Source organism: Schistocerca americana, chromosome 3 (genome assembly GCF_021461395.2).
Source record: "Schistocerca americana isolate TAMUIC-IGC-003095 chromosome 3, iqSchAmer2.1, whole genome shotgun sequence".
NCBI classification, from domain to species: Eukaryota; Metazoa; Arthropoda; class Insecta; order Orthoptera; family Acrididae; genus Schistocerca; species Schistocerca americana.
Window position 1 is genome coordinate 936,833,455 of NC_060121.1, and position 72,089 is coordinate 936,905,543.

Consider the following 72,089-nt stretch of genomic DNA (forward strand, 5'->3'; position numbering starts at 1 on the left):
ACATCTGCTGCACCGTTTAAAAAAGAATCAAGCAATTTTTTCTCACGCTGATCATATTTGTAAATATTTCAATAAATAAATATATTTATAATATGAAATTCGCCCTTGTGTTTTTATTTGTCAAGACAAAATGTCACCTACGTTAATCTATATGAGACCCTTCCCTTTAAATGTACCACATGGAGTTCATTCTATCGTGTAGCTGTTGTAGCTCAGTTGGTAAGGTGACTGCGCTATAGTGGCTACACACACACATATTGTTCATCATACAAAAGCCTACTGCACGCAAGGACCTAGCACAGTAGACATAATGGCAGGCTGGGTGAAACAACCACGCCGCCGGGACTTTCTTGCAGGTGACTGGTCCTGTGATGATGACCAAGACCAGAAGACCAATAAGAATGAACCACTCCTTCCTGACAGCATACGAGAGATAATTGTAGGTCCTTCCAACTGTGGTAAGACAAATGTCCTCATGGCTCGGTTAACGCACATAGACGGAGTCCGCTTCGAGCACGTTTTCGTCTTCTCCAAAACACTCTTTCAGCCCAAGTACTAGTTACTGAAGAAAATATTAGATGGAATAGATAGTGTAACGAACAGAGCATTCAGTGAAACCGACGACATCCCCCCACCTGAAGAGGTAAAGCATAACACTGTCTTCATATTTGATGATGTCGCTGTTGAAAAGCAAGACTAGATCCGTAAATATTTCTACTTTGGTCGTCATATGGGTGTTGATGTATTTTATCTGAGTCAGACATATTCCAGGATCCCAAAACAGTTGGTGAGGGATAACGCCAACCTTATTACAGTATTCAAACAAGACAATCTCAATTTAAAGCACATTTATCATGCTCGCGTAGGGACCGACATGTCATACAATGAATTTGTAAAGACATGCGCTGATTGTTGGAACCACTCACAATACGTGTTTTTCGTTATTGATAAAACTCGCAAACTGAATGACGGTAGGTACAGCCGTAACTTTCAAGACTTTCTCCATATATAAACGTACAAAATAGCTTAGTGCGTCAGTTGTCGCTACAGCATGGACAAATTCGCACGCATGGCGCACGCTCAGCCTGAGAGGTTAGGTGTGCAGAGACAGAATGCACGCATGTACACCGATGTCAAATTTAACAATCTTGAGGCGAGACTCGTTAAGGTTGTACGGGAATTAAAGGACACTCACAAACGTCTTACGATTAACCAAAACCGGATAGAGAACAGAATTAGCGCAATTGAGCGGCAGATAGGAGCCGAGGCTGTTGTTATTGAAGAAGGTAGGGTAGGAAACAAGAAAAAGAAGAACAACAAAGCATATATAAAACCACGTGATATTCAAAGCTCTGATTAGTATCCTTAGAGATGTCGACAAAGCATAAAGTCATTCAGGCGCGCAAAGCAGTTCGACATAAATTACGTTTGCTGAAGTTGGGACATATCGATCGCGAGCAAACTCTAAAAGAAAGTTTTAAACCTGTTATCGAATCGATCACCAAAATGGCTTCGCCTGATAATGATCCAATGGCAGAATTCACCAACCAGTATTCACCTGTAAGATAGATAGAACATTTGGTGTCAGCACAGAGACGCCGTACATGCTAGGCTCTCAAACTACAAATTTATCCGATAGCATCGGGGTACAGAGTTTAAAAGAACGCCTGGCTTAATGAACCTAATCTTCCTAAGGCCATCAAAAAAATTAAAATACTCTGCCGATGATCGCAAAGTCTATCGTGAAATACTTCACTTGACTGGTCTATATAAAAATGCTGACGGAACACTTAGAAAGCCGGAAAACTCTAAATACACGACCATTATACAACCTTTACTGAATGAACAACCTAAAATCATCGGTGAGGGTGTAGACTTCCAGCATAAAGGAGTGATCAATCAAGTCCCCGTGTATATATATTATGATGACCCAGATGAACTAATAGACAGACTTCAACTGACGATCGCTCCACTCGCTGCGGGCAATACAGCTCATTCGAATGAGGTTGTTTCGACAATCTCTGAGCTTCGAGAGAGAGATATCATCGAATAAGTATGGAGACAGTAGTTCGAGAACTGCACAAGCCAGCACGCAAAACATACCCTCGCAGGCATGTTATGATCGGTGAGGGTGTAGACTTCCAGCATAAAGGAGTGATCAATCAAGTCCCCGAGTGTATATATTATGATGACCCAGATGAACTAACAGACAGACTTCAACTGATGATCGCTTCACTTGCTGCGGGCAATACAGCTCATTCGAATGAGGTTGTTTCTATAATCTCTGAGCTTCGAGAGGGAGATATCATCGAATAAGTATGGAGACAGTAGTTCGAGAACTGCACAAGCCAGCACGCAAAACATACCCTCGCAGGCATGTTATGATTAAAGGGCTGGATGACTTGTGGCAAGCTGATGTTGTAGATATGAGCCAATATTCACATGATAATAATGGATTCAAACACATTTCAATGGTTATTGATACATGCTCTAAATTTGCATGGGCATTACCTGCGAAAACTAAAGCTGGTAGAGATGTTGCTTCGGTGATTGAGCGTTAGCTGCAGACAGGAACGAATCGATGCCCGGACAATCTTCAAACCGATCACGGTGGCGAATTTTGCAATGAACATTTCAAGACTGCTATGGAGCAGTACGGGATACATTACTACGTTTAGCCACCTGAAAGCTAGCATCGTGGAGCGTTTGAACAGAACAGTCAAAGCTCAAATGTGGATGCTGTTTAATCTTCAGGGTTCGTACAAGTGGCTAGATATCCTCCCACAGATAATTGCACAGTATAATCGAACCAAACATAGTACAATAAAAATGAGACCGATCGATGTTCGCGATAATTCACTCCTGGACACAGTATATTTCCGCATTAAAATGCTACACCCTCGCAAACAGAGGTTCAATGTAGGCGACTTAGTAAGTATTTCAAAACAGAAGACAGCGTTCGAGAACTTGTACTTACCAAACTGGTCCGCAGTGATATTCATAGTATCCAAAGTGCAGAAAACGAACCCTATGACATATATCTTAAAGGACGGCAAGGGTGAAGAAATTGCAGGATGCTTTTACACGGAGGAATTGCAGAAGAGTTCTGAACCAGACGTATTTCTCATCGAACGCATGATAAGACGTCGCGGGAATAGAGCGCTAGTTAAATGGTTAGGATTTCCATCATCAGAAAACAGTTGGATTGACGCCGACAAGTTGGTATATAACAGGGAGCCTAGTCCTCTATCTCCTCAGTAGCGTACCACGCGCGATAGGATGCACATCATAATAAGAGGTGGAGTTGGTGTTCTCGACAAATTGCCTGTTGAATTACACGTCCCTGGATATAACTTCTGTTGGCCTGGAACAAAGCTTCAGAAACGCCTGGCATGTGGTGATGAAGGTATTAACACACTAGGCGAAGCCTCCCTTGAGCACGACCTCGTATGCTCTGCAAATAAGGATCTCTCAGCACGCCACGTCGCCGACCGAATATTAACATATAAAGCCAAGCAAATAAGGCGAAGAAAAGATCTCGGAATAGGCCAACGCGTTGCTGCATTCGTAGTTGATAAAACAATGCGTGGAAAAATTAAGTTGGGCTTGGGGGTGATGAATTTCGAACGAATTATGAAAGCAGCGCGAACAGATTTGAGGGCGAAGAAAAATAAGAACAAGCACAGTTGCTTGAAAAACTGTATTCTCACTTCTATGTGTGCAGCTAAACGTGTGTTGAACGGTGGGACCAAGGAGAAGAACAAGACTTCGATTAAACCACCTAGGGTCCTACCACTACCAAAGACTTCAGGTGGAATTATCCCGTTCCTCGTTCCAGCCCTTGCAGCCCTGTCCGCTGTTGGTTCGCTTACAGGCGGGGCCGCAGCTGTCGCCAAAATGGTGAAAAACGCCCAGAATGCACAGGCCCAACTACATGAAGCCAAAAGACATAATCGCGCTATGGAGGCAGCGGCCATCTGAAAAGGTCTCTAGTTGAAACCATACAGGAAAGGACTAGGTATTTTCATAAATAAAAAAAAGTCCGTTAGTTATCCTACCTCATGGAGCGCTCACGAATAAAGATCTAGTTAAAATTGTTAAAGAAAAACTTCACATTCCCGCATTCCGAGTGCTCTTTATGCGCGATACGTTACCGAAGACCATGTAGCGGACTAATGAGTGCGGAATTGTAAATTTAGATGTTGCTCGTGGTCCTGGGACCCATTGGGTGGCGTTAAGAAAAGTGCAAATATAGTGCAGTATTTCGATTCATTCAGGGATTTACATCCACCTGAAGAATTACAGCGCTACTTTACGCGTCTCCTACAATTTCCGGCGATATCAGGTCTTTAACACATTCCTGTGTGGGCATCTCTGCGTTATGTTCCTCATCACAGTGACGGCGAACCCCCGGAATGCGCGCTATATTTAGACCGAGAAGTCCCGACTGTGCGCTTTCTCCTATCCTCGTCAGAGCAGGGGTGCGACATATAAAAGAGCTGTCATTGAACGGATGGCCATCATTTGATGTTTAGACGCAATGTCGTACACTCTGACTTTAAAAGAGCGAGGATCAGTATTACGTGCAAATTACTTTCCAGCGATTGATTTAAGTGCAGGGGTGTGGAGTATTGCGCTAATTGGTCTAGAGACATATAACAGCATTCGGAATATCACAAAGAGCAACAATAAACTTCATCTTGAAATTGATGGCCGGAAGGAGATTCTACAAATACACCCTGGTGTCTACGATATTGATGATTTAAACAGTCTTAAAACAGTCAGGAAAAGGTGTTGAACTACGGGCGAACATTAATACCCTTAAATCTGAAATACGGACAGAGAGTGCTACGATTGACTTTACACAGAAAGATTCAGTAGGTCCACTGCTAGGTTTTGCAAAGGATCGTGTTTTGGTGAAGGACGCAAGTAAATTTTACACATCGGATCGAGCTGTAGATATACCCCCAGTGAGCACAATCCACGTTGAGTGTAATATTGCCGCAAACTCATACCTGAACGATAAGTTGATTCACTCAATTTACGGATTATTTCCCACAGACGGTACAGGGTATAAAATAGTTCAAGACCCCAGAAACGCTATATATCTCCCGGTGACAGTTCAGACATTTGACTACCTAGAACTGCGTATTGTGGACCAGAATAATCAGCCGGCCGAAGTGGCCGTGCGGTTAAAGGCGCTGCAGTCTGGAATCGCAAGACCACTACGGTCGCAGGTTCGAATCCTGCCTCGGGCATGGATGTTTATGATGTCCTTAGGTTAGTTAGGTTTAACTAGTTCTACGTTCTAGGGGACTAATGACCTCAGCAGTTGAGTCCCATAGTGCTCAGAGCCATTTGAACCAGAATAATCAGCTTGTTAACTTTATAGGAGAAGAGATCATTGTAAGCTTCCATCTAAGGCAAAAATGGTTCAAATGGCTCTGAGCACTATGGGACTTAACATCTGTGGTCATCAGTCCCCTAGAACTTAGAACTACTTAAACCCAACTAACCTAAGGACATCACAAACATCCATGCCCGAGGCAGGATTCGAACCTGCGACCGTAGCAGTCGCGCGGTTCCGGACTGAGCGCCTAGAACCGCTAGACCACCGCGGCCGGCCATCTAAGGCAAGGTGGGAGTAAGGTATAAAGCTAGCACACCGAGCTCGCAACCCGTCAGTGCATCGCGGAAGGGCAAGGTGATAATACGCCTTAATTACAAATTCCTCATTTCAGCAGGTTTAAAGCCGCAGAATGACGTCGCTCAACGTAATTCAGTCAGTAGAGTATGATGACCTAATTATTCGTCATGAATACCACTCACACAAACCCTACGCTTCAAGCACATTTAACAAAAATGATGAAATTAGGATTGTTATCTAGCATCAGGACGCAGTAACACTGACTTGCAAAAGTTTCCTGTTTCTGGACTGAACATTTAAGAAAGCTGACAGGGCTGCGGTAGAGCTCTCGAACCTCACTCGAAATGCTGTAGCAATCTTGTTTCAAGAGATACGTTATGAACCCAATGGAATCGAACTCGACCGTACACACAATGTCGATATTACGTCAACCCTTAAGACGTACGTTTTAACCTTACCCTCTGATTCAAACAGCTTGGAAAATGCTGGGTGGTCATAGATGCGCCGGATGGTGAGGGGGGACACAGCCGATTTACCGTGTGTGTACCACTAAAATGCTTATGGGCTATTTTGAGGATATGCAGCGAATAATTATCAACGCTAAACAGGAACTTATTTTGGTGTGGAGTGCACGTGACACGAATTCATTCTCTCAAACAGCTGCAGAGAATGTTCAAATCAAGATTAATATCGTAGCATGGAAAATGCCTCACATCACCATTGCCCACGAGGAGCGCTTGAAGCTCTTAAAAGTTCTGAATTCTGGCATCTACCTACCACTAACTTTCCGATCATGGGAGCTTTTTGAACACCCAGTCCTACCTACAGCGTCTGGACATACTTGGGCTATTAAAACATCAGTGCAGTTGGAAGCACCTCGATTCATCGTACTCGCATTTCAAACTCAAAAGGCATGGTAGTGTATCAAAAGGCCTCTACTGAATTTGACCATTGCAAGTCAACTAATGCCAGAGTCTGCTTGAAATCAGAATACTACCCATACGAGAATCTACATCTACAGTTGGACAGCAGTGTATACAGTCTGGCATTTGACATGTATGCGAGATTCCGAGCATCTTACTGGTCTTCAGTCCTGAGACTGGTTTGATGCAGCTCTCCATGTTACTCTATCCTGCGCAAGCTTCTTTATCTCCCAGTACCTACTGGAGCCTACATCCCTCTGAATCTGCTTAGTGTATTCATCTCTTGGTCTCCCTCTACGATTTTTACCCTCCACGCTGCTCTCCAATACTAAATTGGTGATCCCTTGATGCCTCAGAACATGTCCTACCAACCGATCCCTTCTTCTAGTCAAGTTGTGCCACAAACTTCTCTTCTCCCCAATCCTATCCAACACCTCCTCATTTAGTTATGTGATCTACCCATGTAATCTTCAGCATTCTTCTGTAGCACCACATTTCGAAAGCTTCTATTCTCTTCTTGTCCAAACTAGTTATCGTCCATGTTTCATTTCCATACATGGCTACACTCCATACATATACTTTCAGAAACGACTTCCTGACACTTAAATCTATACTCGATGTTAACAAATTTCTCTTAAATTAAGGATGCCTGTCCACGGAGTTTCAAGAAGCTAGCACCAATAATCGTGATTGACTATTCAAAATAGAATGAGATAATTAAATCAGGGCCTGTGGATGTACGGATTGAATTTGAATCTTCAGCCAACTTCCCTGATCAGACTTCAGCGTATGCTCTCGTTCTGCATGATCGTCTTGTTAACTACTGCCTGGTCACGGTTGTAGTGCAACGAGTTGTATAAATTAATAGACACTCTGCTAACTCTAAGGCAGATCACGAGGTGTGAGGATCATAGCTGACATTCAAGGATTTTTCTACAATGAGTGCAGGCAATTCATAATTAAAGACTGTGCATTAATAGCATTCACACAACGTGATAGAGTAATAGGAACATTTGCATCAAGAGTTGAATCGCCGAAACCATTCAAAGATGTCAAGCGCAATAAGACGGTTAGAAGTGCGATGTGGTTAACAAGATTGTATGATGGAATTCACTGGCATCTCTTATATAGATTTGGTGCAAGCGTTGCGAGTATTTGATCACAAGGAGACAATCATCTACGTTAAAGGCGATGAGAAGATTACCTGGCTGCGTCCAATCTTCAAGTATGCAGCTATTCGGAACCTGGAATACTACGATTGCCCACCTCTCCATCAGCTTAGATGGCGAGCGTGTGAAGAAGAAGAAGAAAATAGTGCTGTGTCTGCATGTGAAAATGTAAAATTACTTTTAAAATGGCCTACAAATAAATACAAATTTTTTCTCGATAAGAGTTCTTGTTGTTTTCCTTCTGTGACACCTACATACATAGAACTAAGTTTATTCATTATACTGTGTGTGAAGCGCATTCCACTGGAGTTGTCTGAACCAGTTTATCTGCTTCCACCTCGCCTGCTCGGCAATGAAAGTGACAGGCCCTGAAAGAGGGAAAGTGGTAGGGTCCACTTCATCAGATGACTGCCGTTTAAAGTGACAGGACCTGAAACACAGTGCTGTTGGCTGTTTGCGACCTGCGGGCGAAGTCCAGAACTCGTCATTCAGAATTCATTTCTGTTTTTAAAGCAGTAAAAACATTATAGGTCTATCTCCAGTGCACTGTGGCTCTATCAACGTTTTGTATATATTTATCATTTTTTGAATAAAAAAGAATGATTACGATTGAAAGTGAAATAAGAAGAACATTCGAGATTTTTTTACAATAAAATAAGTTAGTTTATTATTGAATTCAGAATTTTTTTTACAGTGTTTGCGAAATATCAGTACAATTATTCAGTTTTTTTCACACTATATGAGTTTACAGATACATTATTTCTTTTCACGTAAAATATGCAATTTCTATTCTTTTGCAGATAAGTGTTTTAAATTATTCATAAGCATTTACAACTAAAGCTGAGGTATCACAAGGTAAATAATAGAATTGCTAGTAAAGTTCCACTGGAAAGACTTTTTTTAACTAAAGGCAAACGTATTTTTACTTCAAGTTAGTGGCTGTAAAGCGTTTTCGACTACAGTGATCAATTGAAAATACATTTCATTCAAGTAAGTTGGTCTAAAGATTTTTTCTTCACTACAACAACCAGCTGAACATATATGTGTCGTTATAAACATTCCTTACAATACAATGAACACACACACACACACACATATATATATATATATATATATATATATATATATATATATATATATATAATGAATTTAATTGGTGGAACTCACATACTTAAAACTAGTTCTGACTGGATGGCTAGTGGCAGGTGAAACTTACAAACTAAAATCTATAACAACTACTCAGATTGAAGCAGATATGAACTGCACGAACTTGTATTTTCTTATTCTTGATTATAAAAGGTGGAAGTGAAGATCTAAAATTTTATCTTTTTGCTCATATATACATAAACTAGTAATACTCATCAAGAAATATATATAAACACACACACACACACACACACACACACACACACACACATATATATATATATATATATATATATATATATATATATAATTTTATTTTAGTTTTTTTGTATTTTTCTTTGGTGGAATAAATAATATTTATATTTACACACAGACGCACTTAACACAGGCTCGCATACATTCACACACTCGGACATACACGGAAGCATGCAAGCTGATACACACTACTAAACACTCTCATCCAATATTTACACTATGATAAAAGACTCATACTACTACTCTGCAGACACTCTCGCTATCTCTCTCTCCCTCTCTCTCTTTCACACTATCTCTCTCTCCCTCTCAATCAGAGTCCCCCACCCATTCTCTCGGTACATGTGAGTAGTGTGAGTACAGGCGAGTTTCAATGTTGTCATCACAGATGACCCTTTCATCGTCATGAGGCAAGAGACCGATTTTAAACTGCAGCACAGTGTAGACCTCGTGCGCTATCGATGGAATACTTGTTTGCCGTACCATACGCAGTGCCTCCGGCTCAGCACCACGAACACCACCACGTAGACATTGCAAATAGTCTTCGATAGATAGGGCTCTCAAGGCCATCCGCCGTACCCCCTTAGCCTGTCTCTGAGTGGGACCTTCCAATGTGCGATATGCATACATTTTTGACCGAAGACCTACAAACTCCACAATCGGCAATCCATTCGACTCATCTTTCGTGATACCGATAACCTTGTTTTGTGGAACAATATCATAAGGATTATCAGCCGCATAAGAAGACTTGTCGAATTTATTGCCGTGTTACCTAATTACTTCATATGGATTGCGGTTCTTCACCCCAAAGATGAAGCTATGTGTATCCATATAAAGCAATTTAGGATCTGCGAAATGAGTTTTCACGAACTCATAATGAAAACGGTACATGTGGAGTTTGGAGAGGTCTAGTATGCACATCACCACATAGATAGGTTTAGTAAAGTCTACTGCCTTCAACATCGCAGCGCGTCAGCAATCGTTGATTAATATACTAAAAAACTAGAAACCCGCCTAGATTGCGTAAAAAGCACCTAGTGTTAACCTAGGTTTTGGCGCAGATAACTACACCTTCTTCAGAACAATAAAACCCACAAGTGCCTAAGAAGATCTTTGTCAATGATTAAAAGAACACCATAGCTATACATTTATAAACGAAAAAAAGGAAAATACAAACAGTACATATGTACAAAGTCTAAACCACTACTTAACTTAATGGTGTAACCTCCACCTCACACCGGCCTATGTTCGTTTATAAATGTATAGCTATGGTGTTCTTTTAATCATTGACAAAGGTCTTCTTAGTTCTGAAGAAGGTGTAGTTATCTACGCCGAAACCTAGGTGAACACTAGGTGCTTTTTTCGCAATCGAGACGGGTTTCTAGTTTTTTGATAAACTCTACTGCAGTTTTAGCCATCTCCACAGCAACAAAGTTCTTATTGAAAGTGGTGACCCATTTAAAATTTGGTCAGGCAATGCATTTTCTTACGCCATAACGCCAATCCCATTACGTTTTAATAAAAATTTCATGTCGTTCCCTCAAATTCTCCCGTTTTACCGCAAATTGAATTATTCATTAATTTATAAAAATCTTTATCTAAGTCACATGACGCGGAAGTTCTCTGTCTCATATTCAAATCAGTCTACTCCTTCAACCAGGGGGACTGCTTGAAGGAGGTGGCCCGTGTGATTTTAACCAGCTCCATACCCAAGCTGAGGCATTGCTGGAGGTTTCGATAATGAATAATGTACCTCTGCTTGTCCCCCAGCGTTGTCATCAGTTTCGGTGTGGAGCATCCTCACGGAACTAGTTGCTCTGGACACAGCGGCAAATCGGTATGCGTGTCATGCAAACTAATAGGGTATGTGAGTTCTGCCTCCACAACATACCCTACATCAGAATCGGCGGCCATACCCCCCCTCCCCCCCCCCCCCCTCCACCCTGATTTTTCCACCTAATCCCTTGCATTCATCTTCGAACAGCCACATAAACTCGCCAATCGGCAGTGATTGCTGCATGGCATGCCCGTATAAGTTATTGACGTCGAGATACATTATGTAACTTGAATCAAGGAATGCTTTGAACCTGTCACCCATTCGTGGGTTATTTGCTTCAACATGTATATGAATACATTGGCAGAGCCCCCACGGATCCCCCGCTCCAAGAAAAGAAGCATGCCAGGATCGGGCAATAATTCGATACTGCATCCCGTTCCAAGACAACCCAGGTGCCGTGTAATAAAAGGTGGGGTCCAGGGAATATGTGGTCATACATAGACTCTGGAACTTCTCGAAAATGTCCACAAGCAAGCACACGTCTGTGTCCATGTAAAGCCGTGTGTACTCTCCTAAATTAGAAATATTGATTTCCTGCCAGACATTCACGGCAAGCTCATACTCTGCATTCATTATGGTGAGGTTGCTGGAAAATGCAGTTATGTCGAGTAGCCTGGCTTCGTTAAGTTTGGCCATACTATCCACATACTTATATGGGAAAACCCCCTTCCTAGTCACAAGTTGAAAATTTTCCTCGTTGTGTAATGCAGCATGAGCGATATGCATTTCCCCACGAGGTAGAGTCTCAACAAGTTTCTGTAGTGGTGCCTGCTTAAAACGTAGTGTATCGAGGAAGCGCAGTGTTATTGTTGGCGTCACTCGTTTAGAGAATGAAATACACTTCTCGATGCCCTCAGGTAGGAAACTGATCTGATCCTTCTCCAAACGGAAATCGGCCAAGTGCTCAACTAGAAAGTGGCAGTCGTATCCACGTAAGTTATGGAAGAAAACGGGTATGTGTCTAGGTAACTGGTACTTCAAATTGCATGCATTGTGAGCTGCATCGTGGAATTTCCCCGTAAGATGACAGTGATTCCTACGAGGAGTTTCCGCGTTCCTGTCTAACGGCAGCCCACAAATATGACACTTGGTGGCGTTGTTACACAAATCTTCGTTCTCCTTCGATTTGGAGATGGGAACGTTGTCGCTGTACAGCATATCAACTTCCCATGAAAATTTTTCAAGCTCAGGGACAACCAAACAGCTGAATTATCACCTACATGAGATTTGTACCTGTTAAGGTTGGGGTCATATGACGATACAATTTGGTACGCTGCCCATATGGTACGTGTTTCTCTGTAAAGGTAGTGTGTGAGGTCGTAGGATCACCATCACAGCGGGTTACAGGAGCGAGGAGGCATTCAAAGTCGGCGTACACAACGAACGGACACCGCTCCTGATGGTGAGCATTCCTAAACTCTATGAATTTGTTTTCCTCGGTGGGCATGATAACAAGTACCACATCCTTGGAGGTACAGTCTACTAGATGGGTAGGTAATAACTGTTCGGAGGAGAAATAATTGAGACACCTTAAACAAATATGTTTTACACTATGATCAGTTGATAGTTGGGAGGACAGGAGTAGGGACATGTCCTCGATTCAAACATAGTGATAATTATCACCATCAGGAAAGAGAAGAGTCGGGACATGTCCTTGATCCAAACATAGTGATAATTATCACCATCAGAAAAGAGAAGCATATTTACATGCAGCTCTCGCTCACCAGCAAATTTTGAGAAATGGAGGGGGCCAACTATGATATGCTTGTCTTGTTCATCTGACTTGCTTTTGCTCTTTTTCTCCAGGCCATAAACGTGTACCGATATTCCGATATTCTGCACCTCAAATTTAGGTATGTCCTGGATCCTGACAGGGAACTTAATACCATCAAACTTATAATATGTGTTAATGTCACTGACTTTGTATGTACCCAGGCGATGAGGGTGATCTCTGTAATTGTGCTTTCTCTCGCAAGCCAGGATTGACCATGCAAAACAAGCCTGATCTTTTGTATTTTGGACATTAATGCACACCCGCTTATTAGTTATATCTTGAAGTAGCTTGATATAATTGGACCCTCCATTTATTGAATCGTGGACGTGAATATGGACATCCAGGTGCAGAATTCAGCTGAGTGCCTTAGTTGAGCCGTTGACTTCCATCTCGGAAAACGTGACCAATATGACACTCAAGGTGGAATTACGAAACCACTTGGCGATTGATGTGCTCCGCGTTATCACGCCATTATCCCCCCAAAGATAATGGATGCTGGTCTCTACATCAACAGACTCGACTTTGGGGGATGCGATAAGTCAATGCATAGTACTGAACTGCATTTAATGTCGGAATAACGTGGATTATCGACTACCTTGTGGATCTCCATTTCCAGGACAGGAAGCCATGCGTTAAAAAATCCAACAGGATCACGGTACCCCCCTGCTGGGTTTTCGATCCTACTGATCGAGATGCGCTCCTCAAAGGCGTCGGAAATCGCCAAGTACTGCAACTGAGGTATGGTGTCACCGACCTGATCTAGTTGACTAAAAGGGCGGGTGAGAGAACTGCCACTAGCCACAGGATAACTAATACTACTGCTGTAAGTAGGAGAGGCGTGCTGTACCTCGCACGCTGGAGATGACGCACACGGTGGCTGCTGTGAAGGACCAGCTGGCGTGCCCCAGTGCGAGCAGCCGGGGCCCGTGGCCTTGGTAGCTGCGGTGGCTGCTGAGTCCCACGTGGCAGGTTGTAACCTCCCCACAAAAATCATTCTCATTTAGTGTAACCTCAAAACAGAAAAAAAAATTTCGTAGACTTATCAACAGTAAAAATTATAATTATGTCGTTCACATTCAGTGTAACGTCCCAACAATAATAAATTCAGTAACCTGGTAATAATACAATGTAACTAACCTCTTAATTAAATTGTCGCTCACTTATAACTTTTCAATAATTGACCGTGAATTTCACCTGGTAAATTTTGGACGTCAGCAGTGCTGCGTCATGGTCCTGAAAGATCATTCTGAATAAAAAAGGAAAAATTCTTACATCAATGAAGTCGCCGGATAAGGCATATATATCTGCTCTTACAATAATTTTTTCTGCCACAGCCCTGTGCAATGCTGGCCGATAGATTTGTCATTCATGAAAGGAAACAACTGATTTTTCTTTTGCAATAATCGGGATGATCATGGATTGGAGAAATTAGTAAATTCTTAAATTGAAATGAATGGTTGTTAAAAGTTACTTTTTATGACAAAGATTATTATTAGGAGATTTTTAAAACATTTACATGGGACTTGAGATAACAATACTACATATGCGCGAGGCTGCTTTTTTTTACCTTATACAATAATGCTCAGGCTCCGGCATCGCTGCACCACGACCGGGCCAGCCAACACGATACACCAGACCAGACTGCTCGCAAGCAACAACTTACTGCTACAGCTACACAGTTGCTACTGCAGTCAACACTGCTCTCTGGTCTGAGATTCTCTTATACCTTACATATCGCAGGCAGCGTGTGAGCAATACATCGAAATTACATCTGCTCGGACCTCTTACATAACCCACCACTGGGGGGGGGGGGGGGGGGGGCAAAAATTTTGCAGCGGTGGTGAGTCAATAGGACTTGCCATGAGCAACAAATTTTTCTATAATCTAATTAACTAAGTCTACAGTCACAGAGTATAAACATATATGTAAGTGCATAACATATTAAGTAATGAAATAGAGTGCACACGCACTGAGTAGAAAATATATCAAAAAATGACAAAAAGTATACGCAATGAGTACAAAAGATATTAACAAATGACAAAGTGCACACGCACTGTATAAGTCTTTAGCATTTTTACATAAAATATCATGAAGTGAAATAAAGTGCACACGCACTGAATACAAAATATATTAACAAATGACATAAAGTGCACACACACTGAATAAGTCTTTAGTATTTTTAGGACAACTGATCTTATTAACAAATGAAATAAAGTGCACACGCGCTGTAAAAATCTTTAGCGTTTTACAAGAACTGATTACCCTAAAAATGAAATAAAGTGCACACGCACTGTAGAAGTCTTTAGGATATTTACAACATATCATGGAGTGAAATAAAGTGCACACGCACTGTAGAACTCTTTAGCATATTTAGGAACTAGGAAAGGAATGGGAAGGATTGCATCATGGTTGTAGCACAGTAGGTTGCACGTAGCTGCACTGAAAGTCCATATCTTTCTACAGAAGCACAACACAAAGTGAGACAATCTGAATTTATCTTCCCTGAAGTATTTATCAGTGTAGCCAAGACACTGAAATGTTGTATTAATATTCAATGTTATCATTTTGGTAGCACATTAGGTACATCAAACAGTAGGACCATAATAACATCTCCATCGTTCAAGGTGGTGGACAGCTTGATGTGTCAACACCACATTCTGGCAGAATCCATACTCTTACAGCAACGTAGAATTAGTGCAAAAACCAAATATAGTGCTCCATGATCATGAGGATGGACAAGACAAACGGATATTGCAGTAATTTCTGGTAATTAGGTCAGAAGGTGAAGGACATTAAGCCTTATGCTAGTCATAATTGAGAATTACACTAGTCTATCAACCGATTTGAGTAATTATTGGCATTCATTGGCTATTTACACAGCATTTAAGTAGTATGTATGGGCTATTACAGAACATTATTCATAAGCCATCTCAATATAGTAATTATTGGCACTCGTTGGCCAGTTACAAAGCATTGTTTTATGCATTATTCAGAAGTCATCATTCAAAATAAGTTAATTATTGGCATAGCATTTATACATAATTCATCTAATTATAGTAATCATTGGCATTCATTGGTCAGTTACTAAATATATAGCAAGTATTGAATATTACAAAACACTACTCATCTGATTGCGGTAATTATTGGCACTCATTGGCCAGTTACAAAGTATTCATATAGTTTTACAAAACATTATTCAGTATTATTCAGAAGTCATCATTCAAAAAAAAAAGTTAATTATTGAAATAGCATTAATGCATAAGTCATCATTCAGTTTGTTGTATACTGGTAATAGTTGGGACTGGTAATATTTCTTTTTTTTTTTTTTTTTTTTGCTAGCAATGCATTGCGTTGGGATCGATAATTAATTGCTGGGGCATGAAAATATTTGCTTTTGACTTATTGCTGGAAATAAGGATTAATAACGTCATTCGTCATGAGTCAGCTGTTGCAAGGTTATGAAACAAGTAGAGTATATGTGATCAAATTCGTGAATGATACACACAAATGAGTAAAAAAATGCAAGTACTAGAACAGGTTTAATGACTATCTGCTTATAGCACATTAATTTCATGAATAGCTTCTCATGGAAAAAATACAAAATGGATTATTGAGCTGAAAGAAGAAATGCATATTATGCTGAAAAGTAGTGAACTTCGAATTAACAGGTAATGAAACGTGTACTCAATATGTATGTGCTTTCCAAAACATTCAGTCATTATACCATGCGACATAAGACATACTGTTAAAACGAACTGCAACAAATGCTTAAATAACTACATAGCATCTCTCAACTAATAGTAAATATATAAACGCCATCATTATCATCATCTGCAAAGAAAAACTTCATTATTCATACTACCGTTTACTTCATACAACTGTTCATACTATAGAGTTTCTTATTTCTAGTATATTTCATCACTAAAACTAAGATGTGTAGTTCTGTCTGACAGCTTGCTCAATCACCTCGTATTCTGAAAGAAAAATATTAAGTCAAGACTGCTATCATACGATGTGTATACTATATTCTGGTTAATGCTTGTTAATTCTGATCCATTTACTCTTCATGACAAGATATTGCATTTTCTTTCGTTCATTCCGATGGTAGAATTTCCATTTCAGAGTAAACCACTGTGGTTTGTTTAATTTATTTCTTGTACACGTTATTGCTTTCTGAAAATGACGAACATGGATTAATATCTTACATTTAAATCATATACCCATTAAATAAAAACTTGTTTCTAGTGATATAATTAAGCATACAGCATAGCATGACAGAAAATGTATTAGGTCAAAAACATAGACAGTTTTCAAGTGAAAAAATGTACACACAGTATCATAATGTAGTGGCAAAAAGTGCAAAATAGTCAAGGTATTGAGTTATCATAAGAAAAAATGTCAAAGTCAACTGGTGTTTGTTATATCTTAAAGATTACATAGTACATACAGACAAAAATTCTACTTTCGACAGGAAAACAATCATAGATACACCAAAATGTGGAAAATGTGCACGGTCTGATATATAACCACAAGAAAAGTGACCTGCTAACCTTACCTTGCCGGACACTTGCCAGGAAAAAATATGATAATCATCAGTAAGTGTTCATATAAATATCTGCAAATGGCATTACAGTGTGATAAATCATAAAGTATGTTCATTCAATAAAGGGTTTAATATTGGAGACATGGTGATTGCCCTTGCTTTTTCTGGTTCTCAAAGTTTCGACGTGTACTACATTGGGGTGAGGAATGCTGCGAATTCGATATGGACCTGCGTATAGAAGCTCAACTTTGCTGCATCTACTCTTTCCTCTGTTGGATAAATAACGTGTGCGTACTAATATCTTCTGTCCAATGTGAAAGTCACGGCATGTACAAACATGTTTTTGCTGTCTCCTCCGGCGCTCTGCGGCACGTTTGATGTTGTTCAGCGCAATGTCAATTATTTCATGGTGGCGTAGTCGACGAGATGTAGGAAAAGATACTAGTTCTTTAATTTTGTTGGGTAGTTCGACATTTTTCAATATAACAGTCGGAGATAGCATAGTAGATTCATTTGGTATGGAGTTCATTACATCCTGGAATGACAGTATGTGTGTATCAATATGCTTTTTATGGCAGTATATTCTACATAGTTTACCAATTTCTTTCATTAGACGTTCACAAGGATTCGAAGAAGCGTGATACCTAGATATATAGATCGGAGAAATGTTTCTTGCTCGTAACATATGTGTCCATATAACAGATCGAAATTGTGGTCCATTGTCGGAAATTACTTTCAATACATGCCCTACATAAAATAAAAAATGTTTTACAAATGCATTCGAAATAGATTTAGCAGTAGCTTTGCGTAACGGAGTGAAGGTAACAAATTTCGAAGTGAGTTCAACAGCGACAAAGATGTAGCAAAAACCTCTATTACTTCTGGGAATCGGACCAAAAATGTCTACAGCGGCCATGTGTCTCAATTTAAAGGGTACAATGGGATGTAATGGAGGAATATGTGAAGTCGTGTCTGATTTAGCTGTCTGGCAGATTTTACATGACGCTAAAACTCGTCGAATACGTTTCTCCATGTTGGCAAAATAACAGTTCTGTCTCAGCATAAGAAAACATTTTCTGGCTCCGTAATGTGCGTAACTTAAGTGAGTATACCAAATTAATTTGTTAACAAGCTCGTCAGGAATACAAAATAACCAATTGTTGCTGTCAGGGTGTGAGCGGCGAAACAGAATGTTATTGCGTACAGTGTAATGGTTTCTGATGGTAACATTATTCCTATCTTGCCAAAGGTGTTTAATTTCTTTCCACACGTTGTCTTAGCTCTGCTCTTGTCCTATGTCTCGTAATGACGATGAAGTGAAGTTTTCAAATACGACTTGTTGAATGGACATGACGCTAAAATTTGCTTGGCAGAAGTTGGTTGCGATCTTTTGCTGCTTGTTGCTGAGAGAACGGGATAGTGCGTCTGCTACAATATTTTGTGTACTGGGAATGTGAACAATTGCAAAATTAAATTCCTGTAAATAAAGTTTCCATCTGCTTAACCTGTCATGTGTAAATTTAGCGGAAAGTAAAAACTGTATCGCTCTATGAACTGTGTAAACGGTCGTATGTCTTTCATAAAGAAAATGCCGAAATCTCGTAAATGCCCATACAACACATAATGTTTCAAGTTCTGTGACAGAATAATTGCGTTCAGCAGGTGACAGAATGCGACTTGCAAAGGCGATGTTTTTAATTACTGTAGTACCATCTTCTTCAATTTCCTGAAAAATGTGTACGTCTAAAGCGGTGTTAGAACTGTCGGTGGCAATGGAAAAATTTCTTGTAAGATCTGGGTGTGATAAAAGTGGTGCATTCAACAAAGCTTGTTTCAGATTGACAAATTCTGACTGTGCTTAGCTATCCCACGACCAAATAGCGTTTTTACCCGTCAATTGGCATAATTTAGGGGTGTCTAAAGCAGAGTAATGAATAAATTTACGGAAAAAGTTAATTAATCCCAAAAAGCTGCGTAGTTGTTTCTTCGTCGTTGGAACAGTAATGTCACGTAAAGCTTGAAGTTTCTCCGGGTCAGGCGCAATGCCTTCTGCCGAAATTACATGTCCAAGAAATTTTATAGAAGTTTTGCCAAAGTGCGATTTGTTAAGATTACCTGTGAGTCCTTGTGCACGAAAAGTTTGCAACAGTTGTTCAAGAATCAGATTGTGTTCAGGCCAGTTAGCTTCTGCAATAAGAATGTCGTCTACATACGTTGTGATTCTGTCTTTGAGTTCTGTCGGAAGTATAGTATTTAAATCGCGAATAAATGCTGCTGAAGAAATAGTTAAACCGAACGGTAATTAAAATTTGGATGATCCAATCTTTACTTCAATGATAGGGTGGGAAATGGTTTTTTGAATAACAGGTTTTTTTATGCAAAGAGTGTCTCGGATGTCGTCAAAAGTAATAACAATTTCGTGAACAAGATTCTGTCTATCTGAAGTATTGCTTACGTTGCTGCAAGATTCATTCTCCACTGTATCTAGTCAAATTCTTTCTGACGTGCTGTTATTTGCGGGAGGATGCTGTGGCATTTCGACTATTTGTACTGTTCTGTTATTTCTTCCTGACGTATTAGGTTCCGGATGATACCTACTGTCTGGTTCATTCGTGATTATCTGTTGTTGTGGTTGATTCTGCTGCTGGTAAGACCGACTGTTACGCTGAAAACTGTGCTCATTACTTTTACGTCTGTCATGATAATCATTGCTATGCGGCGCGTTGCGATACGAGTTGAAATGATGTGTCTTCTATACGTAGTGATTTCCTTGCTGCTGTGCGTTACTATTTGGTGGAGCCGACGCTATACGTGTAGGCGGCGAAACATTAAAGCTTGGTTGACCTTGCAAACCATATAGTTGGTTATGTATGCTAACCGGCTGGATTTGCTGCTGTTGTGGGCAGAAACCTCTATTGTTACCAAAATGCGTCTGCGATGGCTGAAAATTTTGTACATACTGATGATTACACTTCTTTCTTTCATTAAAATTACGCTGGTAGTTCTGGAGTGTCTAATGAAAATTGTCACTTTCGGTAAAACTTGTCATATCGGGTTTTCTTTACTCATTCTTAATCCTAGATAGATCGATAGTTGAAGAGCTGTTTTGATAGATATAAAGGATAGTAAAAGAGAAAGCAGTGTAGAAAACTAAAGATGAAATAGCACTACTATGGCTCGGGGCCCTGTGCACGCTACGGCACATATTCATCGAAGTGTAATGAATCCCCTGAGGTCATTTACGCACTGCAAATAAATTTTGGTTTCTGTGTTACAGGCAATGCCGGTGAAAATTCAAAAGCAAGTTGTTGTATCCAATCCAATTCTAGTTCAAATGGTTCAAATGGCTCTGAGCACTATGGGACTCAACTGCTGAGGTCATTAGTCCCCTAGAACTTAGAACTAGTTAAACCTAACTAACCTAAGGACATCACAAACATCCATGCCCGAGGCAGGATTCGAACCTGCGACCGTAGCGGTCTTGCGGTTCCAGACTGCAGCGCCTTTAACCGCACGGCCACTTCGGCCGGCCCCAATTCTAGTTCCTGCATTACAGGCCAAGCTGATAAAAATACAAAAGCAATTTGTCGTATCCAGTCCAGAGGATGTATTTGTGTTCTGTCATTTTTAAATACCTTAGATTTTTTTTACGGATAAAAATTGCTTACAATCAACGTTATCGTCTCTGAATGTGTCAACAGGTTCAGGATTGCATGAGAGTCTATTTGTCTGTGTCTGCTCGGATTCTACGTCACGTAGTCTCTGTAAATTACCTAAGTTACACTGGCTGTGTGAGTGTGACAAATGTTCAATATGTGGCATATGCTGTGCCGTGTTAGAGGGTGAAACATTTTTCATTTCTGTCACTTTAAAACGTTCGTCAATTTGGCTGTTCTGTTGTTCGAATTTCTTATCGACTTTCGCATCCAGAGTGAAAGTTCTGCTGACATTAATTTAAACTCGTCGCGTATCTGTGTTGCGTTTTCTGAACATTGTTCAGTGACTGCACTACTTTCATCTCTAAGTAATTTCGTTGTGGTTACACGTGTACTACTTAATTCTTGTGCATCAGATCTAATTTCTTCACTACTGTTCCTAACTGTTTGAGATTTTCATTAATTTGTTGTTTGAGATTTTCATTAAGTTATTTGTAATGGTTGTCTAGTTTTTCATTGAGTTGTAGTAATAATGCCATAACTTGATCCATGCCAAAATTAGCTGCTGTATTTTCTGTGCTGTGTGATGGTGTATGTGCATTTGTCACGTTTTGTGTAACCATTAGGTCATCCTCTGATTCTTGAAAAGGTTTGCTAATCGGATGTGCACTATTGGTAACTAAATCGGAATCAAATAAATTTGACGTACTTTGAGTACATTGTTCATCTTCGTTAGAAACATTTATCTGTTCACTGCGTAAATTTTGCAAGTCAGGTGTGTCAAACTGGGCAGCGTTCATTATAACGGAAAGTGACACGTCATCAATTGTCGTTAAATTAACAGTGAACACAACTGAATTTGTTTGCTGATCATTAGGATTAAAATCATTACTAGTGGTCGGTACGCACTGATTATCTGTAATTAGAGGATTATCACTATTGCACTGAGTGTCGCTAGTATTATCGGTCAAATTATTCGAGTCGGCTATTTCACTCATTGCACATCGTGATGTTCTGTTAACAGTTTTTCGCGGCATTTTTCACAAATCAAAATTAAGCACAAAATGAATCAAAGACGAAGCAAAAATGGAACAAACACAGTTACAACAAAGAGCAATAAATTACCGATGATCTGTGAAAGAAAGGAGTGACAAATTAGTAAATGCGTTGCGCCAGATACAAACTATAGTATCCACCCTCCGTCGCATTGAATTCCTGATGAGCTGATGCAGCCCTGGAGAATGGCGTATTGTATCACAGCCATCCACAATACGAGCACGAAGAGTCTCTACATTTGGTACCGGGGTTGCGTAGACAAGAGCTTTCAAATGCCTCCATAAATGAAAGTCACGAGGGTTGAGGTCAGGAGAGCGTGGAGGCCACGGAATTGGTCCGCCTCTACCAATCCATCGGTCACCGAATCTGTTGTTGAGAAGCGTACGAACACTTCGACTGAAATGTGCAGGAGCTCCATCGTGCATGAACCACATGTTGTGTCGTACTTGTGAAGGCACATGTTCTAGCAGCACAGCTAGAGTATCCCGTATGAAATCATGATAGGTGGAAGAACATACTGACGAAACTAAAATGAGTTCTAACATGGAAATTAAGCGTTTCCGGACACATGTCCACATAACATCTTTTCTTTATTTGTGTGTGAGGAATGTTTCCTGAAAGTTTGGCCGTACCTTTTTGTAACACCCTGTATAGTTAAAGGCTACCCAGCCATTGACCTTCGTCTGTGCGAATGCGCACAGGTTGCCCAAACTCTTACGGGAATCGCCAATGCGTGCGCGAGTAATGAGTGGGTGGGCCAATGTCGATAAGGTACAATACATATGTAGAATTGTGGACAGTTGGGAATGTGAGTCTCACGGGAAGCGTGCAAGGGATAAGTCCCTGCAGTCGCGCTATTCATCTGTGTCCTCGCTGGCTCAAATGGATAGAGCGTCTGCCATGTAAGCAGGAGATCCCAGATTCGAGTCCCGGTCGGGGCACACATTTTCAGCTGTCCACATCGAGGTATAACAACAACACCTGTCGGCAGCTGAGGTTGTCAGTTAGTCATCATTTATAGCTGAGCATTTTATTAAATTATAGACAAATAAATGATCGTATTTAGAATAGAGAGTGAATTAAGGATTTGAGATAATATTGTGTGTGTATGTTAGGAGATATTGTATTATGATGAATCATTTATTAATAAAAAGTATGTTATATAAGTGTAATTGGAGTTTGATGCTATTAAGAATGGCGTTAGTAAGCGCTGAAGGAAATGATTTAGAAGGTCTGGAGATGAATTTTTTTTTCTTGTTAAAGAGAGAATTTTGTGTGACTAAAGAGAAGGTTAAGTATTTGAAGGCGAAAATAGAATTTGGGTGAGTTCTTATTGTCTATAGACAGAAATTAGAGTTGAGAGCTATGGGTTAGGTTCACTTGCAAGTAGGAGGGCGCTATATTGAGTGAGTTCTTGGTTTTTGCTTAAATAGGGATTTGAGTTGAGAACTTTGCGTTATATTAAATTGGCGAGAGCGATGGCTTATGTATACGGGCATGTGTTTTTCGGGTCGATTTTGGATTAGGCAGTGGGATCATGTGGATTGAGTAATGAGAGTCCGCTGATCAATTAACTTAGCGAGGGGACTCGTGGTGACCAAACGTGCAGTTGTACAGTCGTGGTGGATTCCACCCTAGAGCAAACTTTGGCGCCAAACGTGTAGCAGGGTATTCTTGGTCGGACAAAGACATGTGGTGGATGGCGAATGGTCAGTATCAACAGTTTGAACGTGTCCAGCAAAACAACTTTCGCTCCCAAAGTATGGCAGGGCGTTCTTTGTCGAACCACGTGCTGAGCCGAATGGTCGACTGTTGTGTGATTCCGCTCCCAGGCAAACAATTTTTGCGGGAAACGTCAGGAGGCGACGAATACATGTGGTGAACAGACAACGGACCATTGTGACATCGACCTCAGCAACTTCCAGCATGTTCAGCGAAAACATGTTTACGATGTGGGAGCAATCACTGGTCCAATGGGTAGCGTGGACAGGCCCCAGCACGCCGCCAGTCCAGCGTATGAGCAGCCGCCTCATGTGACTGCTGTCGGCAATGGCCCGCACTCTGGCCAGTGGGGCGAAGGGGTGGTGACGATTTGAACTAATTCAGTTGGAGTCCGGACGTCACGGAGACTACACTGGGTGTTCCTGCAATCTCGAAGATGTGTACTGATTGTGTTGGAGAACAAGTGATGACAGTACTGCTTGAAATAAAGACTTCAGTCCCTTTTCCCATGTAAAATCAAAGGATGGGGCTTAGGTTACTATAAGTGCACTTTATTATTTGACATAATTTTGATAGGTTAGCAGTGAAAAAGATAAGTGAGTGTAGATGTTCGTAGGATGAGAACTATTTCGTACGTGTGATCGATTATGGTGTTGGGATTTGAACTTGTGATAGATTTCTGTTATGGATGTAACGGAAATGGTCTTCTCGCTGCGAAAATGACACATCTTGAATAAATAATAATAAATGATGATAAATAACAAAAAATAAAAGCACAGTTTTCGAGATATTATTGTGTCGGAATTTGAACTTGACGCAATTTTCTAGTGGAGGTACACCAACAATAATAAATGATGAATGGTAATGAATAATAATAAAGACAAGTACGGTTTTGCAGCGATTATCATATTGGAATTTGAATTTGGCGCGAATTTTCTATTGGAGGTATGTTAATAATAATAATAATAAATAATAATAAATGATAATGAATTATAATAAATGATAATGAATGATAATGAATAATAATAAATGCAAGTTCGGTTTTGCAGGAATTATCATGTTGGAATTTGAATTTGGCGTGAATTTTCTAGTGAGGTAGGTTAATAATAATAAATAATAATAATAAATGATAACGAATGATAATGAATGATAATAAATGATAACGAATGATAATGAATGATAATAAATGATAATGAATAATAATAAAGACAAGTTCGGTTTTGCAGCGATTATCATGCTGGAATTTGAATTTGGCATGAATTTTCTAGTGGAGGTAGGCTAATAATAATAATAATAAATAATAATAATAAATGATAATGAAAATAATGAATAATAATAAAGACAGAGTACGATTTTGCATACATTATCCTGTTGGAATTCAAATTTGCCGTAATTTTTTTGGTGGGTTAGGTTACTGGACGTAGCAGAATTGGCCTTTTTTCCAGCCAAAATTCAAATTTCCCGCCATTTTTTCTGGGCGCTAGGTTAGTGGACCTAGCCCAGTTGGCCTATTTTCCCGCCAAAATCCGCCATCTTGGATGACGTCATGCACTGTTGCCATGTCTACATGCCACCATCTTAGATGACGTCATCGCCGCCATCTTGAATACATTTGGCAAGAATGCAGAGTGGCGTGACACGAAGGTTGTCCCACTACTTACGGGTGCTGCATAACACGTGCTGCACGGTGGCGCGCGCTGTACCAGGCCTGTTGTTGAGACCAGATACACAGAGTACTCACAGATTCACACAACTACAGTACAATTCACAAAACCCACACAGACAGGTATAGCATTCAATAAATCAGAAAACTGGAACTCCGTAGGAAAATACATTTGAAATAAGGCCTCTTAAAAATGTATCTATAGTCGAAACTGTCCAGTAGTTCTCAGCAAGTATACAGTACTGGTGGAGAGAGCTTCATGCTTTGAACAACTAGAGTGCCAAAGGCATCCTGCCCACGAATGCACCAGTACATCTCTGACACTCGTTGGAATATGGCGGTGGAGCAGTGGGACAACATCAAATTCTGTGTTAACTTTTGTGTTTGTATCAGAGAATTCTTCAAATTCGACCAGAACACCGAGAGGCAGTTCCTAATGGCTGCTTCATGATTACGTCCCAGTCCACAAACTCCAAATGATCGTGGGTATGTGTTTGACCAGCAAAAGTATTACACTCCTAGATCACCCGCCGTATTCGCTGGATTTGGTTCCACCCGACTTCTGGTTGTTCCCCAAATCAAAGTTGACAGTGAAATGACATCATTACGACCCAGTTAAGACATCCAAGAAAAATGCACTGCAGTACTAAATTCTCTTCCAAGAAATGACTGCAGTGGCGGTTTCAAAATGCTTTTAAAACACTTTCAGCTGTGTATTGATGCAGTGGAGGGTCACTTTGAAAACTGAAGTCATTTTCCGAACATAATCCGTGATTGTTATTTTTCATAGCCACGGCTGCGGCCAGTCATTCCGGTTTTACGATGCTTTTAATATGCAGCTTCACTATAACAAGCACAAGGTCTCGTTCTACCTACGTTGTCATAGGCAATTGGATAATCCTTTATAGTCCACTGGAGTCACACAGAAAACCGTCCTGGCTGGTCCCAGCGGAGGTTCGAGTCCTCCCTCCCGCATGGGTGTGTGTGTTTGTCCTTATTATAATTTAGGTTAAGTAGTGTGTAAGCTTAGGGACTGATGACCTCAGCAGTTAAGCCCCGTAAGATTTCACACACAAACAAACAAGAAAACTGTCCTAAAGTGGCAGTGTGTCTGGAATGTTTTCCTCGGCCACTCATACGAAAACCGCCTGATTTTAACTCTAGGAGTCGCGGTTCTGATTTCTATCGCGGATGTGTAATGAAATGGAACAACTGCAACCTTCGTTCTGACGTTATTTTGCCATATTTGAACTAGTCTGGTGACTGAAGCTGGTAGTTGGTAGATGAAAGCTACAGACACAACATCTCTTTTACAGTAATCTTCAGAAGCCAGTTAACACATGTTGGTCACTGATGGGATCGTGTGTACGATTGGAGTTCATCCCCTCAGCTTGAGTTAAGCCCTAATTGTGGTGTATTGGGTCACCGAAACTGGTTGCAATATAATAACATCAAAACGACTGCTGCACGTGTTTCATTTTATTACGCTAGTGAATGGCCAAAGTCCTGCAGACTAACGAGAATATTATACGTACAAAATCCAACGCAATTGCGTCAAAAGAGGGAGTGAAATGTCGGCAGGTGTGACGATCTTCCGATCGCCTTAGTCACCCACGCTGGCAATGATTAGAATTGTAGAGAAATTTGGTGCCAATCTGGCATGATTTACCCACCTCACACGTCCAACGTACTTCAGAGCTGCGCATGTGTCGACACATTACTCTTTGAAGCTTTGTCGAGCCCGAGGTTGACGTCTCGGGACGCCACGCTTTTGCCTCATTACAGAGGAAGGTTTTACGCACTTTTAAATCTAATTCCAAACTTATGCGTCGTAGTGGGTGTGAATTATGGGATTTCCAAAAAGTGACCTCTTAATATTGTTTCACAGTGTATTTATTTTACCTTGCGTTTTCTAATTAGATGGAACAAAGAAACTCATTCCTCAGGAAGCTCGCATTAGTATGTAAATACTGCAAAACGTAATTGTATTACAGTCATAAGAAAGTCCCAGAATGTGTTAAATCTCTAAATTAAAGAAAAAAGATTAGCACATAGCAGGCCGTGAACCTACTTCGCCGGCCGGTTCTAGCCGCTTCAGTCTGGAACCGCGTGACCGCTACGGTCGCAGGTTCGACTCCTGCCTCGGGCATGGATGTGTGTGATGTCCTTAGGTTAGTTAGGTTTAAGTAGTTCTAAGTTCTAGGGGACTGATGACCACAGATGTTAAGTCCCATAGTGCTCAAAGCCATTTGAACCATTTTTGAACCTACTTCCTTCGACTTCATAATCGTCTTCACTCAGTATACTACGCCGAAGGCCTTTCGTCTTTCGTACCGGTTTCGGTTATCACAGTATCTCTTGAAGCTTTATATCAAACGTTGCACCATTAACTAACATTTAATTTTAAGGCTGCTAGGCTTGTGATAAATCTCCAGTGAATTATTGCCTTGAAACAGCATACTGCAAGTAATAATACACAACCGCTGAATACGATAAAACCAATATGGCGTCTGCGGCATTGAGTGACACGTCATTTTTTTGTGTCATTTCCATATGGTGCAATAGCCTATTTCCCTAAAGGCAAGTGGTATAAGTCTGCCGTTATGTATATTATGGCCATCTTGCTTTTACAATATGTCCATAAAGTATTGCCATCGGTAACCTCTGATTTTGGTACCTGATACATTGCTTTCAATGTGTCAGGTTACTCATCAGTTTAATACTGGGGCTGATTATCCACCAGCTGAATACTTGATATTAATAACTCGTCAAAAGTGGAACAACTTTACACAGCTTCCTTACTGCAGATAGAGCTTGTACGTCCCTTAATCGGTACACCTTGGGCACAGAATACATATGTATGCATAACCAGGAGTACTGGGCAAATTGCGCCCAATATGCTTCAAAATGGATACGCGACGATGGAGCAGATTTGGTGTTTGACAATGTGAATTCATTATCATTTGCAGAACACTTGCAGAAATGTATAGCTTCATCAAAATAATGTGCACCCCATTTATCCAGAACGGTATTAGATTCGATGAAGCCTTGAAGCCTCTAGAGAAATCAGTCTTGCCTCAGTCCTGTTAAGTAGATGTGGTTCAAATGGTTCAAATGGCTCTGAGCACTATGGGACTTAACTTCTGAGGTCATCAGTCTCCTAGAACTTAGAACTACTTAAACCTAACTAACCTAAGGACATCACACACATCCATGCCCGAGGCAAGATTCGAACCTGCGACTGTAGCGGTCGCGCGGTTCCAGACTGTAGCGTCTAGAACCGCTCGGCCACACCGGCCGGCAGTAGATCTGGATCTTGGTGCGAAGAATTTCTCCATATTACAATTTTATCGATCACCACGTAGTTTTCCCATAGCTGTATTTTTGGCAACAGTACAAAAGGGGCTGTTGAACGTTCCTAGATGATAACAGATTTGAATTGAACGACATACAAGTTTAAAAAAATCTAATTACTTTGTCTATAGGTGGACTGGAGGGAAAAATTTTAACATTAGTGCTCAACTAGAGGATTATTATACATATAAGTCATTCTAGTGACGAAATCGTTGTTGCTGTGTGCTCTGTCTCATAAGTGAAAAATTTAATTTTAGAAATAACTAAAAAGGAATTGGATTTACAAGCTTGTGCGTTAATTCCTCGTAAAGAAAAGGCCACTTTATAAGAGAAGAAGAAAATTTATTGTGTGACTGAGAACATTAAGAATATAACAAACAGAAAGAAAATGTTGACCAGGAGGTGTTTGATTTCATTTCAGTGCCAAGTCCATAAATCCGTTGTTGACAGCTTGTGACAATTCGGTCCAGGTTTATCCGTAGACATAGGGGTAGTAGTAGTACTGCTCGCTGCCCCGGAGGGTCTCTCTGGGCTCAGCAGCCACTGGAATAGGGAAAGGGCGCGGGAAGGGCATCGGGCCAGGCATCGCCAAGGCCGCACACACCACAGCCAGCACCACCAACACGAACACCTGTGGAGAGACAATATCTCTGGTCAGAGTCAGTGTGTATAACAGTAATACTCGCTATCGCAGTGTTCCTCTGTGGCAGCACACACACAAACACACACACACACACACACACACACACACACACACACACATCACCATCACAGCCAACAACACCAGATCTAAAAGAATATCTTCAGGTAGAGACGAAATATACAGAGTGAGTCAAAATTCGTATTACAAACTTCTATGAGCTGTACAGAAGACTTAATAGATGAAATTCTGATAAGGAATCCATGCCCAGAAACATACCATTTGTCTGTAATATCAGTTTGAGGATCGGATCGTTGTCACATCTCCCATTTCACCATATTCAAATAAGCTGAGAAGAGGACGCTGTCATCACTCCCTTTTCTAATTATGACATCATGTAACATCTTCGCCCATATATGATAATGGCTGTGAATCATCGATATGTTCGAAACTGTTAGGGTTGGCTGTGGAACTGCATGGACATGTTGCGCTCTTGACTTTGGAGAGAACACCCTTTGTCGTAGAAGAGAACCAAAAGACAAGCACTTGAAACATATCCCATGCCATGTGCTCCTGCAGCACATAGGTCAAAGCTCATTGTCTCCGCTGTGTGCGTACTGAGAAGTGGAGATTTGAAAGTGATCCGATCCTCAAATTGACTTTACATCCTAGGTACGTTCTAGACATAAGTTCCTTATGAAACCTTCATCTGCTGAGGACCCTCTATAACCCATACAAGTTGTATTGGAAATTTTTAATCATTGTAACAGTAGTCGGTGGATGTTATATTATCTCGACGTAGAATATCAACGTGCCTATAGATTCTTATCATCTGCCTTGTCGATCACAATGTAGTTAGACAAAAACTTTCCATAGGTTTGTGTGCAGCTGCCACCGACCTTGCCGCTGTGTTAACACTGGTTCCCGACAGATAACCGAAGTTAAGCGCTGTCGGACTTGGGTAGCACTATGATGGATGGCTGCCCGGGACTGCTGAGAGCTGTTGGCAAGCGCGGTGCACTCAGCCCTTGTGAGGCAATTGAGGGGCTACGTGGCTGAGAAGTAGCAACTCTAAATCTACATCTACCTCTACATTTATACTCCGCAAGCCACCCAACGGTGTGTGGTGGAGGGCACTTTACGTGCCACTGTCATTACCTCCCTTTCCTGTTCCAGCCGCGTATGGTTCGCGGGAAGAACGACTGTCTGGAAGCCTCCGTGCGCGCTCTAATCTCTCTAATTTTACATTCGTGATCTCCTCGGGAGGTATAAGTAGGGGGAAGCAATATATTCGATACCTCATCCAGAAACGCACCCTCTCGAAACCTAGCGAGCAAGCTACACCGAGATGCAGAGCGCCTCTCTTGCAGAGTCTGCCACTTGAGTTTGCTAAACATCTCCGTAACGCTATCACGCTTACCAAATAACCCTGTGACGAAACGCGCCGCTCTTCTTTGGATCTTCTCTATCTCCTCCGTCAACCCGATCTGGTACGGATCCCACACTGATGAGCAATACTCAAGTATAGGTCGAACGAGTGTTTTGTAAGCCACCTACTTTGTTGATGGACTACATTTTCTAAGGACTCTCCCAATGAATCTCAACCTGGTACCCGCCTTACCAACAATTTATTTTATATGATCATTCCGCACGCATACTCCCAGATATTTTACAGAAGTAACTGCTACCAGTGTTTGTTCCGCTATCATATAATCATACAATAAAGGATCCTTCTTTCTATGTATTCGCAATACATTACATTTGTCTATGTTAAGGGTCAGTTGCCACTCCCTGCACCAAGTGCCTATCCGCTGCAGATCTTCCTGCATTTCGCAACAATTTTCTAATGCTGCAACTTCTCTGTATACTACAGCATCATCCGCGAAAAGCCGCATGGAACTTCCGACACTATCTACTAGGTCATTTATATGTATTGTGAAAAGCAATGGTCCCATAACACTCCCCTGTGGCACACCAGAGGTTACTTGAACGTCTGTAGACGTCTCTCCATTGATAATAACATGCTGTGTTCTGTTTGCTAAAAACTCTTCAATCCAGCCACACAGCTGGTCTGATATTCCGTAGGCTCTTACTTTGTTTATCAGGCGACAGTGCGGAACTGTATCGAACGCCTTCCGAAAGTCAAGAAAAATAGCATCTACCTGGGAGCCTGTATCTAATATTTTCTGGGTCTCATGGACAAATAAAGCGAGTTGGGTCTCACACGATCGCTGTTTCCGGATTCCATGTTGATTCCTACATAGTAGATTCTGGGATTCCAAAAACGACATGATACTCGAGCAAAAAACATGTGCTAAAATTCTACAACAGATCGACGTCAGAGATATAGGTCTATAGTTTTGCGCATCTGCTCGACGACCCTTCTTGAAGACTGGGACTACCTGTGCTCTTTCCAATCATTTGGAACCTTCCGTTCCTCTAGAGACTTGCGGTACACGGCTGTTAGAAGGGGGGCAAGTTCTTTCGCGTACTCTGTGTAGAATCGAATTGGTAGCCCGTCAGGTCAAGTGGACTTTCCTCTGTTGAGTGATGACGGCTGGCAGGGCAATGTGCTGCCCACATGCTCCTCCACGAACGCACCCAGTGACGCCTATCGTCTGTGGATGATACAGTGGTCGTTTGCTGCCGCTGGGGAATCAGAGCCCTGTTCAGACGAAATTTAGCAACTTTTGTGTGCGGCTGAGGATCTTGAATCTATTCCTGGTTACAAGCCTTAGGTCATTAACTGTAAGAGTCATTGAGCAGAGGACTATGAGCTCAGCACAGCACAAATATTTCGTTTGATGACGTCACATAACAGTAATTCCTTTCGTTTGCATTGTTAAGAATACGGAAATCTCTGTTATGATCTTTTTCGATAAACAATAACAGAAAAATTATTTCATTAAAGAAGTATTATAATAAGACTGTAAGTCACATTTACTCTGGACGTTTGGTAGGAAGCTGACAATCGTTTACAACACTATTCCTGAAATCCATCAATCTGTCAAATTTTACACGAATCTCTTTTATCAAAATAAACTTGTAGTACACACTATTGCAAATCATCTCCTCGAAAACTCGATGTTCGATGTGCTGTTGAGGAAATACAAAGTCATATTTGCACTAAATATCTCTGTGACACTTAAAGGTAAGCAATGCATCGGTTCAGGCGCCAAGTACGTAAAAGTGAACATCAGTATAGAGTGAAAAGTAGGTTCCTTCATGTTTGTTAAAAGTTTCTATCTAAAGAGTACTTGTGTAGTGTATTTGTAATTTTTATCAGCAGTGTCGTGCCTGAGTCCTCATTGTTTTAGACACTTCGGTTTACCAGTCACATCTATTTAAGTATCTGTGTAATATAGTATTTAATTGATTGATTCTGTTAGATCTCATAACATGCTATGGCACGACACTGAACGAATAAATCAACACATTGGAGGTTCATATTCTTAATCCATCTGCCAGTTTCCAGATCACACTCGAGTGCTACAGTGGCTCAGCAGAACTGGCACAGATTTTTGTACAACTTTTGAAAGGGAAAGGTGCCAGGTTCAAGACCTGGTCCGGTGCATCGTTTTAATCTGTTAGGAATCTGTTAGAAAGTTCCAGTTTTAAAACACTTCACATATGTTGCTCTCCAGAACTCCGAAACGCCCGATTGGGTTGGGTTGTTTGCGGGAAGGGACCAAACAGCGAGGTCATCGGTCTCATCGGATTAGGGAAGGATGTGGAAGGATGTCGGCCGTGCCCTTTTAAAGAAACCATCCCGGCATTTTGCTGGAGAGAATTACGGAAATCACGGAAAACCTAAATCAGGATGGCCGGACGCGGAATTGAACCGTCGTCCTCCCGAATGCGAGTCCAGTGTGCTAACCACTGCGCCACCTCGCTCGGTCGAAACGCCCAATGTTATAGATTCAATGCCTTTTGCGTTTTAATGTGCGCCATTTTGCAGAGAAGCTTGAAATTATGTACGAAGACTTTTGCCTTACACAATCAAACAACTGCAGTTTGACATGCAGTTTAGATAGAGATCGCTGGTAGTACAGCATATTTTCACAAGCTCCTCGGTTTGAGCATCAAGCACAGTCAAGGCGGCGCGTACTACAGCCGGCATCCGAAACAGGAAGATCTGCGACAGTAGAACGTCTCTGGGAACAGATAGGGTATGCATTTTCGATGCTTACTCTCTCAGAGAAACTGCATATGGGCATTATGTACTATCAAAAAAGGCGCACTTTTGAGCATAGTGATCATACAGTCGGAAATGGAGTACAGAAAGCTACTAAATTTTTCACATATATGACACATATGTGGACTTTGAGGTTCTCCTGGTATACGCATTTCAATAACTCATGATAATGCGACACGTCATTGGCTTCAGTCATTTACATTATTTTTCACCATTGCCGCAATCTTCATCATCCCATAACTGCTGCCCAAGCCCTTACAGCACTAACAAACATCGATGAACCTAAATATTACGGCAACTTCCCATCGTGCTACCGTGACATTGAATGTCCTCTGTTGGCGGTGCGGGCGCGCGACGCCGTCCAAGAAAGTACAAGGGCTATCCACAAAGTACATTACGTTTTGGAATTAAAAATAAATAAAGTATTGGAATTTTTTTTTATTATATACAGATGAAAGCCACACTTAAATACTACTTCTCTACATAGTTGCCATATAAATTAAGGCACTTATCGTAGCGATGGTCGAGCTTGGAAATTCCTTCGTCGTAAAATTCGGCCGCCTGCGCCTTCAACCAGGTGGTTAATCAGTAACCCGGTAGAAATACAATTTTTGTGGATTTCCTGGAAACAGGCACTACAATAAACTCTCAAAGGTATTGCCATACTCTGCACAACCTCAGAAGAGCAATACAAAACAAGCGCAGAGGAAAGTTGGGCTTTGATCTTGCTGATTCACGACAACGCCCGGGCCCACACGGCAAATGCCACTCGTGAAGTACTCGAATCTTTTAAGTGGGACTTGTTTCCTCATCCACTGTACAGTCCCGACCTGGTACCGAGCGACTTCCACTTATTCCCAGCAATGAAGAAGTGGTTGGCTATGCAGCGTTTTGATGACGACGCACAGCTTCAAGACCACGTGGTTGAAGGCGCAGGCGGCCGAATTTTACGACGAAGGAATTTCCAAGCTCGTCCATCGCTACGATATGTGCCTTAATTTAAATGGCAACTATGTAGAAAAGTAGTATTTAAGTGTGGCTTTCATCTGTATATAATAAAAAAATTCCAATACTTTATTTATTTTTAATTCCAAAACGTAATGTACTTTGTGGATAGCCCTCGTATATAAGCGGCGCAGAGACGAATGGAGAGTGGGTCTAGGGATGATATGGGCTGCAAACGGGGAAATCCATTGCCATAAGCGACATTGAGTGAGGACAGATAGTCCTGGGAGGAACTTCTAGGAAACGACGAAACAGATTGGCTGTTGGGGTGATGCTCTCATGAGCTTCTGCGGAAAGTCCTTGAAGGACAGTGAAACCTAGATGTGTAAAGCAGGATAAGCTGCGATTTGTGCTAGATCGGATAGAGTATAATGCTGGTGCAGGCACAGGGGTTTGGGACACATCGTTAAACGCACAGACGACTTCTACGTCTTCCTACGTTGATACAACGACAACGTCGATTACAACTGCAGTGGGCACACTATCGTTGACGCTGGATCGTTGTTTAAAAGGAACATGTGGCCTGGTCGGATGAATGATGTTTGTTGTTACACTAGGTCGATGACGAGAGCGAATCCGCCATCATCCAGGCGAACGATCCGCCTTCATCCAGACGAAAGGCCGATTTTCTCCCTGGCTTCTGTGAGACCCGTGGTAGTAATCTAAGGCATGAACTGCGCGAACGTTACTGCGGACTACCTGCATCCATTCGTACTATTTTCCCCGACAGCCATGGAATTTTCAACGAGGACGTCCACTTCACAAGGCTAGTATCACGCTCCAGTGGTTTGAGGGGCGTGATAGTGAACTTACATTGGTGTCCTGTTCACCAAATTCGCTTGATAAGATGGTTCAAATGGCTCTGAGCGCTATGGGGCTTAACATCTGAGGTCTTCAGACCCTAGAACTTAGAACTACTTAGACCTAAGTAACCTAAGAACATCACGCACATCGATGCCCGGGGCAGGATTCCAACTTGCGACCGTAGCAGTCACGCGGTTCCGGACTGAAGCCCCTATAACCGCTTGGCCACAGAGGCCGGCTCGCTTGATAAGAACCAAATGGAAGACGTTTGGGGCGCTTTTGGGACACAGCTTCGCGCCCACAATCACCCGAACTGTTAGTTATGTGAATTAGGTGACCTGTGCATTGACATCGGGTGCAACATAGCTGCCGGCCGGAGTGGCCGAGCGGTTCGGGGCGCTACAGTCTGGAACCGCACGACCGCTACGGTAGCAGGTTCGAATTCTGCCTCGGGCATGGATGTGTGTGATTTCCTTAGGTTAGTTACGTTTAAGTACGTCTAAGTTCTAGGGGACTGATGACCTCACAAGTTAAGTCTCATAGTGCTCAGAGCCATTTGAGAGCAACATAGCTCCGGTAAACTTTCAACGAACTACAAAATTCATGCTACATAGAACTGCTACTACACTCCGTTCATAATTATAAACAGTTCTTTGAAAACTTATGCTACATGTGCATACATTTCGATGTTACTTAACCACTTGCTGGCTTCATCGCTATTCCTCGACTGTATAATTATTTATCCCCATGTAACTGTCTAATAGTTGAGTCTTCTCCCCCCCCCCCCCCCCTCCCCTTCAGCCCCAACTTGCATTTTATTGGAAAGTGACATACGCAATTTCTTTTCCAAAAAAGGAAACGTTCGGAATTGACACAGAATTCATCAACCGACCACGGCATAACAGCCCGGATAATTATATTAGACATAATAGACACAAAAGGATTCATGTAATGTCAAACACTGTCAGACTATACATTTGGTAGAAAGTCAGTTTAATTTGTTTGGATATCTTTTAATAGACTTTTTAAAAATATTCTTGAGCGGCAAGTAGTTGGTCATGTGTGATTACAAGAGGCACACTTTTATATGATAAAGGCTAGGAGGCCAGGAACTAGCCAATAGCTTAAACTGACGCACACCGTTTGTGGAAATTTCCTAGATTTCCAGTAAACGTATGGCGACCTACAAATTTCGGCACCTTCGGCGGCTAACTGATTCACGTATATATAATATAGCTACCACTAGCTGTAGCACAGTTAACACTTTTTCCCAAAATGATTACATTGCCCGTAATTTCGGTCATTACTTGCTATACAAAAAAGTTAACACTTACTTTCAGAATGAATCGTTCACTATGAAGCCGAGTGTGCTCCATTTTGAAATTTCCTGCCAGAGTAATATTTTTTTCGTTTCGATGGTTCTTCCGTATGACCTCTACGAAGCTAACAGAGAGACCTTGTTGGTAACATATAACTCATTCCACGTGTGAGTGGCATGTTCCAAGCCTCAGTTACAAAGTATCAGAATTTTCGTAATTCACCCGCTTGAGAAATATCTTTTAGATATTATTTACAACGATGCCAGTATCATGGTAAAGTGTTCGCTGAACGAACTTATGACAGTATGTGCGTGCAATGCCTACTGGTGATAGAACTATTAATTATTCCTAGTGGAACTTCGAAAGGTAGTATACACATGAAACATATAAAGGTTTTCAGAAACTCGGCACATCGTACAACTCTTTCAATGTAATTTATATCCCAGAAGACAGACGGAGAAATACTTACGATAGCTTTCATGTTGTCGCCTTCTGTTGTCGTCGCCGCCAACTGAGCCGACGGAATGGCGATCCGGGAATTTATACGCGCTGGATGATCACCTGGAGAGGGTACCTGCATTGCCCCAGGCAAAGGCGTGGTAGGTCGGCTCTAGGACGTTACAACAGCCAGCACCCAGCTGTCGCCCCACAAGGGACCCAGTAACCAAGGTCAGTTCTACGGAAAAAGCGATAAACGTTCGCTCCTCCGACAGCTTTTTTATTACGCTAGGTCCTTTGATACTTCTCGGTCATTCTTGAACGTACTTCATGTTAATTGCTCTCAGCATACGAAAGGTGTTCAAAACCTATTAGCTGAGAGCCATAAAGTGGCGGATGCTGCTTGAAATGGGAATCGCTGTCATTTAGGTCCACGTGGCCGCTTTTATTGTGGATGAGAGGTAGCTATTGTCCTTAATTTGAATTAATGAATCATTTCTTTTAGTTGCGGCCAGTAGTACCATGATTATCATCAGCTTTTAAATCAAGTTTTATTATTATTGGTTCATTACTTCGCACTTCAGGGATTAAGTGACTGGCTGACGTTACGACTTTACACTACAGTCTATCGGCCTACCAGACTTCCTACGTTTCTCTTCTCTAGTGGAAGGTGTTTCATTATTTGTTTGGGTGATGCAATGTCTTCCATCGGCTTCAAATCGTCTTCCTATTTTTCTCTTTACTGTTGCTCTTACAATCGCAATTATTATTATTGTTATTATTATACATTTCTACCCGTAAGACAGTTTTTGAACTTGATTTTTCAATTTTTCTTGTTTAGCTCTTTTTCTTTTCCACAAATCTCTACATCCTTTGACTGTTTTAATGTTTCCACCTTTTCTTTATACTTTTACCTATTCTCCTCCTTTCACATACTTCAAATTTCGTGTCCATAATTTTGCTTTTGAATTTACCTCTTACGTTTATGAGTTCCCTATTAATTTCTGCTTGTTTTAAGTCTTGAAAATCCTCTTTGCGAGTCTGTTGTTTTCCACTCTACGTTTCTGTAGCGCTTGTATTGGCCTGTCTTGATATGTTTCTTTTGTTGTAGTGCATCCATGAGAAGTCGTCATGTCTATTCTTTCTACGTTGGATGGTTGTTTGCTCCTCCTCTTTGTATGTATTGCCCTAGGCACCTGAATTTTTTTTATTCTCTTACTTTTCTTTGTTTCAAGTGCATGGCTTCTGTATCTTAGTTCTTTCTTACGACGTATCGTATTTTCTCAAATGATGTGTGTACACCTGCTGTGGAAGAAATTTCATGCAAGTGTTTCAACCCACTTTGTCTACTGTTGCTGAGTATTGCCAGGTCATCTGCACACGCTTGAAACTGTCTTAGTCGGCCGGAGTGGCCGAGCGGTTCTAGGCGCTGCAGTCTGGAACCGCGCAGCCGCTACGGTCGCAGGTTCGAATCCTGCCTCGGGCATGGATGTGTGTGATGTCCTTAGGTTAGTTAGGTTTAAGTAGTTCTAAGTTCTAGGGGATTGATGACCTCAGAAGTTAAGTCCCATAGTGCTCAGAGCCATTTTTTTGGAACTGTCTTATAGTTTTCTTTGTACGTGTTCTTCCTAACTGAATCTCTTTTACTTTTTTTCCCATTGTTTGACAAATTTGTTCTAGATCTAGTTGAATAAAAGCAGTGAGTGTCAATCTCCTTCTCTGACCGCTGTGACTGTCCCGAATGCTACTAACACTTCTTCCATAACTTAAATTTTAGTTGGATGTTGTGTCTCTGAGTATCTGTCGTAAGAGAGCCCTAGTTTTTCTGTCTACTCCATATTCTTCCATTGTGTCGAAAGGAGTCTACCTGTCTGTGGAGACGTAAGTCTTCTTAAAATCTACAAATGTGACAACGAGTGCGTTCATTTGTCTGAGCGCCAGAATTGTAGATGGTTTCGAAATCTGTTCGATACACGTTACTCCTTTTCTGAAGCCTACTTGGTACTCACGTTTCACCTTGTGGTTTAAGTCTGTTGATTAAAACCTTGGAGGCAATTTTGTAAATGACCGGCAATAATGACAAACGTCAGTGAATAAGTCTGTCTTATCGCTCTTTATTTGCAGTGGGTCGATTAGCGCACTTTTCTATCCTGTGAGATTTTGCCTGTAATCCATATTTATGTGTCAATTTGATGAATTTTTCGTGATATTTTGGTCCTTGATTTTATTATTATTCTTATTATTATTGGCTCAGTCATTTTTTAAATGTATTAAGAATGACTTCAACAATAATTTATCAATAAGTTAGACATTTTCTCTAAGAACTCTACACCGACCATCGTGTAGTCTTTTTCCTTCATGTGCCGTCTTTCCCATCCGCTCTTGCACTGCTTTCTCTCTCTCAGCAGCCGTCAATACTTTTCTCTGTGGTTATTTAGTAATATAGGGTATCAGGGACTTAGATTTGCGGTCCCTCATGATCTCAAAGCGTGAGAAGCCCTTGACGTTGCTTTTCACACCGTTGAGCACATCCTTTAATGCGGGTACAATTTCTATGCATCATGAGTGCTTATCTCTACCGTATGTCCTGCGCAATCGCCCTGTGTCCACAATATAGCACTCGACCAAATTACTTGCCGGGTGATGTGCTGATGTTTTAGTATGTTTCATCCCATGATTTGTTACAAAGGTATCCGAGGCTCTTGATGTAAACTGCCAAACACTGTCCGATAGTATTCTTTCTGGTTTTGCTACCTTCATTAAGCAATTTTCCTCTAACTCTGCAGTCACAATCTTGCTATTTGTTTTCCATATCAGGTACAGCCTGATGAGCTTTGAAAATGCATCCACAACCACGAAGATGTATCTCATCCCTCAACGACGACTTGGTAGGTACAGAAATTATCAATTGCAAATAACTCTCCCGCCCTCTTCTGAGTAATACTTTCTACCTCCCCTTTGATACGTCACTGTACTGTGCTTCTCTTTTCCCCACTTGTCACAAGTGGTTAACTACGCACGCACTCTCCTTGATAGATTGTTAATGTGAATGATTCTGTGTAGAAGTCTGATAAATTTCTGAGCGCTGTACTGACCTTCTGCTGAAAATCATCCCTTTGTGGAGTTCGTAATACAGTGATATTTTCGCTCATCCTTTTGCTTTAAAATACAGTTTTATTTTTTTTAACTCCAGGACCTCATTCTCCATGCATCTCATGTGTTTTGCATAAGCTTGTATGAAATGTTCCCTTTCTGCCCCTTTCGTAGATAGCAGCTGATACTCCTCTTGCTCACTTAATCTTCAGCCCCAATGGGTAAATGTTACAGCTCATCAGTGATTCAATTATTTACCCTTTGATGTAATGGATTGTATACATAAATTGTTGAAAAAAATTGTTGAAAAAACGTCACGTTATGCATCAATCTCCCGTTCAACCGCTGACACTCCTGCACATCACTTGAAGCCTTGTGGTCCAGCGACAGTACTGCCTTTTGACCCTCCAGATAAAGGCGGAATTTCTGGAATTCATACACTATAGCGAGCAATTCCTTTTCTGAAATACTATAGCCTCTCTCATTTTAGTTTGGAGTATTAATGTCAAAGCCTACATTTCGATGCTCTAGTACGCCATTCACCATTTTCTCCTTCAAGACCTTACATCCAAATCCACCGTCGGAGCTATCCATGCCTAGACAAAACGGTAACGTTATGTCGGGAATGTACAACAATTTACTATTGTTCATACTACCTTTTATTCATAAATTTTCTCTCACAGTCCTCACTCCTCTTCCACAACGAGTTCTTTTTCAACAGCCTGCATAGGTTTAGTGCATTCAAGCTTCTGTCCCCGAGGAATTTCCTACAGAATTCCTTCCGATGTTAGTTTATACCCCAAGAATTGCATCTCAGCCCTTACAAACTCACATTTCCCTATTTTCAAAGCCATTTCACGTCATCTTAAAGATGTCGGTACCCTTTACTTTAGTTCAAAACGTTCGTGCCAAGAATTCGTTGCAGTGAATATGTCATCGACATACACTACCAATTTTCCAATGAATTCTGCACACAATACATGAGTTAACAGCCTCACAAATACTGACATAGATATGGTGAATTCGAAAGGTACCAGCTTAAGCCTGAAACTTCTTCCTTCAAATGGGAATTCAGTGGATCGCCTAATTTCTTCCTTCCACCAGTGCGACCTGCCACAAGCCCATCAGCTTAACACTGTCGAAGTTCTATAGCAGTCATGTTACCCAGCTAATCGTGATCTCTATTACTTTAATTTCTACGTGTCAAGCACTATCCTCACAAAATCGTCCTCTTTCTTAAATATATCGGATGACAATAGTCACTCCTACATTGTTCTATGACATTCCACTCCGACTTCTGGTTCAACCTCCAAACGTCCCCTTAGAAAAATCAGTGAATGACTGTGCTGGTAAATCTGTTACGTCATTTGATTTTCAAACAGCTGAGCAAAACTGAACGTACTCAGACATTTCTCTCTTTACTTATTCTGATCATCACTAAACTGACCCACAATATTTTTAGCGCAACGTAATCTGACTTTCAACAATCCCTACAAAAGTATGGTCCTGACTAACAATAAATAACCTATAACTTTCATGAACCACTTACCTCACAAAAATCTTCGTTACTAAACTACTGCAATACAGCGAGCGCCAATACTGCCAGCTACATAAAAGATTCTAACAACTGAAGGCACTAACTACTGATTGGCATAGTTAGCAAATGAAAGATTTTGATAGAGAACAAACAATGTATCATCCGCTCTCAAAACTCCGCCATCTTTCTCCCCACATCCACCACTGCTGGCGGCTCACCTCCAGCTGCGCAACGCTACGCGCTGTTAACAGCCAACTGCCCAACACTACAATAGCAAATTCCAACAATGCAAACCAGCCACAGACTGCACACAGCACAGTCAGTGATTTTCATACAGAGCGCTACGTGACGTTACCAAGATAAAAACCTAAACAGCCTACTTACATAGCCCTCATGCTCCCCACAAAAAATGTTACAAACTGTTTTTGGCACTGGCCAATACATATTTGTTAAAAAAATTTTATATTAACACTAACGAATATATCAAATGCACGCGTTTATCGATACAATGTTGGTCAAAAGCAAAAACTGTTCTCATTAAAACAGCACTGATCATTCATCACAATAGTAATTGCAGTTATTTTTTCAAAGTCTGAGCAGTAAAAGAAAATGCACACAGAAGTAGTGGATTTACATGCAGTCTTGAAGAAGTAGTTTTGTCCTTTCAACGGAAAGACAGTGCTGATTCTTGACATGCAGGCAGGTAATGGGTCACAACAGGGCAAACCTACAGCAGAGTCAGTCGAAGTTTTGAAGAATATTGGTAGGTAGGTCATCACAGAGCAGACCCACTGTAGTCCTGGTAGAGATTATGGTATTGGTGGGCCACCAGAGGTGCAGACCCACTGCAGTCCTTGTAGAAATAATGGTATTGGTGGGCCATCAAAGGCACAGACCCACTGTAGTCCTTGTAGAGACGGCCAGCAGCCATCTGTTGCGACTGTGCAGGTGCACAGTCACCATCGATGAGTCTTATACAATATTACAATATAGCAAGTCCATAAACCAACACTTGTGCACTCACAATTTTTTTTTTTTTTTTTTTTGAAATGTCCTTAGAACCAGCAATGAAGTTAACCAGTCCCTTGTTGAAATATTAACACACATGCAAACACTAACAGTCCCAACTTCTTACATATTGTGCATATACTATGACCAACAGAAATGTGTGCAGTGAAATGAATGCTTACAAGTTACTTAATTTGATGATCTGGTGTCCATTACAATTTTATAACATGAGAATACAATTACAAAGATACAGAAAACATCAGTAAAACATAATAATACAGATAACATTTGTAGTAATACAGGCTTTACAAAAGAATAGAAATAAACATGTACATCAGTGTTACAGGAATTATGACATAAGTAAATACATAAAAGATCAGAATAGCTTTCGAAAATAAAGTCTAAACATTTTTACAAAGTAAATAACATATTATTAGAAAAATTCTACAACATAACTCGTATCAGCTAAACACATAAAGACAGGAAAAACACATATACATAAGAGTACACAAACACATAGCGGATTAACACAAAAGGAAAGGACAGGGTTTGTTTTCAGTGTAACATTTGGTACTGCAGCCCAACCGAAAACTTCATTCCATAGATCTTTCCTCTTATTTCAACATTTGTTTCCACCAAAAAAAATCCTATCCAAGTATGCTTACTGTATTCTATTCATATCTTCTTTCAAAATAAATATTTCTCATTGTACAATACTCATTTTTGCCCAAATCTTTTTCATATAACTTCTCAATGCATTCTTTCCCTATTCTTCGTAGTTAGTTTCATATATAGTCTACCCACTCTTAAATCTACTGAGCTCAGATATATATACTAAGGGACGAGGCAATGCAGCAGCACAAAACAAATTAACACAAACAGCAATGACAAAAAAATGCAAATTGGCAGAGCAAGCAGCAGTAAATCTAAAGTAGTAAAGCAATTGCAATATTACAACTAATATAAGGCACTTTGCAGCAAACAAGAAAAATAAATCAGTAGTAAAACTAAGAATATGTAAGTAGGCTGTTTAGGTTTTTATGTTGGTAACGTCACGTAGCGCTCGGTATGAAAATCACTGACTGTGCTGTGTGCAGTCTGTGGCTGGTTTGCATTGTTGGTATTTGCTATTGTAGTGTTGGGCAGTTGGCTGCTAACAGCGCGTAGCATTGCGCAGTTGGAAGTGAGCCGCCAGCAGTGGTGGATGTGGGGAGAGAGATGGCGGAGTTTTGAGAGCGGATGATCTGGAAGTGTGTCCATCAGAGACAGTAAATTTGTAAGACTGGATGTCATGAACTGATATATATATTATGACTTTTGAACACTATTAAGGTAAATACATTGTTTGCTCTCTATCAAAATCTTTCGTTTGCTAGCTATGCCTATCAGTAGTTAGTGCCTTCAGTACTTTGAATCTTTTATTTAGCTGGCAGTATTGGCGCTCGCTGTATTGCAGTAGTTCGAGTAGTTCGAGTAACGAAGATTTTTGTGAGGTAAGTGATTCGTGAAAGGTATAGGTTATTGTTAGTCAGGGCCATTCTTTTGTAGGGATTATTGAAAGTCAGATTGCGTTGCGCTAAAAATATTGCATGTCAGCTTAGTGATGATCAGAATAAGTAAAGAGAGAAATGTCTGAGTACGTTCAGTTTTGCTCAGCTGTTTGAAAATCAAATAACGTAACAGGTTTACCAGCACAGTCATTCGCTGATTTTTCTAAGGGGACGTTTCAACCTGACTCTGACTGGTTCACTATCCACGCTTACGACACAGTATGGCCTTACACGTACATGCTCGTGCTGTTTTAGTTTGGCTGTGTATTCAATGCCAGCAACTCTGCTACGTTTGTCGGAGAAAACATCTCCACACTGCCCGAGTAACTGGCAAAGTTCGCCTGCTCTCGCCAGTCATACTTTCTATTAGTTCCACCATACCTCTAATTTGTTCAATCACAGGTCGAGCTTCACTCCAGCCTACACATTTTTACCATGTGAGCAATTCCTTGCTTGCCATTGAGTACGACGTCAATGTCTTTTACCGTCCAAAATATACACAATAACTTTTCTTCGCATTTTATTATATTAAAAAAATCTGTGTCTAAAATTACATTTTTCCTCAACATATTTACAGGATGACAATTATTGAACTACACTCCTGGAAATTGAAATAAGAACACCGTGAATTCATTGTCCCAGGAAGGGGAAACTTTATTGACACATTCCTGGGGTCAGATACATCACATGATCACTCTGACAGAACCACAGGCACATAGACACAGGCAACAGAGCATGCACAATGTCGGCACTAGTACAGTGTATATCCACCTTTCGCAGCAATGCAGGCTGCTATTCTCCCATGGAGACGATCGTAGGGATGCTGGATGTAGTCCTGTGGAACGGCTTGCCATGCCATTTCCACCTGGCGCCTCAGTTGGACCAGCGTTCGTGCTGGACGTGCAGACCGCGTGAGACGACGCTTCATCCAGTCCCAAACATGCTCAATGGGGGACAGATCCGGAGATCTTGCTGGCCAGGGTAGTTGACTTACACCTTCTAGAGCACGTTGGGTGGCACGGGATACATGCGGACGTGCATTGTCCTGTTGGAACAGCAAGTTCCCTTGCCGGTCTAGGAATGGTAGAACGATGGGTTCGATGACGGTTTGGATGTACCGTGCACTATTCAGTGTCCCCTCGACGATCACCAGTGGTGTACGGCCAGTGTAGGAGTTCGCTCCCCACACCATGATGCCGGGTGTTGGTCCTGTGTGCCTCGGTCATATGCAGTCCTGATTGTGGCGCTCACCTGCACGGCGCCAAACACGCATACGACCATCATTGGCACCAAGGCAGAAGCGACTCTCATCGCTGAAGACGACACGTCTCCATTCGTCCCTCCATTCACGCCTGTCGCGACACCACTGGAGGCGGGCTGCACGATGTTGGGGCGTGAGCGGAAGACGGCCTAATGGTGTGCGGGACCGTAGCCCAGCTTCATGGAGACGGTTGCGAATGGTCCTCGCCGATACCCCAGGAGCAACAGTGTCCCTAATTTGCTGGGAAGTGGCGGTGCGGTCCCCTACGGCACTGCGTAGGATCCTACGGTCTTGGCGTGCATTCGTGCGTCGCTGCGGTCCGGTCCCAGGTCGACGGGCACGTGCACCTTCCGCCGACCACTGGCGACAACATCGATGTACTGTGGAGACCTCACGCCCCACGTGTTGAGAAATTCGGCGGTACGTCCACCCGGCCTCCCGCATGCCCACTATACGCCCTCGCTCAAAGTCCGTCAACTGCACATATGGTTCACGTCCACGCTGTCGCGGCATGCTACCAGTGTTAAAGACTGCGATGGAGCTCCGTATGCCACGGCAAACTGGCTGACACTGACGGCGGCGGTGCACAAATGCTGCGCAGCTAGCGCTATTCGACGGCCAACACCGCGGTTCCTGGTGTGTCCGCTGTGCCGTGCGTGTGATCATTGCTTGTACAGCCCTCTCGCAGTGTCCGGAGCAAGTATGGTGGGTCTGACACACCGGTGTCAATGTGTTCTTTTTCCATTTCCAGGAGTGTATATGGAAGAAAACGTAAATTAGTTACACACACTTTATTAAGCATGTAAACGTCACTATATATATCCAGATTTAAGTTATGTCATGTTCGATGTGACTACTGTCATTGGCTATGATGTGGCGCAGACGAAAAGCTAAATTCTGCATGACCCGCTGACGCGTCGGAATGTAGATTCCGTCGATGAGCTCAATGGCTGTTTTCAGCTCCGCAGTGCTTTTGGAGTTATTGCTGTGCGCCTTGTCTTTAATGTAGCCCCACAAAAAGGAGTCTGATGCTTTCAGATCCGGAGAATATGGCGCTCAATTGGGGCCCATGGCAGTGGTCTCTGGGTACACCAGAGCTAGAATGCGGTCCTGTGAAACGGCCAGTCTGTGGATGGTTTTTAGGCGGTTTTCAATCTGCCTCGGCGAATGCGGGCTGGTTCCCCTTATTCCGCCTCAGTTACACTATGTCGGCGATTGGTGTGCAAACAAGTTCTCAACGTACGCGTACACCACCATTACTCTACCACGCAAACGTAGGGGTTACACTCGTCTGGTGTGAGACGTTCTCTGGGGGGTCCACTGGGGGCACAATAACCCTGGGTTCGGTGAGGGGCGGCGGAAGGGTGAAGTGGACTGCGGCAGTCGTCTTGGGGTTGTGGACCACTGCGGCTGCGGAGGGGAAGGAACCACTCCGTCGTTTCTAGGTCTCCAGTTAACATACAATACAATACAAATACCTTTAAGGGAAAACAATGTTCAAATGAGAAAGTAACTTTATTAACGAATGCTTTGTATTTTCCATTGGAGTCAGGAGTATTGTAAACATCTATCTGCTTTATGTCTTTGAGCAATCTATTAAATTCTCAATTTGTGGTTCCTGCACTCAGATTTAATAGATTCTTTTTCCTGACAAGTTTCGACATTTAACCAAGATGATACGTGTCGTGATCAGATAACCCATTTACTATTGGCTTTGTGATATGACTTTTTTTCCTATATTTGTCTATAAAGATATTACCAATAATAGTATCAGAGCACTTACATACCCTAGTTGCAAAGTTCACAGTAGACATTAAATTAAACGACAGTGCTACTGGTTGCAATAACCATTCACTGACAGAGCTTATCAATAAATCCACATTAAAATCACCAGCATCTACTATTTCCTTACTATTTCCTTGTTTTTTGCTGTGAGATTGGACAACAGAGCTTCAGATATTTTATGAAGAGCTTAAAGTTTTCTGAAGACGCTCTGCATATACTTTCTATTATAATGGACTTTTTGTGAAATACTGCTTCTGTCGTACAGCCTCCTAAGTGCTGCACTGAGAGAAATTTGTTAATATCAGTATTCTCTAAATCAAAGAGTGTCTGACAAATGTGGCAACTCCTCCTTTCTCCATATTTACTCTACACAAGTAAGAAGCCAACTTCAATCCTGTAACATTCAACATATCTACACCAGTGGTCAATTTATGTTCTGAGAGGCAGATTTATGACCTAATTTGCTCAACTTCAATTCTTCAAGGGCTGATAGTAAAAATGAGAAAGCCATTAAGCTTACCCCTTAGTCCCCAGATATTCTGATGCAATAACTGGCCATCAATTTTAGATAACAATATGGATAGGAAATAGTACATTAAAAATGAAGGTGAATATTTAGATAAAGATTTGAGATCATATGGCTTAGTGAGAAAAACTTTATTGCCAGTACCTGATTTCTGAGAGCGCAAGATATTCAGAGTGGCAAGATGGCTGGTTCAAATGGCTCTGAGCACCATGGGATTTAACATCTGAGGTCATCTGTCCCCTAGAACTTAGAACTACTTAAACGTAACTAACCTAAGGACATCACACACATCCATGGTCGAGCCAGGATTAGAACCTGCGACCGTATCGGTCGCGCGGTTCCAGACTGTAGCGCCTAGAACCGATCGGCCACTCCGGCCGGCACCAGATGGCTGGAAGAGTCCAGAGATGGTTAGGTGCGGAGGTGGGATATTATGAATTATTTAATTATTATTGTGGGGTAGAAGACGCTGCGGAGGAAGATATTCGTGTTGTTTACACCCACAATGAGGATGAAACCGATGGGCTACACGGTGATGCGAGTGATCACTGAAGGGAGAAAATTTTGAATAATTACACGATAGAGGGCTGGCGATTCCGTGGGCAGGCGTATAGGGAGAGTAAATATATGTGGGAAACTAAATGAGGGGAAATAGCGATTTAAGTGAGGAATTAAGAGCATAAAATAATGATAATAACGTTTGGGCAGAAGGCTAAGTATGTGTGTGCTAGACGCAAGGCAGAAGGAAAGAGATTTGCTGTGGGAAAAGTGCTTAAGAAAGGAAAACACTGAAAAAAGTGTATCTTCTTTTAGATTCATCGAGTGACGCGTCTGCAGAGGAAATAAAGAGCGAGAAATTGACAAATTTTCCAGTGACGGGAGTGCAAATCAAAACCATGACGTGTGGGCTCAGCATATATGTGTTTAGAATTTGTCAGCAATTCAGTCGTCCAATTGAAAACCTGCTAAATGAATCATACGCTGAACGGAGCAATCGTGAAAAATGTGGACAGCATGTTTTATACAAAATAAACACAATACTCTGGTTCTTTTTTAATGGGAGAAAACTCTTTTCTCAAGTGTAGAAACCTGTGTAATCTCAGACTCACTGTTTTTATTATATTTTGATACAAAATTTCTGTGTTCCAGATTTTGCAACCGTTTTCGTTCGCAAAATGTGGTTATATTGCTTTGATAATCGCTCTGGTACTGCAGCTACGCAATTTTTTTAAGTAAAATAAATCAATAATGGAATAAATAGCTGAGTAAGTAATGAAATAAATAGTAAAGGTTAAATAAATAATATTGTTTGCAAAGGTTCACCATTGAAAGTGCCATTTGAATTTACGGAATTTTTTAGGGAATCAGAAGAAATAATAAATGGAAGAAAAAATTATATTATAGATTAACTGTAGGAAAACACAGTGCTCTAACTTAAGAAAAATATAGTTTGAAAAATAGAATAAAAACATATATATCATAAAAGAAGCATCTCAAATCTGGTAGCTGGTTGTCTGCAGAGATCGGTTACAATCACTGCCGGTATTAAACGTGAAAAAGGTCCAACGAAAGCGCCAAACAATGGTTGAAAAGAAAAGCTTACAACATCTCCATTACTTCCGTTCCTTTAACTCGAAAGTCTCCTCCTCTCTTTCGTTAGGTACTTGCACTTCTTCTTGACCTTGAAAGACTTCAGTATGTAATTAAAGTTTTCTTGTTGTTCCCAGTTATCATGTAATCCTTACATAGCAAATCTTTTACATCCTTTACTTAAGCAGTTTTCAATACTGCACCTTGCAGGACAAGAGCAGGTCTTCCAGTATCTTTCAACGAGTTTCCTTTTTTGAGGATGCTTTTTAGTTCTCGACTCTCCAACTGTCCAAGGTATAAGATCGTTCCTCTTGTACAAGACAAATCTTTTGTTCTTGCTTTTGGTTACACATATCCTTTAAACCTTTTGAAAGGCGAAATGCCATCTACCTGTTTCTTTAAGCATATGATCCGCGATTGCTTTCTAATATCTTACATCACAATCGTCTCCTAAGCAAGCAATCTTCGCGCATTTCCGCATGATTTCAATGTACACGTTAGAGTTTTCGACAGCTTCCGGTTTCTAGAATTTTTTCCCAGGATTCCGAACATTCTGTCTGGGGGAGAAAATAATGTCTTTCAGTGGGGAATTACATTTCAGTCTTTAGGACATCAGGGGGCATGCTGCTCAAAAACCATTGCCTTCTCATTACGATCATGTTTTTTTTCTTGTTCTGACCTCTACAGCCATTAGCGAACATACGAATTTTGTAATACTGTCGAGATTTGATTCGCACAGTGTGTGGTGTGGACAGCAGACTCTTCTGGTTTGACCCCTCTCAAGCCGCACATGCGAGTAGATGGAGTCTGGGGAACATGAGAATCGCCGATGCAAACGGTGAAGTTATACAGGTACATCTGGCTTCAAAAATAAGTGGCTTGATCAGGAAATTTTGGAAGAGGCGTCTCTGACTTCAGAAATAAAAGGCTTTATCAGACAACTTTGGAAGAGGCGTCTTCTTTTGGCAATCATAACTTATAGTGAATACTCCTTCTTCGTATTGTTCTAACCTTTCATAAAAAACAGCTGCTCTTTTCTTATTAACGACGATCTCCGCTTCTAGTTTCTTCTTTTCAGTCGGTTCTTTTTCTCCACTTACTCTAGACACCGCACACGCACATGCAGAACACTTGTCTACAGCAGAAGGACCAAATCAAATGTTAAAACTTTTGGTGAAACTGCTTCTGTAAAAGTAGTAACGTTTCTGGGTAAATGGCGTTGTATATCCCCCACTGTGTCTTGATTGACAGGTCTGAGCTCAGAAATTTGTTACTAGAATTCTTTTCTCTGGAGTAGTGTTTTCTCAGAGATTTAAATTATTTAATGCGGTTGATCACCTTTTGATTTCAACCTGTGCGTACGTACAAAAGTACCATTTTTTTTAGGTATAATAACTCATCCTTGTTTTCAACATTTCGTTTCCAATCTTGAGGCTTTGTCTTCCGTTTGCGACCTCGATCAGATTCCTCAACACGAACTGAGGTTGTCGTGTTATGAGGACCAGTTACGACGGCATTGATGCTCTAAACATCCATAACCTGTGTGTCTCTGTTTTCATTGACATCTTCCAAGCTATTTTCACTGACATCCGTTATCAAAATATCCTAAAATCACAGGAACAACGACTGTAACGTTTCGGCTTCCCAAGGTAAGCAAAACAAAAATCTCTCAGAAGTCACGACAAGGCAGAAAAAACCCCTACGCCAACCTTAGTACCAAAACACCGTATAAGAGCATTAAAAAGGTTAATTTCGCTTGTTATTTACTGTCCTTGGCAACGTTGGCGACTGATATCCATTACACAGGTTTTGCAGCAGCGCACCGTGCAGCGCGCACATTGCTACCGTATTATAGCGGGTTTGCAACCGTTTGACATTTTGGCAGGTTTTTCATCCGCATGTTCTTTGCATTTAGCAGGCTTTGTAACTAGATGACTTAATTATAAGTTTAACATGACATGCTTCATTATACAGGGTGACAATTATTGAACTACATGAAATAAAATCATCATAACTTCTGAACCGTTTGCGTTATGACGTTTACTGTACGGTTATCCGTGGGCTTGATGGGAATTAGTAACTGCATGCATCGTTTGGTTTAGCGACGAAGCCCACTTTCATTTGGACGGGTTCGTCAATAAGCAGAATTGGTGCATTTGGGGAACTGACAATCCGCATTTTGCGATCGAAAAGTCTCTTCATCCTCAACGGGTGACTGTGTGGTGTGCAATGTCCGGAATAACCGGTGCGATATTTCTTGATGGGACGGTGAGTACCGAATTGTACGTAAGGGTTTTGGAAGATGATTTCACCCCCATTATTCACGCTTTTACTGATGTTAATAAATTGTTTAAAGCTAATTTCACTGTCATTAAACTTTGAAAAGACTCACTGCGTGCAGTTCAGAACCTGTAAGAGATTTCCTTCCAGCATGGGTATAACATATAAAGACATGCAGATCGAAGAGGTTGCTCGTGTTAAACTTGATAATAGATTCAATTGCGAAGGGCATACCACAGAATTCCTGTATCGCCTAAACAAGTCAATATTTGCTGTGAGAATTATGTCAGATGTAAGAGATATAAATATAAAAAAAAACTTTTGCACTTTGCTTTCTTTCTTTCTATTATGTCATATGGGATTATATTATGGGGTAACTCATCAAACGGAGCAAAAGCTTTTAGCATGCAAAAGCGTGTAATAAGAATCATTTGTGGTATAAATTCAAGAACATCATATAGAAATCTGTTCAAGGAACTTTGTATTTTAACCACTGCTTCTCAGTATATTTAATCCTTAATGAAACTTCTTGCAAGTAATATATCTCTATTTCCAAACAATAACTCAATACATAGTATCAGTAGTAGGAATGAGAACAATCTACATAAAGATCTAAAATCACTTACCTTGATCAAAAGGGGGTACAATATTCAGGAACACACATTTTCAATAAATTGCTAGCAACCATTAAAAATTTGTTTTCAGATAAAGCACACTTTAAACGGAGTTTGAAAGGTAACTCCTCCTACTCTATAGATGAATATCTTATCACAGACTGTTGGACCAGCTTAAGTAACAATGTCTGTCAGATTTCAGTTTTTACAATACTTGGTCACAACAGTCAAGATTAGGTATCTTCTGTATGATAAATTTATTAAAAGTGCATAGCTATGATTCATTCTGACAGTGTATTAATTCTGTAAATATTAGCAGTTCCAGTTTTCTGTAGTCTATTCATCTATTCTGCTGGTCTCCTGACAAACGATCAGAGTAGTGAGTATTATATTCACATGTTTTATGTTTTTTATGCTACATTTTCTGACTTGTTCCACACCCACGAGAATCATCTCGTTTTTGGGTCTATGAAACGAAAACTGAATCTTATCTAATCTAATCTCAATGCGAGCAACTCTGTTTTCATCACTTACCTTCAGCATACAACCTCATTCTTATCAGTTGCCACTGGTTTACCCTCCTTTCAGGAAATACATCTGTAGGTACCTTCCTCAGATGGATCAATTTCATCCACTACGACATTTTCACAATAAAACTCACTGTCAACATCTCCATTAACAATTGAATCATTCGTTTTAGCCGCTATATTAATATATCGATATCCAGCTGACGTGTCAGTCGCAACATCATCACAGATACAACTGTTTACACTAACAACCTCTACTTCCATCGAATTATTGCCATAAACTGATGCTTCCTCGGATGTCTAAACAAATTCACCTAGCATTAAGATAGGGTCTACCGCCGGCTCTTATTTTGGCTTCCCGTCTTTTCTACTTTAATTTCCTTAAGAATCATCTTACTCTTCCCTACGTTACTTCTAACGTTTCATCCTTTCTTTCTGTATAGCCCCGTTTCCTGTTCTCTCATATCTGAGATATCGCAGGATCTAGTTTCCTTTCCAATTTATCTCTTGAATTTGTGGCCTGTGCTGATTCGCCCCCTCAAATCTCTGCTCTCTTTAGTGATTTCGTATGTTCCCGCTTTGAAAGTTTTCCCTTTGAAAATTATCCCATTCAGCCTATTAAAATTATTATTATTCTGATCCTCTCCATGAAAATCGCCGCTGGTATCCACCTCTATGCCGATTACTGGAATACTTTTGTGACCCGTTTGTGTTTTAATGCCTGATATAGTTTTTCAATAAAATCTAAAAACTTCTATGGAGTGTTTCGTACTTTATACCAAATCATATTGCGAGTATTCTGGTAACGTTGTCTTAAGAATAATTATCTCTGGCATGGTACATAAAAAATATTTTTTTTTCCTCAGTAACCCTCTAATGATCACTGGAAACATTAATCATCCAGCAGTCACTTGGGAACATTACAGCCTTTTAGTGGTGGGCGTGACAAGACATATTGTGAAACTTTACTACTGCCTTCTTTTAATTCTACTTAGAACAGGTAGTTATCCAGTTGTGCTGAAAATATATTAGATCTAATGGTAACAATGATTACTAAAGTATGAAGACCAACTGCAACAAGTACAAAGATATATAGGCTATATATAAGCTGCAAAGAAACTTCTAAAGGAACAGTGAGTACTGTGCAATAGGTGAAAGACAAAGGATAGGGCTATAGATAGAGAGATGCTGAATGAAGAGCGTTTGGCTATCAAGAAAGCAATGCATGAAGCTTTCCATGGCTCTCTTGGCAGAATATTTTCGTGTGATCTTTCACAAAAACCAAAGACATTCTGGTCATAGTAAAGTCTTTTAGAGGCACCCAAGTTAGTGTTGAGTCTGGAACTGGAACTAAACTAAATGATCTAACTGGAACTAAAATGGAGGGTAGAAAAGTAAAAGCACTCCGTTTTCAAATGTTCCTCTACAAAAGGATAATTGAGGAGAGTTGCTACAGTTCCATCCTCTTAAAATATGAATGAAATATGTCTTACTGTCAGCTGTATTGACAAACAACTGAAATCGTTAAAACTGAAAAAGCTCCAGCGCCGAAAGGAATCCCTGTCAGATCCTATACTGAATTTGCGGCTGAGTTACCTCTCTTTTAACTACAATCTGGCTTAGATCCCCTGAACAAAAATCCGTTCTTAGTAGCTGGAAAAAAGTACAGCTTATATTGACTTACAAGAAGTGGAGGTGACCCACAAAATTACTGTCCGGTATCATACAACGTGTTGTAGAATCTTAGAACATATTCTGAACTCAAACATAAGGAGATATCTCGAAGAAAATGACTTCCTCCACGACAACCAGCATCGATTCCGCAAACATCGACCCTGTATAACCCAACTCGAGCTTGCCTCACATGACATACTGAAAACTTTGGATCAAGGCCGTTAGGTAGAGGCAGTATTTCTCGATTTCCGAAAAGCATTTGACTCAGTACAACATCTACGCTTATTATCAAAAGTATAATCGTAAGCTGTATCAAGCGAAATTTGTGTCTGGACTGAGGACTTTTGATAGGGAGGACGCAGCATGTTATCTTTGAGTAGAGAGTCATCGAAATTTGCAGATGTAACTTCGTGTGTACCCCAGGGAAGTGTGTTGTGGTTCTTGCAGTACATGTTATGTAGAGAAGTAATTGTGGACAATATTAACACTAATCTTAGACTTTTTTCAGATGATGCAGTTATCTATAACGAAGAAGCTGCACTCAGTGGATCTTGTGTTGGAATCGGCCAGCTCATAAAAGTACCAGGTGTTATACTTTATAGAAATATGAACTGGAATTTTCACATAGGCACAGTCGTGAGTAGACTTCGGTTTATTGGTGGAATACTGGGGAAGTGCAATCAATCTACAAAGGAGATTGCACACCAATCACTCGTGCGACAGGTTCTAGAATACTGCTCATGTGTGTGGGACCTATACGAAGTAGGACTATCAGGAGATAATGATCGTATACAGAGAAGGACAGCATAAATAGTCATAGGTTTACTGACCCATGGGAAAGTGTCGCAGAGATGCTGAAGGAACTGAACGGAAGTTTTCTGGTGATAGATGTAAACTATCTAGAGAAAGATTACCTACATAGTTTCAGGAATGGGCTTTAAATGGTGATCCTAGGAATATACAACCCCCTACATATCACTCTCGTAGGGATCGTGAGGGTGAAATTCGATTAATAGCAACACACATGGAGGCACTTAAACAATAATTCTTGCAGCACTCCATAAGTGAATGCAACAAGAAAAAGCTCTAATAATTGATACAATGGGATGTAACCTCTGCTATACACTTCACAGTGTTTTGCACAGTACAGATTTAGATGTAGATGACACTTTTCAAATGCTAGTGCAGAGTGCTTGTGCACGTACCGCCAGACAAGGCAAAAATCTCTCTTCATGAGGACAACAGCACTCGTCACTCACAAGTTGTAGAACTCTTGCATAACGTTCGTCTTCCAGATGAAAGGTAAGTGACTTGTCACAATCCTTAAGCATACACAGGAGTAGTCTCTGTCCTCACTCCATCAGGTATATTCACTTCCCATTCACGAGCGTTCCGATTAGTCAATGCTGCGTGTGCACTTCTTGTCAGCCAGCGAATACAGGTCGGATTACCTGCACCGAACACGCAGAATATAACACATTGTAGGTCGCAGTCCCCGAAATCACACGCGAAAATCAGATTGCGTGTACAACTATCCGACTATGACCCAAACTGTCCATGCTTAATTATTAATGAAGCTAAATTAGTATTCAATATCTATGCTTTTTAGCAAGATGGACCTTTGCAAATAAAATACATATTAGCTCAGGCATTCACACTGTGCATTTTACGTATTCCCAGTCTGTCATGCGAAAGCATGCACCGAGGTATGTCATCAAAAAACTCAAATCAATGAAAAGATCAAGATCAGAAACAAGAAACATAATCAAACACTAACTAAATACAAGTTAGCGGCAGCCTTACAGATCTGTTTCTGATGAACATTGCATTTTGCTTTTTTTAAATTATAATTAAAAATTACTATGAACAACACAAGAATGAACTTCAATTTAAGGTCTTTATACTTGTCACTCAGTGAAGGTTTAAGTATCGCATGTCAGGTCCACATGAGATGGTTAAATTTAAATCGTTCACTCCACACTAACATATGTCATAAACGAAGTGTTATTGCCTGACAATGAAATACTTGCAAACTATAAAGTGACTTGAGAAAAGTATTACTTAATCGTTTGAATAAGTTAAATGTTCCCAATGATACTCACACTTATTTTAGTAGGTCCAGCCCCTCTTCCAGCTCTTTAGCATTGAAGCTCATATTGCACGAATGACCGAAATCTCACTGTTTAAACATTCCATAATGTAACTCACAACCACAAATCTGAGAGGTTTACAATGGAATGTTCCTACCGCTGTCAGCACGAGCGTCGCAGAGGTACGATTAACTTACGATATATTTCCAAACAAAACCAAATGTCCTTATGCCCACTTACACCTTCCACCAGAAACAAAAGTTCTTCTTCCCACTTTCAGGCCTCCCACCTCTCTGCTACTCTCGATTGTTGCCCCGTCTAATAGGAATAGATAAAGTCGCCAACCGTTTCCAGAATCTACCAGAACACAAAACGTGGTGTAACTGTTGGGAATTCTGGAGAGGGATTTAGTTATTGGTACCCTAACTACATCCTACAATCGAAAAAGGTTGGTAGGTTAAATTAGTCACTACTCCGCTACAGTATACAGGGCGTCAGACTATTACAGTTACAAATGAAAGGGACGAGCAGAGGTCAATGGAACAAAAAGTAATAAAAAAAAAAATTATCGTGTCTGTAGTTCTCCGGGAGGGAAAATTTTTAACATTAGCAGAGAGAATACTTTTGTTATTGAACTAAATAATTATTATACAGATAAGTTATTTTACACAGAATCATTATTGCAGTTTGCTCTGTATTATCAGCAATAAATTTAATTTTAGAAATAAATGATTAAGAAACAACTGAATTGGGAAACTGTTACGTTAATTGTTCTTAAAGAAAATGACACATTGTGAAAGAAGAAGTGAAATTTATTGGCTGACTGAGAACATTAACAATATAACAGACAGAGAGAAAACGGCCAGAAGATGTTTGATTTCATTTCAGTGCCAAGCTCGAGGTAATTCGGTCCAAGCTTATCCGTAGACATAGGGGTAGTAGTAGTACTGCTCGCTGCCACGGAGAGTCTCTCTGGGCTCAGCAGCCACTGGAACAGGGCCAGGGCGCGGGAAGGGCGCTGGGCCAGGCACCGCCAGAGCGGCGCACGCCACAGCCAGCACCACCAACAGGAGTACCTGCAGGGAGACAATATCTCTGGTCAGAGACAGTATGTATCGCACTACTCCTCGCTACTGCAGTATCCCTCTGCGATTAGCAGTGCTACACACAAACGCAGTGCTACACACAAACGTGAATGAAAGACTATCCATGCTTAGAGACGAGAAGTTTCCATAGGTTTATATGTGATAAAGGATTATTAATTTATTTCTGGTTGAAAATCGTATTACATTAACAGTAACAACGTCTGAGTGGGGGAGTATTCGCTCAACGTTATGTAATAACATTTAATTTTATGACTCCGCAAATAACAATAACTTCTTCGTCTGCTTTGTTACGAACATGAATATGTTTTTTGTGATTTTGCCAGTAAATAGTGACAGAAATATACGAGAAAATATCGCATTAAAATTGTGAACTGCATTTTTTTGGGAACATTCTACAGAAAATTGACAACCATTTGCAACACTATTCAGGAAAATCATTATCTGTCAGGCTGTACATGTCTCTCCTTTGTCGAAATAAATATGTAGACCGCAATAATGCAAACCACCTTTCTGAAAACTCGGCATTTAGTGTACTGTTGAAACAAATACGTTAACATATTGGAGGTATATGTCACTGTTAGCTAGTCTCGTGTTCCACGGATAATTTGCATGTTAAATCGTAATAATGTGAAAGAAGTCATTTTACATTCAAATAGCAAATTAATTTTTTTCTCTTTTGTGATAAAGTCAACTGTAGTGTAGAGTATAAAATGTTATTTTTTCTTCCAGTACTGTAATTATTTACACCATTGCTCCTTTTGAACTCTATTGTGTTATTTAAAACAAACTTCATGGGAGAATAAATATAGTGTGAAGCAGTAGTCAAATTGCGCAAGTCCTTAAACAGATATCTACAACTTGATCGTGGGTGAGCCCCACACATTATTCTTGCAGCATATTATTTAGCAATGAAGACTGTTCCCTTCTTAGAGATGAGTTACCACAGAACATTATTCCATGTGACATTATTGAATGAAAGTACGCAAAATATGTCAACTTATTGATTTGGCTCTCTCCCAGCTTTGCTATGTTCTAAGTGCAAATGTGGCTGTGTTGTTTCAGTAGGTCCAAAAGTGACTTTTCCAGTTTAAATTCTCATCAGTATGGACACCTAAAATTTTTTCCACTTATTTACTGTTTTTCTCACTATGTGCTTTATTTTTCATTGTTGTGATACCTCTAGATGTGCAAATTAAATATGTCGTCTCTTCTTGAAAGAGAGAGCGTGGAAATTAATGGACACATAAGCACTGCATCAATTCAGATGCCAAGTATAGGTAGAAATGTACATATTTTAAGAGTGACAAGTACAGACATTGACATTTTATATTCGCAGCAGTTTCTAGTTAAGAAATTCTTCCACTGTTCATGAGGAGCTGTTATCATCGGTAGTGGTATGTCTGAGTAATTTCGCTCAAGGTTTTTGAGACCCTTCAGTTCACCAATCATGTCTGTTTAAATACCTGCGCAATAGAGCAATTAATTCATCAATTCCGCTACATCTCATGAGATTGCTACGACACAATAGAAAGAATAAGTCAAACTATTGGAGAATGAATTTTCTAATCCACCAATTTCCAGATCACACTCAAGTTGTGGAGTGATGCGGCAGAACTGTCACCCTTTTTTGCACTAATTTCGAAACGCAAAAGTCCCAGGTTCTTGTCCCAGTCGGTTACATAGTTTTAAACTGCCAGAAAGCCTCACTTTTGAAACACTTCGTATTTGTTGCTCTCCAGAAGTCTGAAACATCCGATGTGATAAATACAATTTATTTTGGCATGTTGTTGTTACGTACGAAACTAAGTGCGAGAATCTGTGCCTTACAAACTCGATCATACAGTCTAGCTAGCTCATCAGGCACATCCAAGGCTATACGTACTACAGCCAGTACAACAAATAAGAAGTCTTGGAAAAGAAGAATGTCTTTGGGCAGAGGTATGATATAAATTACCGCTTACAGTTTCAGAGTGATTCTAGGCATCATTCTAGGTCAAACTGATAATTTACGACCGGAAATTGGTTGCACAACTAGTAATTTTTTCATAGACCTGTCTCGTTCCATATGAGAAATTTCACCTGGGTTATACTTCTAAATAACTCACGGTATTGCGGCTCGTCAAACACCGATATTTCGACAACTGACTCTCTGCCATTTTCAAGGCAGGAGCTGCCCTCTTTCATTTGCATTATTTTTCGCTATTGTCAACGTTCTTCACCATCACATAGCTCCTGTCAAAGACTTATGTTCTTCTTGCACCACTGACAGACGCTGACGGCACAAAATATTACGAAGGCATCCCACCGTGCCACCGTGACATTAAATGACTCCAGTCGGCGGTGTGGAGGCGTCACTCGGTACAGATAGTATAGCTGTGGCCCTGCGCCTGGGAAAGAGTGTCTCGGGAACGACAAAGCTAATGCGCTGCTCGCCAGTTACCGCAGTGCGCATGCGAGGAAAGTGTTTGAAGAACGATGAACCCTGGCTGTGTAAATCCGGACAGGGGGCGACCTGTGACAGATACGACAACAGAGAAAAACGCTGTTGGCAAGCACCAATGTCTGGGGCACAGTGTTCAGCGCACATTGTTGAACGAAGGGCTCAGCAGCAGACAACCCCTACGTGTTCCTACGTTGATCCAACGAAAACGCCAGTTACGATAGTAGTAGGCACAGAATCATCGAGAGTAAACAGTAGTTAAATGGAAACACGTCGCATGGTCGGATGAATCGCGTTTGTTGCTACATCAGGTAGGTGACTGAGTCCGAATACGCCGTCATCCAGAAGTACAGCTGCTTGATAGACGCAACGCTGACGAACGCAGACAGGTAGAGGTAGCAGTATGCCATTAGGGGAGTTCGTCTGTGCTTCCTTGGGAACTGTGATAGCAATTTAAGGCGTCATGGCCGTGGACTGTGTGAAAATTATTGGGGTCCACCTACATCCCTTCGTGCTTGAAGTCTTCGTCAGCCGCGATGGAATTTTCCTCAACGACGTCCATGTAACAAGAATAGTATCGTGTTCTAGTGGTTTGAGGTGCTTGATAGTGAACTCACTTTGGTATCTTAGCCACCAAATTTGCTTGATATGAACCAAATAGAACACACATGTGACTCTACTCAACGCTAAATACGAGATCGCAGTCACCCGAAACGCCATTTACGTGAAGTGCGTGGCCAGTGCGTACATGTCTTGTGCAACAAAGCCCCGGAAAACTTTCCAGGAATTGCAGAATCCATGCCACGCAGAGCTACTACCGTATGGTGTAGAAAGGTGGACTAGTCACACTGTTAAGCCAGCAGTCAATCGTAATGTTTTGGCTCACAGTATTACCCGTTTGCTCTTTGAAAGCCAGTCTTGTGCTACACGTGTATACATCTGAATACCATCTTTCCTGTTTCACCACTACTCATCGGTTCAAAAATGGTTCAAATGGCTCTGAGAACTATGGGACTTAACATCTGAGGTCGTGAGTCCCCTAGAACTTAGAACTACTTAAACCTAACTAACCTAAGGACATCACACACATCCATGCCGGAGGCAGGATTCGAACCTGCGGCCGTAGCGGGTGCGCGGTTCCAGACTGAAGCCCCTAGGACCGCTCGGTCACAACGGCCGGCTCTACTCATTGGCTGTATTATAATTTATTCTCACGTATGTATCTAACAATTGACTCTACTCCCTTCACCCTTTCCACTTACATTTTATAATAAAGTAACGCATGCAATTTTTTCCAAGGAAAAAAATAAATAAATAAATTGTGTGAAATCAAACGATTGTCAGACTAGATATTTTGGAGATTGTCCTTTTTATGTGTATGCAATCTGTATCAATATTTTTGTAAAAACTTTCTAGTGGAAGCGCTCTTCTAATGCCTGGCTGCAAGAGATACAGATCTGTATGATAATGACCAGGAGGCTAGGAACTGGCTAATGGCATACACTCACAAATCTAGTTTGCGGAATTTTCCTGAATTTCCGCAAAACATTTGACAACTTACAAATTTTGGCACCTTAAATTACTAGCTAGTTCATGTATATAGTACAGATGGCCATTGGTGTAGCTAATTTAACACTTCTTCTTCGAAGCGGTTACACTGTCTGCTATTTCAGTCATTGCAATAAATAATGCCTAATATAGTGACCTGTGCCTATTCTTGCTATAAAAAAAAGTTTACCCCTCAATGCCCGAATAAATTCGTAGAGGAGAGAGAAAATTAAAAACCGTGGTGCTTCAGAGATAAGAAGAAGAATGCAGCAATTGGCAGAAGCGTTGTAGCTTCATGAAGAATCAGCGTATACCGCCAGTGACATTCCAAAACTGTTAATCTTCCAGCTACTGGCACAGCATTTGTATGGTGCAAATGAGCAACGCTCGCCATTAAGTGATTAACATCTACTTTCAGAATGAATCGTTCACTCTGTAGCAGACTTTGCGCTATTTTGAAATTTCCTGCCATATTAATAATACATTATTTCGCATGTTGTTTGATATGAGCTGTAAGGAGCTAACATAAAGATCTAGTTGGTAACATATAAACAGTTTCACGTATCAGTAGCATATGGTGTAGCCTCGCCTACAAAATATCAGAATCTTTGTTATGCTTCCACTTGAGGAAAGGAGAAGTGTTTTAGATATTATTTACGACGATGACGGTAATATGATAAAGTGAAACTTCCTGGCAGATTAAATCTGTGTGCCGGACCAAGACTCGAACTCGGGACCTTTCTTCCAGTAGTGCTAGTTCCGCAAGGTTCGCAGGAGAGCTTCTGTGAAGTTTGGAAAGTAGGAGACGAGGTACTGGCTGAAGTAAAGCTGTGAGGACGGGGCGTGAGTCGTACTTGGGTAGCTCAGATGGCAGAGCACTTGCCCGCGGAAGGCAAAGGTCCCGAGTTCGAGTCTCGGTCCGGCACACAGTTTTAATCTGCCAGGATGTCTCATATCAGCGCACACTCCGCTGCAGATTGAAAATCTCGTTCTGGAAATATGATAAAGTGTTCGCTGATCGCACTTAGGCTATTACGTGCATGTAATGCTTCCTGGTTATACAACAATCAATTATTCCTGGTAGAATATTAAAAGCTAGTTTATGTATGCAAGATATACAAGTCGAGCCCGGCACAATCTTGTTCAAAACCTTGGCACACCCTACAACAGTTCCCATTAAATATATGTCTCAGAAGACAGATGGAGAAATACTTACGATAGCCTTCATGTTGTCGCCTTCTGTTGCTGTCGCCACCAACTGATGCCCACGGAATTGTTCTCTTCGAATTTATACTCGCGGGGTGGTCACCGGGAGAGAGCACCTGCATTGCCTCAGGCAAAGGCGTGGTGGGTCTTCTCTATGACGTTACAATAGACAGCACCCAGGTGTGGCCCCACGAGGGACCTAGCAACCAAGGTCAGTTGCTCAGAACTTGCAGTTCTACGGAAAAAACGAGAAAAGCTGGCTCGTCCTACAACTCTTTTATTACTCTATACACTATATGTATTGATACCTTCCGGGCGCTCTTAATAATCTTCCACATTAATCGTTCTCAACACATCAAGGGCGCTCAATAGTTACTGGCTGAGACTCAAAGGGTGGCGAAAGAAGCTTGAAATGGGAATATGCTGTTATTCAGGACCTAGTGGCTGCCATTACTGTGTGGATGAGAGATAGCGATTAGGCTTCATTTCCGTTGATGAATTTTTTCTTCTGAGCTGCAGTTAATAATCCCTTGATTATTCTTAGCTTTTAAATTAAATTTTATTATTGTTGGCGTCATTACTTCGCACTTCACGGTCTGGATGGCAGGCTGGCTGTTATGACTTTATACTAGTGTCTTACTACTTTAATCTTGCGTAGTGTATGCAGTTTTATTATCTGTTTGGGTGATTTAATATCTTCCATTTGCTCCAAATGGTTTCCCTATTTTTCTCTTCACTATTACTGTATGGTTAAATGATGATGATGTCCTCTTGGGTAAAATATTCCGGAGGTAAAATAGTCCCCCATTCGGATCTCCGGGCGGGTACTACTCAGGAGGACGTCGTTATCAGGAGAAAGAAAACTGGCGTTCTACGGATCGGAGCGAGGAATGTCAGATCCCTTAATCGAGCAGGTAGGTTAGAAAATTTAAAAAGGGAAATGGATACGTTAAAGTTAGATACAGAAGGAATTAGTGAAGTTCGCTGGGAGGGGGAAAAAGACTTTTGGTCAGGCGAATACAGGGTTATAAATACAAAATCAAATAGGGGTAATGCAGGAGTCGGTTTAATAATGAATAACAAAATAGGAGTGCGGGTAAGCTACTGCAAACAGCATAATGAATGCATTATTGTGGCCAAGATAGACACGAAGCCCACGCCTACTACAGTGGTACAAGTTTATATGCCAACTAGCTCTGCAGATGACGAAGAAATTGAGGAAATGTGTGATGAAACAAAAGAAATTATTCAGATAGTGAAGGGAGACGAAAATTTAATAGTCATGGGTGACTGGAATTCGGTAGTAGGAAAAGCGAGAGAAGGAAACGGAGTAGGTGTCTATGGATTGGGTATAGGAAATGAAAGAGGAAGCCGCCTGGTAGAATTTTGCACAGAGCACAACTTAATCATAGCTAACACTTGGTTCAAGAATCGTAGAAGAAGGTTGTATACATGGAAGAAGCCTGGAGATACTGATAGGTTTCAGATAGAATATAATGGTAAGACAGAGATTTAGGAATCAGGCTTTAAATTGTAAGACATTTCCAGGGGCAGATGTGGACTCTGACCACAATCTATTGGTTGTGAACTGTAGATTAAAACTGAAGAAACTGCAAAAAGGTGGCAATTTAAGGAGATGGGAGCTGGATAAACTGACTAAACCAGAGGTTGTACAGAGTTTAAGGGAGAGCATAAGGGAACAATTGACAGGAATGGGGGAAAGAAATACAGTAGAAGAAGAATTGGTAGCTTTGAGAGATGAAGTAGTGAAGACAGCAGAGGATCAAGTAGGTAAAAAGACGAAGGGTAGTAGAAATCCTTGGGTAACAGAAGAAATATTGAATTTAATTGATGAAAGGAGAAAATATAGAAATGCAGTAAATGAGGCAGACAAAAACTAATACAAACGTCTCAAAAATGAGATCGACAGGAAGTGCAAAATGCCTAAGCAGGGATGGCTAGAGGAGAAATGTAGGGATGTAGAGGCTTGTCTCACTAGGGGTAAGATAGATACTGCCTACAGGAAAATTAAAGAGACCTTTGGAGAAAAGAGAACCACTTGTATGAATATCAAGAGCTCAGATGGAAACCCAGTGCTACGATACTGCGTAAAGAGTTTGACAGAGCACTGAAAGACCTGAGTCGAAACAAGGCCCCGGGAGCAGACAACATTCCATTAGAACTACTGACGGCCTTGGGAGAGCCAGTCCTGTCAAAACTCTACCATCTGTTGAGCAAGATGTATGAGACTGGCGAAATACCCTCAGACTCCAAGAAGAATATAATCATTCCAATCCCAAAGAAAGAAGGTGCTGACAGATGTAAAAATTACCGAACAGTCAGTTTAATAAGTCACGGGTGCAGAATACTAACGCGAATTCTTTACAGACGAATGGAAAAAACTGGTAGAAGCCGACCTCGAGGAAGATCAGTTTGGATTCCGTAGAGATATTGGAACACGTGAGGCAATACTGACTCTACGCCTTATCTTAGAAGAAAGATTAAGGAAAGGCAAACCTACGTTTCTAGCATTTGTAGACTTAGAGAAAGCTTTTGACAATGTTGACTGGGATACTCTCATTCAAATTCTGAAGGTGGCAGGGGTAAAATACAGGGAGCGAAAGGCTATTTACAATTTGTACAGAAACCGGATGGCAGTTATAAGAGTCGAGGGACATGAAAGGGAAGCAGTGGTTGGGAAGGGAGTGAGACAGGGTTGTAGCCTCTCCCCGATGTTATTCAATCTGTATATTGACCAAGCAGTGAAGGAAACAAAAGAAAAATTCGGAGTAGGAATTATAATCCATGGAGAAGAAATAAAAACTTTGAGGTTCGCCGATGACATTGTAATTCTGTCAGAGATAGCAAAGGACTTGGAAGAGCAGTTGAAATGAATAGATAGTGTCTTGAAAGGAGGATATAAGGTGAACATCAACAAAAGCGAACGAGGATAATGGAATGTAATCGAATTAAGTCTGGTGATGCTGAGGGAATTAAATTAGGGAATGAGACACTTAAAGTAGTAATGGAGTTTTGCTACTTAGGGAGCAAAATAATTGATGAAGGTCGAAGTGGAGACAATATAAAATGTAGACTGGCAATGGCAAGGAAAGTGTTTCTGAAGAAGAGAAATTTGTTAACGTCTAGAATAGCTTTAAGTGCCAGGAAGTCGTTTCTGAAAGTATTTGTATGGAGCGTAGCCATGTACGGAAGTGAAACATGGACGATAACTAGTTTGGACAAGAAGAGAATAGAAGCTTTCGAAATGTGGTGCTACAGAAGAATGCTGAAGATTAGATGGGTAGATCATATAACTAATGAGGAGGTATTGAATAGGATTGGGGAGAAGAGAAGCTTGTGGCACAACTTGACAAGAAGAAGGGATCGGTTGGTAGGACATGTTCTGAGGCATCAAGGGATCACCAATTTAGTGATTTAGTGTTGGAGGGAAGTGTGGAGAGTAAAAATCTTAGGGGGAGACCAAGAGTGAATACACTAACCATATTCAGAAGGATGTAGGTTGCAGTAGGTACTGGCAGATGAAGAAGCTTGCACAGGATAGAGTAGCATGGAGAGCTGCATCTAACCAGTCTCAGGACTGAAGACCACAACAACAACATTACTGTTATAATAATAATTAATATTATTAGACATTTTTGCCAGTAAGACAGTTTTAGGATTTATTATTCAAATTTTCTTTGTTTGTTTAATTTTTTTCTCAAAGTCTCTTCATTCTTTTACTGTGTTCCTGATTCTTTTATCCTGTCCATATTTTCCCCATTTGCTTTCTTTCAAATATTGCAAATTTCGTGCTCATAATGGCGGTCTTCAAATTGCCTCTTTCATTTATTGATTCTCTATTGATTGCTGGTTGTTTTAAGTTTTCTTGTGTTTCTTGAAGCTAATTTGATTTTCTGATTGACATGTGTACTACATCGAAAATCCTCTTTGTGATTCTGTGGCTATCCAATTAAATCGAAAAAGTGCCCATAAAATGTTGGTCGGCGTTTTCTGAAAATGTTTGTGAATGTGCCTATGCGTTCGTACAGTTCTTTAGCTGTTCTCTTCATCCATATACCGCCTGCGTTTATTTCTTCAAAAATTTTCTAAGGACGTTAGTACCGTCTTTACTGTCTGTATGATATCTGAGGCTCCGGTTCTGGTCGTTTCTGATGCATAGAATGCATTTGGTACAAAAATTGTATTGTAGGCTATGAATTTTGACTTTCTTGATATGTTTCTGTTATTGCAGAGCTTCCAAATGTGTTTGCACGCTTTCTGAAGTTTTTCTGTTCTTTCTGTGTTGCATACGATGTTCGATACTCGTGTTTGTGTATATTCTACCAGATACTTGCATTTTTCCAGTGTTTTAACTTTTGTTATTTCGTGTACATGGCTTGTGTGTTGTTCTTCTTTGTTTTCACGTATTTCGCTTTCTCATTTGATTTATGTACAAACATGCTTGCCTGTTTGGCATAGATTTCATGTAAGTGTTCCAATACTTCTCGTCTATTGTTTCTGAGTATTGCGACGTGATCTGCAAATTCCAGGCATTTTATTATTGTTTTCCTTGTCCGGGTTGCTTCTAACCGAATCTCTTTTAAACTTTTTTCTCATTGTTTGGAATTTCGTCCAAGATCTTGTTGAATAAAAGCTGTGAGAGTCAATCTCCTCTCTCTGCTGTGTCTGCCCCGAATGTTACTGAGACTTCTCCCTTAGATTTGGATGTAGTGTCTATCAGTATCTGTTGTAAAAGTGACATAGCCTTTCCGTCTGTTCCGTATTCTTCTAGTGTGCTAAAGAGAGTCTACCCGTCTGTGGATTCTTAGGCCTTTTTGTAGTCCAAAAGTGTGACTATAGTGCTTTTCATCTTGTCTGAGCGCCAGGAGTTTTCGAAGTATCCAAATATGCTTGACGCACATTACTCCTTTTTTGGAGCCTGCTAGTTATTCTGTAGCTTTGTTCCGACTTGTGGTTGTAGTCTATTGAATAAAGCCTTGGAAAGAAGGAAATTTGTAAATGACCGGTAACAATGAGAGACGTCAGAAATGAAACCTGTCTTGTCGCCCTATATATGCAGTGTGTGGATTAATGCGCTTTCCTCTTCTCCTGAGACTTCCTCTGTAATCCATATTTCTATTATAATCCGACGATTTTTTGAAGTTTTGGTCCTCGGGTTTATTATTATTATTATTATTATTGGCTAAGTCATTTATACACGGTACTGAAGTGATGAGAATGGCTTTATCACTAAGTTACTTTTTTTCTATAAGAACTTTGTACCGACCATTTGCCTTCTTTTTCTTTCCTGTGTCATCTTTTCCACCTTCTCTTGTGTTGCTTTCTCACCCTCAGCAGCTGTCCATGCTTTTCTCAATAATTTTGGATATCATGAACTTATGTTTGCAATTGCTCATGAACTCATAGCGTGAGAAGCCAGTGAGGTTGCTTTTCACTCTGTTGAGCACATCATCAAATGCAGGTCCAATTTCTATCCATCGTGAGTGTGTATTACTCGCATATGTCCTGCACAACTGCCCGATCTCCCTCAAATAGCACTCCACCAGATTTCTCGTCGGGTGATGCGCTGATACTTTAACATGTTTTATCCTCTGATGTGTCAAAAAGGTATCCCAGGCACTTAATGTAAGCTGTGAATCACTCTTCGATAGTGTTTTTCCCGGTTTTACTACCTTCATTACGTAATCTTCACATAAAAATGGCTCTGAGCACTGTGGGACTTAACAGCTATGGTCATCAGTCCCATAGAACTTAGAACAACGTAAACCTAACTAACCCAAGGACACCACACAACACCCAGTCATCACGAGGCAGAGAAAATCCCTGACCCCGCCGGGAATCGAACCCGGGCGCGGGAAGCGAGAACGCTACCGCACGACCACGAGCTGCGCACAATCTTGCCATAACTTTGCAGTTAAAGTCTTACTATTGGCTTTCCACATTGGGTACAGCTTAATGAACTATGAATATACATCCACAACCACGAAGATGTATCTCATCCCCCGCACGACCTATCAGTAGTGGACAGAAATTATCAGCTGTCAATAACTCTCCTGCATTACTCAGATACCTTGCATCACCCCTTGATGCATCACTTTACTGTGCTTCTCTCTTTGGCACTTGTCGCAAGTGTTTAACAAGCACGTACTTTCCTTGCTAGATTGTTAATGTGGACAATTTCGCCTAGAACTCTGAAACATTACTGAGCACTGTAGTGATCTCTGCTGAAAAGCATCCCTTTATGGATTTTGTAATACAGTGATATTTTGTCTCATCCTTTCCCGTTAAAATCCACTTTTATTTTTTTAACTGCAGGGCATCATTCTGCATGCATCTCATATGTCTGCATAAGCTTGTGCGCAATGTTCTCCTTTCTGCCCCTTAGTAGATATTCATCTTGCTCACTTCATCTTTTTCTTACAGTAAAGCTGCATACCCTCGGGAAAAATTACGGCCTTAGTTTCCCCTTGCTTTCAGCCGTTTGCAGTACCACAACAGCAAGGCCGTTTTGGATAGTGTTACAGGGCCAGATCAGTCAATCATCCAAACTGTTACCCCTGCAACTACTGAAAAGGCTGCTACCCCTCTTCAGGAACCACACGTTTGTCTGGCCTCTCAACAGATACCCCTCCGTTGTGGTTGCACCTACGGTACGGCTATCTGGGTCGTTGAGGCCCGCAAGCCTCCCCACCACCAACGGCAAGGTCCATGGTTCATGGGGGGAGGGGAGGGACAGAGCACTGAAAGACCTAAGTCGAAACAAGGCCCCGGGAGTAGACAACATTCCATTAGAACTACTGACGGCCTTGGGAGATCTAGTCCTGACAAAACTCTAGCATCTGGTGAGCAAGATGTATGAGACAGGCGAAATTCCCTCGGGCTTCAAGAAGAATATTATAATTCCAATCCCAAAGAAAGCAGGTGTTGACAGATGTGAAAATTACCGAACTATCAGTTTAATAAGTCACAGCTGCAAAATACTAACGCGAATTACTTACAGACGAATGGAAAAACTGGTAGAAACCGACCTCGCGGAAGATCAGTTTGGATTCCGCAGAAATGTTGAAACACGTGAGGCAATACTGACCCCAACGACTTATCTTAGAAGAAAGATGAAGGAGAGACAAACCTACGTTTCTAGCATTTGTAGATGGCAGTTATAAGAGTCGAGGGACATGAAAGGGAGGCAGTGGTTGGGAAGGGAGTGAGACAGGGTTGTAGCCTCACTCCGATGCTATTGAATCTGTATATTGAGCAAGCAGTAAAGGAGACAAAGGAAAAGTTCGGAGTAGGTATTAAAATCCATGGAGAAGAAATAAAAACTTTGAGGTTCGCCGATGACATTGTAACTCTGTCAGAGACAGCAAAGGACTTGGAAGAGCAGTTGAACGGAATGGACAGTGTCTTGAAAGGAGGGTATAAGATGAACATCAACAAAAGCAAAACGAGGATAATGGAATGTAGTCGAATTAAGTCGTTTGATGCTGAGGGAATTACATTAGGAAATGAGACACTTAAAGAAGTAAAGGAGTTTTGCTATTTGGGGAGCAAAATAACTGATGATGGTCGAAGTAAATAGGATATAAAGTGTAGACTGGAAATGGCAAGGAAAGAGTTTCTGAAGAAGAGAAATTTGTTAACATCGAGTATAGATTTAAGTGTCAGGAAGTCGTTTCTAAAAGTATTTGTATGGAGTTAGCCATGTATGGAAGTAAAACATGCACGATAAATAGTTTAGACAAGATGAGAATAGAAACTTTCGAAATGCTACAGAAGAATGCTGAATATTAGATGGGTAGATCACATAACTAATGAGGAGGTATTGAATAGAATTGGGGAGGAGTTTGTGGCACAACTTGACTAGTAGAAGGGATCGTTTGGTAGGACATGTTCTGAGGCATCAAGGGATCACCAATTTAGTACTGGAGGGCAGCGTGGGGGGTAAAAATCGTAGAGGGAGACCAAGAGATGAAGGCACTAAGCAGATTCAGAAGGATGTAGGCTGCAGCAGGTACTGGGAGATGAAGAACCTTGCACAGGATAGAGTAGCATGGAGAGCTGCATCAAACCAGTCTCAGGACTGAAGACCACAACAACATCTTCATCTCCAATGGGTAAATGGTACAGCTCATTAGTGAAGCGATTCTTTTCCATTTGATACAGTGGATTGTATAACTAAATCGTTGGAAAAACGTCATTCTGTGTATCAGTCTCTCGTTCAGCAACCGATACTCCTGCAGATAACTCGAAGCCTTATAGTACGACAACACCACTACCTCTTGACCCTCCATATAAAGGCGGTACTTCAGTATGCTTTGGAACTCCTTCTCCGAAATACTGTAGCCTCTCTCATGATTGTTTCACATATGACTGTCAAAGCATACACTTCAATGCTGTAGTACCCATTCGTCATTTTCTCCTGCCAGGCTTCGCACCCAATTCCCCAGTCTAAGCTATCCATCGCTAGACAAAACGATAACGTACTTATCGGGGTAATACATAACTTTGCTGTTGCTAATGCTATCTTTTATTCTCATAAATTCTCTCCCACAGTCCTCACTCCAATTCCGTAACGAGTTCTTTTTCAACAGCCTTCACAAGTTTAGTGTATTTAATTTTCCATCCATGGGAACCTCCAACAATATTCCTTCCGATGTAAATTTATGCCAAAAGATTTGTGTCTCAGTCCCTACAAACTCACATTTCCGTATTTCAAAGTCATTCCACCTCGTCTTAAAGCTATCAGTACCTGTTACCATCAGTTCACAATGCTCGTGTCAAGAATTTCTTGCAGTCGATATGTCATAACATACACTACCAGTTTGCTCATTAATCCTGCATTCAACACATGACTGAAATGACTCACAAATGCTGACACAGATGTGGTGAGTTAGAAAGGTACCACCTTAGGTCTGAAACTGCCTCCTTCAAATAGGAATGCAGTACATCGCCTACTTCCTTCCGCCAGTGCCACCTGCCACAACAGCAAGGCTAAGTCTACTCTTGACATCACTTTAACACGAAGTTCTGTAGCAGTTCGGCCATGTTACCCAGATGATCGTGTTCTCTATTACTTTAATATCTACGTGT

At 41.0% G+C, this 72,089-nt stretch overlaps 1 long non-coding RNA gene across 1 annotated transcript; it reads right to left on the minus strand.

Moving 5' to 3' along the window:
• Nucleotides 1–29,063: 29,063 nt before the first annotated feature.
• Nucleotides 29,064–37,235, minus strand: LOC124607346. Its single transcript, XR_006978812.1, has 2 exons — nucleotides 37,175–37,235; nucleotides 29,064–29,373 (listed from the first exon to the last, which is right to left on the minus strand). It is a non-coding gene; the product is annotated as an uncharacterized LOC124607346 (long non-coding RNA).
• Nucleotides 37,236–72,089: the final 34,854 nt, after the last annotated feature.